At 36.5% G+C, this 72,089-nt stretch overlaps 2 pseudogenes; one reads left to right on the forward strand and one right to left on the reverse strand.

Annotated features, from left to right (window-relative positions):
- Nucleotides 1–24,400: 24,400 nt before the first annotated feature.
- LOC140531326 (ankyrin repeat and SOCS box protein 8 pseudogene) lies at nt 24,401–25,660 on the reverse strand (annotated as a pseudogene).
- Nucleotides 25,661–25,718: 58 nt separating this feature from the next.
- Nucleotides 25,719–50,471, forward strand: LOC140531934 (ras-related C3 botulinum toxin substrate 1-like; annotated as a pseudogene).
- Nucleotides 50,472–72,089: the final 21,618 nt, after the last annotated feature.

Raw genomic sequence — 72,089 nt, forward strand, 5'->3', positions numbered from 1 at the left:
CTTTAAGGTTTTTAGGTCATACCACTTTGGAAGAACTGAAAATCTACAGGTTCATTGAAGTATCTCTGCAAATACCTTCTCAAAACCCCAGAAGCTTGGGACAGTACATCGCCAATACTGGAAGCAAATCCCTACTTTAACAAAGAGTTAAGAAGAAGTTGAGAAGAAGAGAAAACAATTGAAAAAAATTCAAACTATACAATCCTATTTTGCTGACAAAGAAGATCAAAACATACAACCAGAAAAATACAAAATAATCAAAGCTCTTCCATCCAAAGCCTCCAAGAAAAATATGAATTGCTCTCAGGTCATGGAAGCACTCAGAAAGGATTTTGAAAATCAAGGAAGAGAAGCAGAGGAAAAATTGAGACGAGAAATGAGAGTGATGCAAGAAAATCATAAAAAAAGATTCAACCACTTGCTAAAAAATACCTACAAAAATAGTGAAGAAAACAACACCTCAAAAAACAGACTAACCCAAATAGCAAAAGAGGTCCAAAAAGTCAAGGAACTGAATGCCTTAGAAAGCAGAATTGGCCAAATGGAAAAGTAGGTCCAAAAACTCACTGAAGAAAATAATTCCTTAAAAATTAGAATGGAGCAAATGGAAGCTAATGACTCTATAAAAAAATCAAGAAATTATAAAACAAAACAAAATAATGAAAAAAAATAGAAGACAATGTGAAATATCTCATTGGAAAAACAACTAACATAGAAAATAGATCCAGGAGAGTTAATTTTAAAATTGCTGAACTACCTGAAATATATGATCAAAAAAAGAGGCTAGACATCTTCTTTCAAGAAATTTCAAGGAAATTTCCATGATATTTTTGAACAAGAATGTGAAAATAGAAATTGAAAGAATCCACCACTCACCTCCTGAGTGAGATCTCCAAATGAAAACTCTCAGGAATATTGTAGACAAATTCTAGAGTTGCCAGGTCAAGGAGAAAATATTGTAAGAATCCAGAAAAAAATAGTTCAAGTATTGTGGAAACAATCAGGATAACACAAGATTTAGCAGCTTCTACAGTAAGAGATTAAAGGACTTGGAATATGATGTTCTGGCAGTCACAGGAGCTAGGCTTAAAACCAAGAATCACTCATCCAGCAAAAATGCTTATAATCCTTCAGGGGCAAAAAGTGGACACTGAGTGAAACAGAGACCTTTCAGGCATTCATGATGAAAAGACCAGAGCTGAATATAAAATTCGATTTTCAGATATAAGACTCAAGAGAAGGCAAATATAAGAGTCCTGAAAAAGTAAACAGGCAAGGGATACCATAAGAGACTTATGAACTGCTTACATTTCTACAAGGTAAAGGTTATTTTTGTAACTCATGAGACCTTTGCCAGTATTAGGGTAATTGGGGGTAATAAAAATATAGACAGAGGACACAGGGTGAGTTGAATATAAAAGCATGATATATAAAAAATAAAATGAAGAGGTGAGAGGATAATGTACTTGGGAAAGGATAAAGGGAAAGGTAGAATGATGTAAATTATCTCACATTAAAGAGGCAAGAAACAGCTTTTACAGTAGAGAGGAAGAATAGGATGGTGAGAGAGAGTGAGCCTTATTCTTATCAGAATTGGCTTAAGGAGAGTAACATATACACTCAATTAGGTATGGAAATCTACCTTATCCTATAGTAAAGTAGGGGGAAAAGGGATAAGATAGGGGAGGGGATAATAGAAGGGAGGGCAGATTGGGGAAGGGCATAATCAGAAGCAAACACCTTTGAGAAAGGACAGGGACAAAGGAGAAAATAAAATAAATGGGGGGGGCAGGATAGGATGGAGGGGCATATATTTGCAACACAGTTATTATGGAAGGGTTTTGCATGACTACCTATGTATAACCTATATTAAATTTCTTGGTTTCTCTGTGAAGGTGGCTGGGTGGGGAGAGAAGAAGGGAGAGAATTTGGAACTCAAATTTTTAAAAGCAAATACTAAAAATTATTTTTTACATGCAATTGGGAAATAAGATATACAGGCAATAGTGTATAGATATCTATCTTACTCTACAGGAGAATAGAAAGGGAAGGGGATGAGAGGAAGGAGTCATAAAAAGGAAGGTATATTGTGGGAAGGGGCAATCAGAATGCACACTGTCTTTGGACTGGGGGAAGGGAGAGATGAGGAGAAAATTTGCTACTCAAAATCTTATGGAAGTAAATGTTGAAAACTAAAAAGAAATTAATTAATTTTTTAAAAAGAAAGTGGTGAGGACAAAAGGGCAGAAATTAACAGAGAAGTACACTATGGTTTGTTCCTAAAGACACCAAAGACATCAAGGTTTTCAATCCAGAGTTTTGAGTATATTTTTATGTTCATGTTTGACAAGATACTCCTCCCACATAAGTTCATCACTTTTAGACTCCCCACCATACTCCTAACTCAAACATTGATTGATACTATCTCCCTCATTTTCTTGTCCATATGATTGAAGGGTAGAGTACCAAATTCCTCCCAATGCCTTCCTTTATAGAGGGCAGAAACTATCAGCTCATTCCACTTTGTATCTGCTCCCCTACATGGATTCAAATCCATGGAATAAGATGTCTCTCCCACTATATGCTCATCACTTCTAAACTTACAACCATGCTACTAACTCATCTGTATTGACATGACTTCCTTCAGTTTCCTCTCCCACTCTGAATGAAGGACTGGAGGGCAGAGTACCAATGTCTTCCTCTAAAGGGCAGAAACTGGATTCTACCAGCTTCACTCTACCTTCCATTTGCTTCTCTGCCTCGTTTTAACTCCATGGAATAATGCCCCTGCATTGTATACCTCCTGGTAATCGCTGAGAAAGATTTATTTTTGTAGCTAGGAGCTATGGTTATTTGAATTGAAAACAATGTTTGGACTACACATTTAATAGCCTGGGATAGTCTATTAACAAGGAAAGAAAGTTTGTTTCCAAATAGTGGGAACCCATTTGAGATGAGATAGTATCCAGTTCTGGAGGCTAACTGTACAATTAAGGGGAAAGTAAGCATTGGGGATATCATAGGGCTAATATCCTAAACTCTGCCTTTGAAATAGTCTAAATGGTTCTGCTGTGTTTTTCTCAAAAAGTTCCAATGACCACATTGGTACAAGGAGCCAGATACTGGGCTATTGATATCATTCCCTGGTCACATGAGCACAAAAGAGTGGTGAGGATAAGTTAAAAGTGCGCTCAGGTGATTGGCTTGTAGATTGTAGTGGGCATCTCAGGCATGGCAACTTTGCTTATCAACTCAGGGCATCCTCAATGCATATCCATTTTCAATATACTTCTTCTGATGGCTAAGTAAAAATCCTTCTGTTAACCAAAAGATGTCTCATTTCATTCCAACACTGAATGTTTAAAATGATATTGAACTAAGGAATTGACCTGAATCAGGCAAAAGGGCTGAAGACTGATATCCCAGGGCTGAAGATTGATAGAGTTTGACAAGGATAAAGGGTAAAGGAGTCAGAGATGAAAGAAAGTATATAGTAAAACCAGTCAACTAAAAGGTCAAAACTAAAAAGAAAACAGTGAAGCCAGAGCCAGAGGAAAGACTAGGAGAATTTAGGATTATAGAGGTACTGGGGATTAAAGTGAGAATGAAGAACGGGTTTCCAAGAAGTGAAGCAGAAAAGAGGATTTAATTTGTGTTCAAAATCAAGATAGCACAGTTATGAGTAATGGAGAGATCTGAGGCCTTCTTCTCCAATAGGTGTAAAATTTTGAATGAAACATTCATAACAATTTAGAATGGCAATGAATTGAAGGTCCAGGATTGAAGGGGACATTCATATTAAAGTATCTAACTATGGGAATAGATTGTGAGTGAATTCAAACTCCCTGAGAAAGGCAGGAGGGTACACTGTAGGCCAATAGATAGATCATAAGTTTCTCCATTACATAATAGAGATGAATGGACTGAACCTCAAAGAAAGAGATGGTAATTAGTGATGGAGGAAAGAGGGTGGTGAATAGAATATGTTAACCCCTCTTTTTTCTCTCTAAGCCCAGAATATGAGTGAAGAAGGATCCAATAATGGAGATGATGGCCAAGTGCACTGTCTTCTTGATATAGATTTCTGTAGGAGAGAGATGGAAAGATTGGGAAAAGAAGAAAATAAGGTGAATTGAAGTTTGTAAAGAATCCACTGGTCGTCGGAAGGCCACAAAAAAGAGAGGGAAAACTACAGGAGGGACAGCAGAATGGTAGAATTGAACCAGATAAGCATTGCAGGTAAGTATGTGGGGCTTTTCTCTCCATGCAATTGTGACTAACTTACTAGGACTGGGGAGTCAGAAGGTTTAAATTATTTAACTACAAATTATAAAACTATGATATTCTTTGGAGTCTCTCTCTTTAACGGTTCTGTGGAGGATAGTGTTGTTGTAGTTCTCCCCTTGGTAAGTGAAGTTGCTAGGTGAAGAGTGAGAGTAAGTGTCACAGATTTCAGGAAAGGCCAGACACTGAACTAAACTCACAGATGACACCAGCTCAGTAAGCACATTCCAAGATAGCAGAGGATGAAGAGTGACCTGAATGTAACTTTCTCTTGAAATATGACCTTTGCTCTTGTAAATCCTAGTTTCTGGGTCCTGGTCGTTTTCCTTATTAGTGTAATTGACCATTCCTCACACTCTCATTTTCTGGTCATATGTGTCCTTGATGATGTACTCTGTGTCATTTATAATGCCTGATTTGTTAACGATCCAACATCCTGGGTATTTACTGGTACACTGACATTCATTTTTTACTTTAAAAAATTAGTAATAGCTAAAACAACTGCCTACTGCTCATAACTACGCTACGTACTATGTATTACAAAGTTTTCTGGTTCCAAATTACGTTGCAATATATCCTTGAGAGCAAACAAGCACCTGGCTTACTTCATTTCTCAGCTTTTGACAACTTTTATTATTTCATTTAACTGCTATTCACAGCTAGATGTAAACATCTTACTTCTCAGTGTGATCTTCTTATCAACAGTAGGTCAGCTTAAAATATTGGGAATCAATACAATATAAAGCATCAGCCAGCACTAAAAAGGCAAACCTAGAACAAATTCATTGAATGTCAAATAAAAATAAACACCAACAGTTAAAAATGTAATAAGATAATAAATAAAGCCATAGATTTTAAAATATTTTTAAACCAAAACACAGTTTGACAAGTATGATATACCTTTACGAGACACAAAACCACTTATAGTATAGGTAATAATGAATTGTTCATGCAAGTAGACAGAATAAATATTTTTCTAAATTTAATAGATAGAATACATGCCATTAGTTTTTTGATGATGAGTTTGGGATTTGGGAAGTAGAGATGACCAGAGAGTCTGTATATAAATATTAGTTAAGTCAAGCAGTTCATTTTTAATTAATTCATATAAAGATTTAAAACTAAAATTTTCTCTTTAAGAACTTTTTTTTTAAATCCCAGCTACATAGACACATTTTGTTAATGTGAGGGCACTGAACTCTGTAACTGCTTTCCCCTTTCATAAAAACCCCCAAATGTTCATGCTAACTACTGAAATATTATAGGAGATTTCTGTCAATCAGCTAGCCAGCCAGTAAGATACTTGAGGCAGCTTTGTGGCACAATGGCTAAATGGCTAAGGGAAAGTCTGAGTTTAAATGTAGCCTCAGACCCTTACTAGCTGTGTGACCCTGGGCAAGTCACTCAACCTCTATGTGCCTCATCTTCTGTAAAATTGGAATAATAATAGAGAATAAGGAAATGACAGAAGGGCCAATCTCATTGAAGAAGTATTTGGGACTGTGATTAAGGAGAAAAGTGAGTTATAGCAAAAAGGGAAGGGAAGGGAAAGGTAGGGAAGGGAAGGAAGGAAAGGGAAGGGAAGGGAAGGGAAGGGAAGGGAAGGGAAGGGAAGGGAAGGGAAGAAAAAAATGATATGGATCCTGAGACAAGATAACAAGTTTCTTTTTAATTCACTAAGTATATACCTTTTAGGGATTGTGTTAGGTATTATGGATGCTGAGAGGGAAAAAAGTCCCCTTCCTAAAAAGAGCTGGTGGTCAATTTAGAGAAAACAATACTGAAAGAGATATGTCAATATAAAATATGCATAAAATAAATGCAAATTCATATTGCTGGCTGTGGTAGACTGTAAGGAAAACACTAACAAATGAAAGAATACCAGGAAATATCTTATGTAAGAAGTGATATTTGGATTGAGTGTTAAAGGAAGCTATGGATTCTTTGTTGCAAATACTCATAGGGAAGGCACTCCTAACCTTGCTTGCTCCATGGTATTGACTACCAAAAGGAGCACTCGAAAATTTGTGAGGTTATAAAAACTCCTTAATGAGTGGAAGAGGTGAGAAAAGAGATCATCTCTCCCTCTAAGATAGTTCTCAAATGACTCTAGATTTTATTTATTACCTAAAAAAAAATTCTACTTTTAAAGAGGCATTATCTTGTATCACAAACTCAAAGAATACCCAAGAAAGGACATTAGAAATAAATGTTTGTTGTTTCCAGATAGTAGTGTGATAGGAGAATCAGATTATAGTTCTCTAAATTGTCTACTATTTTTAAATCATTACTAAAATAACACCCTTTTCTAATTTTACTTATAGTTAGAATTTAGATTCAATACAGATAATTTTTTTTACAGTTTAGGTTATAAAATAGTAATGCATATATACAGTGATATAAACAAAAATGTAGAAAAAATACAGATGATATATCATCTTTATATATGATACATATATTGATGACCCAAATTGCTCATCATTTTATGGATAAGGTTGGAGAACTAGAATATTTGGAATTCAAAATGTTTAAAAAGTGAATGCTAAAAATTTTTCTTTACACATAATTGTAAAAAAATGAAAAGCTATTGAAAAGAAGGAAGGAAGGGAAGGAGGGAGGATGGGAATGAAAGAAAAAAGGAAGGAAAGAAAGGAAGGAAATAAGAATAGTCCCAGCAAAAAATGAAGATGTCTTGGGAGAAAGTAAAAAAGTTCACTTATAGGAAAGCAGCTAAGATGGCTGAGTAGAAAGATAGACCTGCTCTAGCTCTCCCCCCACAGCCCATAAAATACCTGTAAAAAATGACTCTAAACAAATTCTAGAGCAGCAGAAGCCACAAAATAATAGAATGAAAGAGATTTCAAGTCCAAGACAGCTGAGAAGGCCAACAGAAAAGGTCGACTGCACCAGGCCCAGCATAGGCCACATGGCACAGACAGGCCTGGAGCAGGCTCCAGGGTGTGGAATCATGGGTAGTAGCTGCAGTTCCCAGATTTCTCAACCAACAAACACCAAAGACAGCTTCAAAGGTCAGTAAAAATGCTCTTTCACCTTGGTGATAAGTCTGGCCTCAGCCCCCAGCCAAGGGCAGCAGCAGCCACTGCAGCAGAAGCACCCTATTTTGGAGCACTCAGCCTAAAGACACTGGAGGAATCAATCTGCCATTCTGGGTCTCAATTCTGAGTGGCAGTCTGGGGTTGAAGAGGAGCACTGACTTGATGGAGAAGGTGGTGGTTTTGAAGAAGGAATCTTACTTGCAGTTCCTGGGCAGTTCCTGGTTGCTCACAGACCAGAGTGCAGGCCAGGAGAAGAGTAAACCTTTCTCCCTTGATTGTGCCACCTTGGAGGAGCTGAGAACTTACAGGTCCCTAAAGTATACCTTTCACTTGACAAAGGACTCAAAAGTCAAATAATTGGCTAGGAAAATGTCCCAAAAGGGGAAAAAATCAGACCATAGAAGATTACTTTCATTGTGAAAAGATATTTCCTTCCATTCTTTCAGACAAGGAAGAACAAATCATACCATTAAAGGAAAACATAAAAGGCAAGGCTTCTACATCCAAAATCTCAAAAAAATACGCAGTGGTCTCAGGCCATGGAAGAGCCCCAAAAGGATTTTGAAAATCAAGGAAGAGATGTGAAGGAAAAAATGGGAAGACTAATGAGAGTGGTGCAAGAAAATCATGAAAAGTGAGTCAACAGCTTGCGAAAGGACACCCCAAAAAAATGCTGAAGAAAATAACACCTTTAAAAATAGACCAACCCAAATGGCTAGAGATCCAAAAATCCAATGAGGAGAATGCTTTACAAAGGAGAATTAGCCAAATGGATAAGGAGATTCAAAAGTTCACTGAAGAAAATAGTTTCTTTTTTTTTTTTTTTTTAAATTGCTCTTCAGAATGGTTAGGTCAACTTACAACTAACTAATAGTACCTGAGTGTCTTAGTTTTCTCAATTCCCCTCTCACATTTGTCATTTTTTTTCTGTGATATTTGTCAATCTGATAGGTGTGAGGTGATACCTCAGGGTTGTTTTGATTTGCATTTCTCCAATCAATAGTAATTTAGATCATTTTTTCAAATGAATATTGATAGCTTTGATTACTTCATCTGAAAACTCCCTGTTCCTATCTTTTAATCATTTGACTGTGGAAATGGTGCTTAATTTTATAAACTTGACTGACTTTCTTATATATTTGAAAAAAATTATAAAAGTTTCTTTTATCAGAGAAATGCCACAAATTTTTTCACAGTTACGATTACTATGTATTTCCCACATTCTTTTCCCCATGTTCATCTCTCTCCTTTCACTTTATCAATCTTCAAAATTGTATTAAAGTCTACGTCTACTGATCTCCCCAATCCACCCTCACTTCTATGATCTCCAGACCTTTCTCTTCTCTTCTTTCTCATAGTTTCCTATAAGGTAAGATACTCAACTGAATATGTATGTTATCCCTCTTTGAGTCAATTCTGATGAGAGTAAGATTAAAGCATTTCTTCCCACCCACAACCTTACTCTCACAACCACAGTAATTGAGATTGAGAGGTGGCAGTTTTCTTAGGATGAGCAATTCATCTTGGTTTCAAATAATCTGAATAATACTGACAGAAAATATTATTTTACACTGAGCTTGACATAGTAATTAAAATAATTCTATATTAGTATTATATTATGTAAAATGTCCATATACCTGTGCTTATTTTATATTATATAGATGAACATTTTTTTTCCTATTTTTTGATATATAATTTATTTATTTCTCAGTTCTCAATATTCCCTTCCACAAGAATTTGAATTCAAAATTTTCTCCTCATCTCTCCCCAGCCCGCATCTCACAACAGCATGCACCCCATCCATCCCTTCATCCAGTCTGTCCTCCCTTCTATTACCCACCCTTCTTTCATCCCTGTTCCCCTCTATTTTCCAGTAGAGCAAAATAGATTTCTATACTCCATTGTCTGCATAGCTTAATTTCCAGCTGCATGCTAGAACACTTCTTAACATTCTTTCTTAAAGCTTTGAGTTCCATATTCTCTCCCTCCCTCCCCACTCACCCTCATTGAGAAAACAAGCAATTCAATATAGATCATCTTGTGTAACAATGCAAAGCACATCCATAATAGTTATGTTGTGAAAGACTAACCACATTTTCCTCTGTCCTGTCCTGCCCTCCATTTATTCCATTCCCTCCCTTGATCTGTCCTCCCACAAAAGTGTTTGCTTCTGATTATCCCTTTCCCCAATTTGCTGTCCTTTCTATTATCTTCCCTCTGCTCTCCCCTTCCCCCTTGCCTTTATGCTGGGTAAAGTAGATTTCCACATCCATTTGAGTGTGGGGTATTCCCTCCTTAAGCGAAATTCCATGAGAATAAGGCTCACTTATTTCCTTTCATCTCCCTCCCCTTCCCCTCCATTGTAAGAGCTCTCTTTTCCCTCTTTTATGCGAGATGATTTGCTACATTCTACCTCTCCCTTTCTCTTATTCCTAGTACATTCCATTCAACAGTAAATTTTATAATATTTTTAGGTATTCTGCCTTCATATTCAGCTCACCCTGTGCTCTCTCTCTGCATATATATATATATATATATATATACATACACACATGTATATGTACGCACACATGTATATACACAAATATACATACTTGTGCACATATATACATGCATACACCTATGAACACATATGTATGTGCACATGTATAATATACACATACATACATACCCATACACACTTACATATATATATATATTCCCTCTAACTACCCTAATACTGACAAAGACCTCATGAGTTACTAATAACATCTTTCCATGTAGGAATGTAAGGAGTTCAACTTTAATGAGATCCTTAAGGTTTCGCTTTACTGTTTACCTTTTCATATTCTCTGGATTCTTCTATTTGAAAGTCAAATTGTCTATTCAGCCCTGGTCGTTTCAACAAGAATTCTTGCAAGTCCTCTATTTCACTGAAATTTCATTTTTTTCCCCTTAAGTGTTATACTCAGTTTTGTTGGGTAAGTTATTCTTGGTTTTAATCCTATATCCTGATCTCTGGAATATTATATTCCAAGCACTTCAGTCCCTTAGTGTAGAAGCTGCTAAATCCTGTGTTATCCTGAATGTATTCCAAGAACACTTGAATTGTTCCTTTCTTGCTGCTTATAATATTTTCTCCTTGATTTGATAACTCTGTTATTTGGTTAAAATATTCCTAGAAGTTTTCCTTTGGGGATATATTTCAGGGAGTGATTGGTGAATTCTTTCCATTTCTGTTTATCCCCTGGTTCTAGAATATCAGGGCAGTTTTCCTTGGTAATTTCTTGGAAGATGATGCCTAGGTTCTTTTTTTTATCATGGTCTCAAGGTAGACCAACAAGTTTTGAATTATCTCTCCAGGATCTATTTTCCAGTTCAGCTGTTTTTCCAATGAAAATAAAAAATATTAAATAATTTTTTTTTAAATTAGAATGGAGCAGATGGAAGCTAATGACTTTATGAAAAACCAAGAAATTATAAAACAAAACCAAAAGGAAAATTTGGAACCCAATTTTTTAAAAAGTGAATATCGTTTATTATTATTCACATTACAAGCCTTCCTAGTATGATCAGGTGTCAGACAAGTATCCCCACTGTCACTGATATTATTCGGTGTTCTACTGGAAATCCTAGCAATAGCAATAGAAAAATAAGAAATGGAAGGCATCAGAATAGGTGATGAGGTAATAGAACTATTTCTTTTTTTCAGATGATATGATGATATATTTGCAGAATCCCAAAGATTCAACCAAAAAGTTAGTTGAAATAATTAAAAATTTTGGTAAAAATAGCAGGATATAAAGTGAATTGACCTAAATCATCAGCATTTTCATATATCAAGATGGAATACTACTGTGCTATAAGAAATGATGAGTTCAATGATCCTAGAAAAAACATGGAAAGACTTGCATAAAATAATGAAGGATTAAATGAGTAGGACAAAGAAAACATTGTATATAGTAATAGCAATATTGTTTTAAGAATAACTTTGAGCAAATGAGTTTTTTGGCTATTATAAATATCCAAATTAACCATAAAGGACATATGAAGAAAGATGCTATTTGCTTCTAGAGAAAGAACTGATAAATAGAAGCATATATAGAATAATTTTACATAAATATACTTAGCCATGTCTAATGGTGGCTATCTCTAAGGTAGGGAGAGAAAAAAATTTTTACATGTGATAAATTTGTTGTATATTTAAAAAGATTAGCAAACCATACACAGCTGAGTTGCAGTTTCATGGGCAATCATCTCTTTTTAAATTATACTATATTGTGGAAATGCTTGGTTTTTTTTCCATAAAATAATTTAAATGAATATAAAAATAATCTTTTTTAAAAGAGCAACCCAAGCCATACTAATGAATACATACATACCTACATATATATTAAACACATATGTTATACATATATATACATAATATATATATATAATATATATTCTTTTTACATTAGCATTACTAAACTAGTAGATTAGTAGAATGCCATAGATATATTTTTCCTAAATGTTTGTAAAGCTTTTGATAACCATACTATTCTTGTACAAAACATGAAGTGAAGTGATTTGGATTACAAAATAATAAAATTAGATGGATTCAGAACTAGTTGTATGGCTAGTGTATATCACTGAATTTTTTTTTTATCAATTAGTTTGAAAAATTCGTGACAGCATATTACCAAATACAAAAATAAAAATCAAAGAGAGGAAATTAACATATTGGAAAATAGTATGAGGGGCCAAAAAATCTTGACAGAGTAGGGTAGGCATTCTTTCTCTTTATTTGTTTTGGACCCTCCTGGATAAAATCTATAGATTTCTTTTCAGAATAATGTTTTTTTTTAAAATTCAGTAAGTAAAAATCATAGGAATATGAAACAAACCAGCTATATTGAAATACAACTACAAAAATATTAAAAACAAAATAAATTCACAAATTACACCCTTGGGCTGATTTTAATAAGATAAATTTAGTAGAGGTAAATGTCTAATATTAAACCTGGATACGAAAAAAAAAATAACTTCACCAATATAAAAAGGGGGAGGCATACATCCATAGCAACTATGAAAAATATCTTTGTTTTTAGTGGACTGGAACTTCAATATGTTGTTCAATCTTTTAGTAATGCCCAACTCTTTGTGAACCTATAGGAGGTTTTCTTGTCAAAGATACTTATTTCCCATTTCTTTCTCCAGTGGATTAAGGTCAAACAGAGGATTAGTGAATTGCCCAGGATCACACAGCTAGTAAGTGTCCTAGAACGTATTTGAACTCAAGTTTTCTTGATTTCTTAAGTAGGTAGGTAGTGCAATGGATAGAGTGCTGGGCCTAGAGTCAAGAAGACCTGAATTCAAATCTTGCCTCAAACACTTGTTAACTGTGTGATCCTGTGCAAGTAGCATCAGTTTCCTCATCTGTAAATGAGCTGGAGAGGAAAATAACAAGTCACTTCAGTATTTTTGTTAAGGAAATACCAAATGGAGAACACACAACTGAAAGAACTGAAGAACTTCCAGATTCCAAGTCTTGTGCACTACCAATTAAGCCATCTAATTGCTTCCAAGGCAAGTAGAAGTTAAGTGACTTATCCAGAGTCACATAGCTAGTATCTGAAGTCAGATTTGAGCTCAGGTCTTCCTGACTCCAGGCCGAATACTCTATCCCATGAGTCATCTAGCTACCTCTGATTTAATTTAATTCAACAATATATTACAGCATTAAAAAAAAGTGACTTCTTGGCTCACATTAAGAGTAGTGTGGCATCTAGGAAGAAGGAAGTGATAATTCCACTACTCCAATTTTGTCAACTCTTATCTGGAATATTATGTTCAGTTATGAGCACTATGCTTTAAGAAGGGTCATGACAGGGTGTGGAGTCAAGATAGTAGAGTGGAAAGATACACCTACTCTAGCTCTTCCCCCACAGACCATGAAATATCTGTAAAAAATGACTCTAAACAAATTCTAGAACAGCAGAAGTCACAAAATGACAAAATGAAAGAAATTTCCAGCCCAAGGTAGCTTTGAAGGCTGACAGGAAAGGTCTATTGGACAGGGTGAGGATCACAGCCCATGGAGTCCAGCCCAGCTTTGGCTGTGCAGCACCAACAGGAACAGGACCAGAACAGACCTCAGGGGCAGAATCCCCCACAGCAGCTGCAGTGCTCAGATCCCTCAACCAACAAACACCAAAGAGAGCTTCAAAGGTCAGTGAAAAAGCTTTTCCATCTGGGCCTAGCCCTGGCCCCAGGCAGCAGCTGTTGGAGCAGGGAGGTGGCAGTAGCAGCAGCATCTATTTTTTGCAGCTCTCAGCCTAAAGCCACTGGGGGAATTGAGCCCCTGGTATGAGTCTTAGCCCTGAGTGGGGCACAGGACTGAGAAAGAGTGCTGGCTGGTGTGGTGGAGCTGGTGGAGGCTCTGGAAAGGAAATTCTACTTGCAGATCCTGGGCAGAAAACCTTTGGTAGCTCCCAGAGAAGAGTGCAGGTCAGGAGAGGAGTAAACTTCTCTCCCTTGATTCTGCCACCTTGGAGGAACTGAGAACTTACAGGTCTCCAGAGTATACCCCCTCTTGACAAAGGATTCAAAAGTCAAGTAACTGGCTGGGAAAATGTCCAAAAAAAGAGAAAAATAATAAGACTATAGAAAGTTACTTGCTTGGTAAACAGATATCTTCTCCCTTCCTTTTGAATGAGGAAGAACAATGTTGACCATCAGAGGAAGACATAAAAGTCAAAGTTTCTGCATCCAAAACTTCCAAAATAAATATGCAATGCACTCAGGCCATGGAAGAGCTCAAAAAGGATTTTGAAAATCATGTAAGAGACGTGAAGGATAAATGAGAAAAATGCAAAATCATGAAAAGCAAGTAATCAGCTTGCTAAAGGAGACCCAAAAAATGCTGAAGAAAATAATACCTTGAAAAATGGGCTAACTCATTTAGCAAAAGAGGTCCAAAAAGCCAATGAGGAGAAGAATGCTTTAAAAATCAGAATTAGTCAAATGGAGAAGGAGGTTCAAAATCTTATTGAAGAAAGTACTCCTTTAAAAATTAGAATGGAGCAGATGGTTATGAAAAACCAAGAAATTACAAAACAAAACCAAAAGAATGAGAAAATGGAAGATAATGTGAAATATCTCATTGGAAAAACAACTTACCTGGAAAGGAGATACAGAAGAGATAATTTAAAAATTATGGGCCTACCTGAAAGCCATGATCAAAAAAAGACCCTAGACATCATCTTTCATGAAATTATCAAGGAAAACTGCCCTCAGATTCTAGAAACAGAGGGCGAAATAAGTATTCAAGAAATCCACAGATCACCGCCTGAAAGAGATCCAAAAAGAGAAACTCCTAGGAATATTGTAGCCTAATTCCAGCGTTCCCAGGTCAAGGAGAAAATATTGCAAGCAGCTAGAAAGAAATAATTCAAGTATTGTGGAAATACAATCAGAATAACACAAGATCCAATAGCTTCCACATTAAAGGATCAAAGGGCTTGGAATATGATATTCCAGAAGTCAAAGGAGCTAGGACTAAAACCAAGAATCACCTACCCAGTAAAATTGAATATAATACTTCAGTGGAAAAATAGTCATTCAATGAAATAGAGGACTTTCAAGCATTCTTGATGAAAAGACCAGAGCTGAATAGAAAATATGACTTTCAAACACATGAATCAAGAGAATCATGAAAAGGTAAACAGGAAAGAAAAATCATAAAGGACTCACTAAAGTTGAACTGTTTACATTCTTACACGGAAAGATAGTATTTGTAACTCTTGAAACTTTTCTCGGTATTCACACACACACACAGAGAAAGAGAGAGAGAGAGTTAGAAATGACAGGGTGAGTTGAATAGGAAGGGATGATATCTAAAAAATAAAATTATGAAGTGAGAGAGGAATATATTGGGAGAAGAAAGGGAGAAATGGAATGGGGCAAATTATCTCCCATAAAAGAGGCAAGAAAACTCTTTTCCTATGGTGGGGTAAAGGGTGAGGTGAGAGGAGAAAAGTGAAGTTTACTCTCATCAAATTTGATTTAAGGAAGGAATAACATGCACACTCAATTTAGTATGAAAATTTATCTTACACTACAGGAATGTAGGGGATAAGGTGATAAGTGGAGTGCGGGGATGATGGAAGGGAGGGCAAATGGGAAGAAGAAGCAAATTAGAAGTAATCACTTTTGGGGAGGGATGAGGTCAAAAGAGAGAATAGAATAAATAAGGGACACGATAGGATGGAGGGAATTATTGTTAGTCTTACACAACATGAATATTAAGGAATTCTTTTGCAAAACTACACACGTGTAGCCTATAATGAGATACTTGCCTTCTCAGTGGGGATGGGTGGGGAGGGAGGAAGGAAAAGAAGTTGGAATTCAGAGTTTTAGGAACAGATGCTGAGAATTGTTTTTGCATACAACTGGAAATAAGAAATACAGGCAATGGGGCATAGAGTTTTCTTGCCCTACAAGACAAAAGACATGATAGGGATAAGGGAAGGGAGGAGTGTTACAAGGGAGGGCAGACTGGGGGAAGGAGTAACCAGAATGCATGGCCTTTTGAGGTGGGGGGAGGGAAGAAATGGGGAGAAAATTTGGAACTCAACATTTTATGGAAATGAATGTTGAAAACGAAAATTAAATATTAAAATAAAAAAAGAAGAGCCATGATAATATGGAGAATATCCAGAAGAAATTGATGAGAATGGTGAAAGAATTTAAGGCCTCAGCATATGATGATTAGTTGAAAGAACAGAGAATGTCTTACATGTAGAACCGAATACATTGGGCAGGTATTAAAGTTTTCTTTTATTATTTGGAGAACTCTGTTTTAAATTTCATTTAATTTTAATTTTCAATATTCACTTACATAAGATTTTGAGTTTCAAATTTTCTCCCCTTCCCTCCACTTCCCCTAAGCCAAGAAGGTGTGCAATTAGATATAGGCTCTACATATACATTCATATTGAACATGTTTTCACATTAGTCATGTAAAGAATTAAAACAAATGGGATAAACCATGAAATAGAAGAGGCACACTGAGTGAGAGAGAGAGAGAGAGAGAGAGAGAGAGAGAGAGCAAATAGTATGTTTCAATCTTCATTGAGACTCCTTAGTTCTTTTTTTGGATAAGGATAACACTTTCCATCATGAGCCTTTTGGAGTTGTCTTAGATCCTTGCATTGTTGAGAACATCTGTCTGTCTAAGTTAGTCCTTGCTCAATGTTACTATTGCTGCATATAATGTTGTTACTGTATACAATGTTCTTCTGGTTGTGCTCACTTCACAGACCATCAGTTCATGTAAGTTTTTTCAGTTTTTTCTGAAATCCATAGACTCATCATTTCTTAGGGAATAATAGTATTCCATTATATTTACATACCAAAACTTGTTCAGTCATACCACAATTGATAGATAACCCCTCAATTTCCATTTCTTGGCCACCACAAAAAGAGATGCTATAAATATTTTTGTACCAGTGATCCTTTTCCCATTTTTAGGAAACATAAGAATGGAGAAATGGAATTTCTATGAAGAAAATTCTGAGTAAATTATTTAAGTTTTTCATGATTCCAGATGAAGATTATTGCTTTTAAAATAATAAGCAAAGGCTAAAGGATTAATACTTAAGACACAAAAGAGTTTGAGAGGCTAAAGGAAACTCAAAGAGTTAGGGGATGGGAAGAAGAACTGAATCAATATTCAATGAAATAAAACCTACATTCTCCTCTAAGTAAATCAGTATTTTTTGAGAGGAATGAAGTGCACAAATCAATAGGATATTGCTCACATTTGGAGAAAAGAAGTAAGAAATGGAGATGTAATATCAGGTAGCTTGCTTGTAAACACAAATATGATAGTAATTCCTTTCATCTCTCAGTGAGTACACAGACGTTTCAGAATATTAAAAAAAAAAAGCAAGGAGTGGAGAGATTGAGTAGGGAGGAGTGGGAGATTGGAGTCACTTTAGAATAGTTGCATTGTTGAAGTGCTATAGAAGTCTGTTCCAATGAAGAGAAGTAATGGTGGTCTTATAACAGATTTTGTTGGGGGAAATAGATATAATACAAAGCCACTATATATAAGCAAGTGGCATATTCCCTCATGTTACATCACATACTGGGAGAGGAGGTATATGGTATTTTGGTGGTTTCTAGGATTCAATGTAGAGATACAGAGAAAGTGTAATTCATTTTTTGGAGTCAGGAGTAAAAAGTTAAGGAGTAGGACTGGGTCTGATTACTCAGGATATAAAGTGATTCTAACTATACCACATTTCCTCCTATATGGAGATATATTTCTAGGAGATAGGAGTGTTAGAAAATACCTTCAAAAATTGTGAGTGAGTATAAGTTACATATATACGTGATAACTGACCTCAGTGACACTCAAAACATTGTACTAGAGTAATCAGCCCACATCATACTTATTTTCTTTTTGGTATACTTTTTAAAAGACCAGTTTTCGTTTTCCCATGAAACATTTATTTGCCCACCAGGTGGCACTACATTCTAGTCAACATCTTAATGATCCTTTGATGTATGTATAAAAGATAACCTCTATTCCCATGTTCCAGAAGTCCAACTTTAATATAACCTTAGTTTTAAAAATGTACAGCTGGAAAGAAACCTTTACCAATAAGTTGTGAATGAAACTATGGTATAATGCTAAATTATTGAAAATAATGTTATTGTTTTTAATGATGTGTTATTTTGTCACTGGAGCCATCATCTCTATAACCTAGGAGATTTTGATATTGAATAGGCAATGGATTTTCTGTGACCACCTAGTACATCAGACATGGCCAAATTGCAAAATATATGTCATGTGTCAATATTTTGGAACCCTTAACTAAATAGATTTGAAACTTCTTTCATACTTACCTTCCCACTTCTTTAAGATGGCTGGGAATGCCGGCTTCTTACCACCTTCTCCCAGAAGTCAGGACAAGGCAAAAGGAAAAGGCTAACACCCAAGAATAGTATCTCCAAAAAGTTCAGCTTAATCATGAAAGGGAAAACACTGACTTTTAAGGAAAAAATAATCTAAGAGTCTAAAGCATTCTGCTTATGAAAACAAGAGCTGAATAAATTATTAGAAATGTAAACACAGGAGACAAAAGGAAAAAAAAAATCCATGTTCAAATAGTATGAAAAGGCCCTGCAATCTATTTGCATCGTAAATCAGTAATCTTTAGGGTTCAATGAAGAAATGAAGATAGAACTAACATAAGCATGGGTGTGAAGGAAAGAAGCAGAATGGGGAGGAGTAAGGAAGAAATCAGTGTTTTTCATGGTCAGTTCATAATGGAAGATTATAGAGGTATAGATATGTAATATAGAGAGAGTGAGAAGCTTACAATATTTATCTGAACTTGGCAATGAAAACTTTAAAAATATAGTGTAGGAAAAAAAAACCTTAAAAAGAAACTGATTTGAGAAGAAGATAGAGTTTTAAATAAAATGATTGCAGTCCTACCATGGAAAAGGCAATAGTAAAGACTGATGATAATAGGAGAAAACAAAACTATAATAAAAGAATATGTTAATCTCAATCTGTGCTGGGTGAGGGGAGGGAGGAAGAAGAGTTTTAGGATCATATTCTTAGAACTATAGATAATTGAGATTTCATTCCCTTTTCTTTTCTTAAGGAAGAGGGTAGAAGGGCCAGAAAAAGATATGATGAAAGGAAATCCAAATCTAACTATCATAACTGGGCCAATTTACCAAAATCATAATTTAAAATTATAGTTTATGATGATAATCACATGTGTAGTCCTAACCTATAATTTCATCTCTTCAGGGAGCTGTCACTGAAAAAAACTCTCTCTACCAATGACGATCAGCAACAGTTAGGCAATCTTGTTGGAAGAACTGAAATTTTAAGTCATTTATCCAGAGACACACAGTTGATATGTCAGAGACAGGATCTGAACCCAGGTCTTCCTGGTTTCAAGGCTAGATCTCTGTCCTTCATACTCTGCTGACTCTTTCAAAATAAATAATTGGAGCATAAGACTGATCAACAACAACAATTCAGTATTCTAGCTAAATCCGAGAAAAGCAGAAGTGGTGATCATGATGTCAGAAAAGGCAACAGTAGAATAAAAGGAGGTTAAGAGATATAACCAAGAGGAAAGTGTCAGACCAGATTCAAACGCAGGTCATCTTGACTCCAGACACAGTACTCAATCCATTTCAGACTTACATAAATTTGGCTGAAAAGTAAACAGAAAAGAAGTTAAGGATCTGAAATAAACGTTAGAAAAAATAAGTAAAACTTTGCCCACTATTGAATAGAAATATAAAGGGATTCACAGAAATATAAAATTACGGACTTATTAAATACATTCTTCCAGATCATAATATGAAAATAATTTTAATTCATAAGGGAAATGGGGGGAAAAGAATCATATTTCAATGAATACTTAACAATATAACCCTATTGAATGAGTTTTCAAAGAAATCATAGAAAAAATGAATATTGTTATCAAAGAAAATTATAACAAAATACCCAGACTTCAAAATGAAGCCAAAACATACACTAGGCTGAAAAAATAGTCAAAATCTCTAAATAGTTATATTAATAAAAAAGAAAGAAGAGTTCAAGGAAATGAACAGTCAATAAACATGAAGTAGGACAACAGATTATTAACCACTAAATAAATTTTAAAAATAAAAAAAAAATCTGAATATCATCAAAGAGATAAAAATCCCCATTCCGTTATTATTCTTTTCTACAACATAAAGTACTTGTATAATTTTTTTTCACATATGTGTTTCCCTTTGGTCTTTTGGGGTTTATATGCCTAGTAGTGACATCACTAGATCAGAGAATTCACAATCAGTGACTTTTTAGGTATGTTTCAAATTGCTTTCTAGAATGGCTGGAGAAATGCACAGTTCTACCAAGAGTTCATTAATTTGCCTGGCCTCCTGAACTCTTTTCAACAGCTGTCATTTTCCTTTTTTGTCATCTTTGTCAATCTAATGGGTAAGAGGTGGAACCTCAGAATTGTTTTCATTTGCATTTTTTAATTATTACTGATTTGGAGCATTTTTCACATGGTTGTTGACAGCTTGGATTTCTTCCCTTGAGAACTTCAGAGGTGTTTTAATTTGCATTTCTCTTATTAGTGGTGATTTGGAGCATTTTCCCCCCTGGGGTTATTGATAGCTTAAATTCCTTTCCTTCATATCCTTTTGTTTTATATATTTTGTGCTGGAGTGTCCTATGACATATCCAGTAGGAGATGTCCAGCAGATAGTTAGTATATAGTCCTGGATTTCAGGAGACAGATAAGGGATGTTTATTTAAGAGTCATTTGAATAAAGATGATAACTGATACAAGGGACTATCACTGGGAGAGATTTTAAATGGAAGAAAGAAAGGTGACCTACAAAATAGTACTTATACAAAGTAATGGAGACATTTATGAAAATCTAGCAAAGAAAATTTAAGAGTAGACAGAGCAAAAGCCATTTATATGAGCAATTAAGAATTCATAGGTAAAGTTTAAATCAAGTAATGAGGTTGGTCAACAGTTTACAAGAGTTTGGGAAGTCAGTGGATTATAAAGAAGTGGAAACCATGTTTCTAGGAGTTTGGCAGTGAAAGGGCAATGTAATATAGGTTGATAGGTTGAAGAGATAGCAGAGTCAGGAGAAAATTTTTGAAATGATGGAGAAATCTTAATATGTTTATTGGAATCATGCAAGGGTTCTATGCATAAGGAGACTGAAAATTAGAAAAAAAAAAAGAAGAAATGATTAAAGAAATAGGCTCCTCTAGATCATAGGAACAATAAGATCAAGGGCATAAGTGGAGGGGCTGGTGTTGCAAAGGATGACCACCTTTTCAATAGAGACTAAAGGAAAAGAAGAAAACAGAACATGAGAATCTGAGAAGTAGAAAATGAGAAAAAGCATTGAATTTGGAAGATTTCATGATGAAGATGAGGTCAGGAAGTGCATAGTGCACAGTGTAAAGAGTATAACAGTGAGTCAATTAACAAAACCTAACTTCCCTTGTACTTTAAGAGAACATCTGAACTCCTGATATTCAGAAGATTCCTGTAGTTGTTCAGAAGTATGGAAGCAGGAGGAGTAAAAGCAGGGAGCACAGAGAGTAAAAGTAAGGTAATTCAGATTTGGAAAAGGATGAGTGGCAGTAAGAGGAGTACAGGGGTTCTGCTGAAGAGGACAGAATATAGTTGAGCTTATTACCAAAGTGTAAGGATTTTGAAGAGAAGAAAATAAAATGAAGGAAAGGTATGATGGACTGGAAAAACAGGAAATAACAGTGACTGATAGTAGTGAGGACAAAAATAGATTTAAAAAGCATGAACCACAGGACAGAACATGTAATGTAAGTGTGGTATAAAGACAAAAGTAATGATCAGATAGATGAATTTCAGAGTTCTGGTTACTGAGTTAGTAAAACTTGTGTGTGACGATGAGACCAACTGTTTGATCATCTCTCTATGTGGCTAAGGTGGAGTGAAAGTCAAATAATGGAAACTGAGGGGAGTAGGAAGCCAGGATGTTTTAGGTAATATCAGTGTGAATATTAAAGTCTCCAAGTACAAGGGCAGAGGTTAAGATTGAGGAAGTGTGTAAACCTGAGGAGAACTCCTTGAAAAAGGAGAAAGAATGAAGTGAGGAGGGGTGGGCAGTGACAGGGAAGGAAGAGTGACAATAATGGGATTTAGATAGGGTATTATCTATGGATTAAGGAACAGAGGTTGCTGAATGATGACAGAATAGGAAGGGTTAGTAAATAGTGTTGAGAAATACAGAGCAGTACTACCCCTCTTTCTGGTTCCATATGTTGGGAGAAATGGATAAAGATGTTTCCAGCATTGGACAGGATATCCAGGAATTCAATCTTGTAGGGAGAGTCAGGCTTATATGCCTCGAAAAAGATGGAAGGAAGGAAAGAACACATCGACTATGAAGGGTTGTTTGTTAACAATAGAATAGGGGGTCCAGAGGGCTCAACTGAATGGGACGGCAGAGTGGAATGTGAACACTGCAGATGTAGCCTAACAAAGGTGGAGTTGAAGAAAAGGGATTCATAGTAAAGAATATTGTTTTGGCTTAGAAAACTTCGATAAGTTTTTATCTTTTATCTTTATCTTTTTTAATTTTTATCTTTAATCTGTAAGTAATTTAACCTCTTCTGGTGTACACATCTATAAAAAAAGTATAATGGCACCTACCTTTCAAAGGTATTGGGAAGATAAAATGAGATCACATTTATAAAAGTCATTTAGCACAGTTGCCTGGAATATATAGTATTTACTACATAAATAATAATAATAATAATAATGTTATTATTTTTGTTATTTTTGTTCTATATTCTCCATGATAGTGGCAAAAACTTTTGGTTAGTACCCATATTCCTTACTTATGTGTCGATTAATGTTAATAATTAGATGGTCATTGAAAAACTGACTCATTTTTAAATATATCTTGTATTCATTTGGTATGTATAAGAAACACCTCATAGGAGAAAAGTTTTCAAAGCTACATTTTACTCAACTAAGTCAAATGGAGTTGTTGGTTTTTTTTTAAATCACCAAAAAGAAAACACAGGGAGATCGTGTATTCATTCTTTGGTCAACTGGCCAACTATTTTGTCTGAATAAGCTACATTCTAATTCTGTGTCCTATTCTCATCTTTTTATCTTATCATGTGTGTGTGTGTGTCAGTGTGTGTGCACGTATACATATATGTGTGTATTTAAAGCAGCAGTGTAGTACAGTGTTGAATAGCAACGAGGAACCTCGTTTGTATCTCATCTTGGGTATTTACTAGCAGTGTGGTCAGGAGAAAGACATTTAACCTCTTATCGTTCACCTTCCTCATCCAACATCAATACTCATCTACCTCATAGGGTTGTTGTGAGAAAAATGTTTCATAAACTTTAAAGCTGGGTATAAAATTTGGATTTTCATTATATCAAATGAAACTTTAATATTTAAAAAAATAGCTCTTGAGGTGGAAAAAACTCCTAGCTTTCTGTGTAATACTGCAAAAGTATATACTCTAAAATGATTATATTTAAGTTGATGAAACAGAAGTATCTCCAGACAAATAGGAAACATTGGAGGATTGTGACTTGAATAACAAATTCCACTAGCAAAAGGGAAAAAAAACACACTGGCAGACTAAATATAGTGGAAAGTTTGTTTACTAAGAGACTCAATCCTACAATTAATAAAATAAGTATTTTAATGCAAATTTTAGGCATTGTATTTTTTTAATTCAAAGTCTGCTCTTTATACAATATACCACACTTGAACAGATTCCATTCCTATTTTGCATATAGCTTTCTCCCACCCTTTTTTTCTGTCCCCCCACCACACAGTTTTTTGTTTTAGTCAAGTATTCTTCACATTACAGCTTCTCAGAACCCTCAGTGACAACTTGATTTGAAGTTTAGGAATGTGGAAATGAAAAGTCCTGTTAATCCAAACCACACTTTTCTAGTTAGTTAGTTCTCTATACAGTCTCTCCACTACCAACACATATACACACATAGCCTGAAATGACTAAAATGTCAATGAATACAAAGCACAATTTAGCAATAGAAAGGAAACAATTCTAAACATTTAGTAGAATTTTCTATGCAGAAATTATGAACTTGACCTTGGAGGAAAGCAACCTAGTTTATACCTTTCCCTCCTGGAATCAAACACTAAAAGATCTAAAGGATAGGGATGATGGCTTCTTGGTGCTATTAGAAAACCTAATCGGGGAAAGTCGGAGAAGAAATACATTTGAGAAACTAGCATTCTCAGGATTGCAGAGATAACTATTTTCTTTACACTGGAGAGCAGCTAAGTTAATTCTGCTGTACTCCTGTACCACTCAGATACACACAAGGTAAAAAGGCCAGCTTGTTCTTTCTTATGATGGGAAACAAAGAGAAGTCCCCCCCTCAATTACATGGCAATGCTAGTATGTCATTCAGCTATTATTAAATTGCACTATTTAAGTTGTGTTATATTTTCTTCTTTAGACTGTGAACAGAGTTATCTGTTCTGTGTTTTTTTTTCCCCTGAATATCTCCAATGACCAATTAAAAAGCTCCTAAAGGGTTAGTAACCAAATGTCTCTGCAGGGAGATCACACACACTACTTAAATACATTTAATTTTCCTAAAGAAATTCAGCTGTGCAGCTGGCTCCAGCTGTATGTCTCCTAAATAAGAATATGAATATCATTTCTTCTAGAAGGTGCAGATATCAAAAGCTGAGTAAACAATACACACACTTTGTACAAATAAAAAAAAACCAAAACAACATGGGATTTGTTTGTTTGTTTGTTTGCCTTAGAGATGAGGTGGCAAGGGTGTTATTGGTGTGCTGTGTTGCTTCTAAATTTCTGCACCAAACATGAGCATCTGCATACCATTTCCCGATGAAAGAACAGGAGAGCTAAGAAGTCTGCAGGGCAAACCTTATGTAGAATTGCTGTGTGATGGCCCAAATCCTTCCTCAGTTATTCCACAAGTAACAGGTATTCTTTCAAAGATGCTGGCGATGGTAGATACTAGAGTACCAAACTTTGTTGAATCGAGAAAATGTTTTTAGGGTTCCTGAGGCAGAGCACAGCATAGCCAGTTTTTCTCAAAGTCGCTGGTCTTTGGCTACCTCACCAGAGATAGTTCCATTTTTCTGAAATTCTAAGTGTCCGCAGTGGAGGAGCTCAAAGCAAGAATCCTCATTTTCTGTTCCAAGTCCCTTAAGCAAGAGAGCCACCAACCGGGACACAGGCATCTGGTCCTTCCAGTTAGTCACCCCGACCTCTGCACCATAGTCAAGCAGTGTGCTAAGTCTCAAAGTTTTCCCCTCGGGGCTGCCCAGTTAAGTGGTGTGTCATTGTTGTAATAATCCAAGGCATCGACGGAGGCACCACTTTCTAGTAGGGCCCTTACACACTCAGCATTATTCTTAAAGGCTGTCCAGTGAAGTGGGGGAGACTCTGTTGCTATCTAGTGCATTGAGGTTTGCACCATATTCCAACGGGACTTCCACGCAATGCTTCATCTGTCTCAGCTGTGTAATGGAGAGCCTTCCGGTGGTGTCCATCAAGAACATTTACCTCAGCTTCTCCTTCCAAGGGTAACTCCACACAGATCACACCTGACATCATGCAAGCATAGGACAGTGGCTTTAGGGCGCCACGAGTACAATTCTCGTCAGCTCCCCCGCAGATCAGGTCCTCTACGTTACCATGGGGAAAGGAACGTATGGCAGCCACTGTTGGAATTAAGCGCTCTGAGAATGCTCTTCATATTATACCTCATACTAGAACTCATCAAGGGCTCAGGATACGGTCACCGGCTCCAAACAGGTAGGTAGAGCCGCTTACAAGGGATGACCCAGAAGCAGAAGTTGTCAGGGGCAGGACGTTCCTCTTCTGACAACCGGAGGATAGAGCTGAGGCAAAGAGCCTGCGCACTAGCCTGTCTTGGGAAGGGCACCTGCGCACACAGAGGATGCCCGGACCTTGTACAGGGGGACCCATTGCAGAGGTGGAAACGCCTTAACAGTGTCCCTCCTCTCCCAGTTAGTGGCTCTACTCATTCTAATTTAAACAGTTTGAAAAACCCGTGGTTGCCAACTTTGTTTTCATTTGCCAAAGATGTTGCATCTGTCTGGGAGAGACAGCAAAAGTTAAATTTCCACAGTAAGTTATTGTTCATTGATGAAGTCATTGGGAATAAGTTAGATAATGAGAAGGCCAGCAGACTGCAAGAGGACTCAACCAACCAAAAGACAGACTTCAGAAAATTACAAAGTTTTTGATAAAGAACCAAATCTGCAGCTAGCTGGAACTAGCCAAAGAAAATTACCTAGAGTTTCTTGGAAAAGGCTTTTCTTCACTGCTTGCATGTAAGGAGACACATCTCACAAATTTATTCCTCCATTTTCTGATCTTGGGTCCTATGTTAAAACATGTTTGGAAGGAGGAATCAAATTAAGGTGGGTAATGGACACGCGGAGAAGATGGTGACCTAATGGAGAATGGACCAATTCGGCTCCTGGTGGGAAGATCTGTCTTGAACTAACAGTATATAGCTCATCTCACTTCTATATTCAGTGGTCCCTGCTCCTGAAAAAAGAGTGGGGCCCTGCTTTGGCCAATTCCTCTGAACTCTGGGCTAATAAATTTTCAGATATTTATAATTTGTGGAATTTGTTGAGAAAGTTTGAATTCTTTTGTTTTTCCAACATACCTCTTTATCCTTACCTTTGCCAACCAATGTATGCTCATGTATGCTAATGTTTCTTAAAAAAAAAAAAAACACTGTTTTTGTATATTAAATTCAAATGCAGACACTGTAGGTCCCAACAGGTGGAATTTCTCTCTAGATTGTTGCTATCTAGATTGTCTCCATATTGATTACATTAATGGTTAGTGAGATGAAAAAAATAAGAGGCATGTGAGTATGTGTGTGTGTGTGTGTGTGTGTGTGTGTGTGTGTATGTTTATCCTGCAGGAGGCTAGACTGGATTGACAAATTTTCTCCATCCCTATAACTCTGGGAAAGCCCTGGGAAGTGCTTTGTGTTTTTCTAAATGTTGATAAAGAGCCAAATTTAGGTGGAACTGCCAAGCCTAGAGGCCTGTATTGGGCTACCCGAGTCTTTCTTACCTGTCCAGGTCTTCGGCTGGCCACGCCGGATGCACGTATGAGAGAAAGGACGTTCCAGAGTCAAACAGGGGTTGAGCTTTATTACAGGGTTTCGGTTACAAGTGCAGGGGGTCTTCTTTCTTAGGACGAAGAGGGGGAGATTTCCTAAGAAGGCTAAGCTTAAGGGATTGGAAGTAGAAGTACAAGCGGGGAGAGAGGGGGAGGGGAGAGAGGAAAGAAAAGAAGCGGAGCCCTACTTTTCTCTTTGGCTCCACACGTGCTAAGAGAGCTTTTAGGCTTCCTCAATCCTACTTAATCTTCAGCCACACAGTTTGCATCTCAATACCGTGCTGTTAGGTAACTAGGTGTGCTCCAATCCGGGACGACCTCGAGGGCAGGGAGACTCCACCCATCAGGTATCTCCGGGGGAGAGGCGGAAATACCCGAGCTAGCCGATCTAGCTCGGTCTGACCTTCTCGAACCCCTGCTGTTCATGGAGGGCCTCGTAAGACTCTAAGATCTAGAAGTCCCACTTTTACCTGCCCGAGACTGTCCACACGGAATTGAGCTTCCAGTCCCAACATGGAACATCAAGAAATAATCCCTAACACTTAAAGTTGACCCAAAGTGGTTTGCAGAGGCTGGTTGATCACTTAATGGAAATATTGTGTTAGGGGTTTCTTTAGTGATGATAAATATATGTTTATTAGCTAATTACCAGAGTTGCGCATGAATGTAATTTATAAATATACATATTTTACAGATGTTTCTTCAGAAATTGTACCAAAAGGGCTCTATGATGTGTAATAAACACATACATACACACATAGCTGTGAATTTCCCATTTATAAATAAATGATGTAAGAATATCTTATATCTCTTCTTTGAAGTCATTCCTGGTTTCTTTAAATTTGATTTAGTATTTTATTTTTCCCAGTTATATATGAAAACAATTTTTAACATTTGTTTTTAAAATTTTAAGTTCCAAAATCTTTCCCTTCCTCTTTCCCCACCCCCTTTCCTATTGAGAAGGCTAGAAATTCGATATAGGTTATACATGTATAAGTCATGCAAAACATGTCCATAATAGTCATGTTGTGAAAGAAAACATACACAAAAAATAACTCATGAAAAATAAGGTTTAAAAAAGAGTTCTTCAATCTGTATTCAGACATAATCAGTTCTTTCTCTGGACATCATGAGTCCTTCAGAGTTGTCTTAGATCGTTGATTTACTGAAAATAGCTGTCATTCACAGCTGATCATCTTACAAAATTGCTGTTGCTTTGTACATAGTATCTTTAATTTCTCATCAGCACATGGAAGATTTTCTAGGTTTTTTTTTTCAGAACATTTCATCATTTATTATAACACCATAGTGTTCCATCAAAATCTTATACAACTTGTTCAGCCATTCCCCAATTGATGGGTATCCCCTACATTTCTAATTCATTGTCCCCAGAAAACAACCTGCTGTGAATATTTTTGTATATTCAGGTCCTTTTCCTTTTTTATCTCTTTTGGGACACAGACCTAATGGTGGTATTGCTAGTTCAAAGGGTATACATGGGTTTGTAACCCTTTGGGCATAGTTGCAGATTACTCTACAGAATGGTTGAATCAGTTCACCACTCCACCAACAGTGCATTAATAGCTCATTTTTCCAACATCCCCTCCAACATTTCTCATTTATCTTTTGAATCCACTTAGCTAATCTGAGAGATATGAGGTGGTACCTCAGAATTGTTTTAATTTACATTTCTCAAATCAACAGTGAGTTGGAGTATTTTTCATATGGCTATAGATAGTTTTGATTACTTCGTCTGAAAGCTGATCATATATTTAAATCATTTACAATTGGGGAATGTCTCTTATTTTTGAAAATTTGACTTAGCTCTCTATATGTTTGAGAAATGAAGACTTTATAAGAGAAACTTGCTTCTAAATTTTTTTCACAGTTACTATTGCTTACTGTATTTCCCTTTATCCTATACACTCATTTATGCAATTCTCTCTCTTCTCTCTCTTCCTTCCTCAAGAATGTTTTGCTTCAAACTACTCCCCCAATCTGCCCTCCCTTTTATCCCCCCCCAAGATTTCTGTTGTCCCCTTCTCTTCCTACATTCCTATGGGAAAATAGATTTTTATACCCAATTGCATGAAAATGTTATTCCCTCATATCCCTCACCTCTCCCTCCTTCCCTCCACTATAAAAACTTTTTCTTGCCTCTTTATGCAAGATAATCTCTCCCATTCTACCCCTCCCTTTCTCTTTCTCCTAGTACATTCTTCTCTCCCACTTTAATTTTCCTTTTTAAATATGATGGCTTCATATTCAACTCACACTTGTGCCCTCTGTCTATATATACTCTTTCTGAATTTGTAATAATGAGAAAATTTTTATGAGCTGCAAATATCATCTTCCCATGTAAGAATGTAAGCAGTTTAACCTTATTGAGTCCATTATGATTTCCTTTTCTGGTTTATTGTTTTATGTTTCTCTTGAGTCTTGTATTTGAAAGTCGTATTTTCTACTAAGTTCTGGTCTTTTCATCAGGAATGCTTGAAAGTCCTCTGTCTCATTGAATATCCATTTTTTCTCTGAAGGATTATACTCAATTTTTTTAGGTAAGTGATACTTAGTTGCAATCCTACCTCCTTTGCCCTCCAGAATATTATATTCTAAGGTCTTTGTTCCTTTAATGTAGAAGCTGCTAAATCTGGTGTTATCTTAACCGTGACTCGACCATACTTCAGTTGTTTCCATCTGAATGCTCAAAATATTTTTTCTTTGATCTGGGAACTCTGGAATTTGGTTATAATATTCCTGACAGTTTTCATTTTGGGATCTCTTTCAGGAGGTGGCTCATGGATTTTTTCAATTTCTATTTTGCCCCCTGATTCTTGAATAACTGGGAAGCTTTCTTTGATAATTCCTTGAAAGGTGAAGTCTAGGCTCTTTTTTTTGATCATGACTTTCAGGTAGTCCAATAATTTTTAAATCCTCTCTCTCACAGATCTATTTCCAGGTCAGTTATTTTTCCAGCAAGATCAATATCTCATTGCACTGCATATTGCACATTGACTACTATTTTCCATTTATTTTGTTTTGTTTGATTATTTCTTGATTTTTCATAAAGTCGTTAGCTTCCTTATGCTCCATTCTAATTTCTAAGGAATTATTTTCTTCAGTGAGTTTTTGAATCTCCTTTTCCATTCCTCCAATTCTGGTTTTTAAGGCTCCTCATTTGCTTTTCGAACCTCTCTTACCATTTGGCCAAGTCTGTTTTCTAAAATGTTATTGTCTTCAGCATTTTTTTTTGTCTCCTTTACCAAGCAGATGACTCTTTTCTCATGATTTTCTTGTATCATTCTTATCTCTCTTCCCAGTTTTTCCTTTTCTTCTCTTACTTGATTTTCAAAATCCTTTTTGAGCTCTTTCATGGCCAATTCATATTTTGGGGGAATTCTTTGGATGTAGGAGCTTTGACTTTGTTATCTTTTTTTAGTTGCTCTTTGATTTTTCTTGTCAATGTAATAACTTTCTGTACTCAGAATTTTTCCCAGTTGTTTGTTCATTTTCTCAGCCTATTGTTTGACTTTTAGCTGTTTGTTATAGTAAGGCTCTGCTTCCAGGGTGGAAGGTGAGCTCTCCAAAGCTTCAGGGGGTTTGTGCAACTCTTTTCAGAGATATTTCTAGGGCCCTATAAATTTTCAATTCTTCCAAAGTGGTATGATCTCAAGAGAGATGTTTGCTACTCTCTTGGCCTCTTTTCTGGCCTGTGAGTGACTATAGGGACTCTTTTTCTGCCGTAGAAATGTGAGGATGGTCTCCTTTCTACTGTGACCTCAAGCTCTGTTGTGCTTGTACTCCTCCTAGCTCCCTGAGTGCCATCCAAGGCTGATCTTTTCTTAGTGCTAGTGAAAAGACCCCTGTAATCTCCTTCAGAGCAGTTGTTTGATCTCTTATCATATGTGGACTGAGAGCTCCAGAAACAGCTTGTGCCATTGCCTCTGCTAATTTAGTCACTCCCCAGGCTTGTTCCTAGTTTCCTGGGGCCATGGTTCTGCTGGTGCATGCTATACTGTACAGTGCTCCTCTCTCACCCTGGTGCAGCAGACCTTTTCTGCCAACCTTCTAAATTGTGTTTGGCTAGAAACCTGTTTCACCTCATCTTTGTGTAGTTTCTGTTGCTCTGGAATTTCTTTAGAGTCAATCTTAAAAGGTAATTGGAGGGATTTAGGGAAAATCTCAGGCAAGTCCCTGCCTTTACTCCACAATCTTGGCTTTACCGCCATCAGTCTATTTCTTAGCCACTTCCTAATAATTTTGATGATTGCCACTTTATAATATAGTTTTAGATCTGGTATGGCTATGTGATCTTTCTTTTTTTTCATTAATTCCCTGATACTCTTGCCATTTTGTCCTTCCAGACGAATTTTGTTATTTTTTCCTGGCTCTATAAAATAACTCTTTGGTAATTTGATTGTTATAGAACTGAATAACCAAATCAATTTAGGTAGAATTGTCATTTTTATTATATTATGTTGGCCTACCCATGAACAACTGATATTTTTTCAATAGTTTTAATCTGATTTTCTTTGCATGAAAAGTGTTTTGTAATTTTGTTCATGTAGTTCCTGGATTTGTCCTGACAGGTTGACTCCTAGATATTTTATATTGTCTACAATTAGGTTAAATGGAATTTTTCTTTCTAGTTCTAGCTGCTGGGCATCATTGCTAATATCTAGAAATGCTGATGATTGATTATTATTTGTTATGATTGTAAATTATGGGTTTATTTTATATCCTGCAATTCTGCTAAAGTTGTTAATTGTTTGAAGTAGATTTTTAGTTGATTCTCTGGCATTAGCTAAGTATACTATTATTTCTGCAAAGAGTTATGTTTTCCCCCTCATTGTCTCTTCTAATTTCAACAATTTCTATTTCAAAACTAACATTTCTGGGACAATATTATATAATAGTAGTAATAATGGGTATTCTTATTTCATCCCTGATCTTACTGAGAATGCCTTTAGCTTATCTTCATTAAATATACTGCTTGCTGATTGTTTAGATACATAATGCTTATCATATTACAGAAAATACCATTTACTCCTATGCTGTCTAGTGCTTTTAATTGGAATGATTCCTATATTTTGTCAAAAGCTTTTTCTGCATCTATTGAGATAATCATATGATTTCTGTTACTTTTTTTTAATTGATGCATTCAATTATGATGATAGTTCTCCTAATATTTGAACCAGCCCTGCATTCCTGGTATAAATACTGCCTGGTCATAGCACATTATCTTCATGATAAATTCCTGAAAATGCTTTGTTAATGTTTTTATTTAAAAATTCTGCACCTATATTCATTAGGGAAATTTGTCTGTAATTTTATTTCTTTTTTTTTGGATCTTTCTGGTGTAGGCATCAGCACCATGTTTGTGGCATTAAAGGAGTTTGGTAAGACTTATTCTTTGTCCATTTTCCCATTTTCCCAACTAGTTATATAGCACTGGTATTAACTGTTCTTTAAATGCTTGGTAGAATTCACTTATAAATCCATCAAGTCCTGGAGAAGTTTTTCTTAGGCAGTTAATTGATGGATTGTTCCATTTCTTTTTTTCTAAAATGGAGTTATTAATTTCCTCTTCTGTTATTCTGAGATATTTATAATTTTGCCTTTTCTTAAAAGTATCTAAGAAACTTTATAAGAAATATTAAACCAGGGGGCTGAGGCCAAGATGGTGGAGTAAAAGGATAAACCTGTAGAAGCTCACTTCCATAGCCCATAAAATACCTGTAAAAATGACTTTAAGCAAATTCCAGAACAACAGAAACCAAAAAAAATACTGAGTGAAAGAGATTTCCAGCCCAAGACACCCTGGAAGGCCAACAGGAAAGGTCTACCACACTGAGTGCAGAGTGGAGCACAGCCCAGCTTTAGCCATGGTGTGGAAGGAACAGGGCTGGAACAGGCTTCAGGGGCCAGAATCCCCAGCAGCAGTTGTGTTCCCAGATTTCTCAGCTCACAAACACCAAAAACAGTTTCAACGTCAGTGAGAAAGCTCTTTTATCTGGGTGAGAAGGGAATGGAGTCTGGTCCCACAGGCAGCAGTTACTGCAGTGTTTTGGAGTCCTTGGCCTAAAGACCCTGGGGGAACTGAGTGACTGATCTGAATCTCAGCCCTGAGTGGCTCTCCAGGGTTGAGAGTGCTTGCAGTGGAGCTGGAGGCAGTCGTGGAGAGGGAATTGTACTTGCAGTTCCTAGGCAAAATAGAGTACATGTGGTTGGTCACAGGCAAGAGTGCAGGCCAGGAGAAGAGTAAACTCCTCTCTCTCGATTGTGCCACTTTGCAGGAACTGAGAACTTACAGGTCCCCAGAGTTTATGCTGCCCTTCACAAAGAACTCAGAAGTCAAGTAAATGACAGGGAAAATGCCCAAAAATAAGAGTATGGAAGGCTAATTTCTTGGTGAACAGGTATTTCCTTTCATCCTTTAGGATGAGGAAAAACAATGCATACCATCAGAGAAAGACCTAAAAGTCAAGGCTTTTGCATGCAACACCTCCAAAATAAATATGCAGTGGTCTCAAGCCATGGAAGACCTCAAAAAATACTTTGAAAATCAAGTAAGAGGGGTGGAGGAAAAATTTGGAAGAGAAATGAGAGCGATGGAAGAAAATCATGAAAAGTGAGGCAAAAGCTTGCTAAAGGAGACCCAAAAATATACTGAAGAAAATAATACCTTTAAAAATAAGCTAATTCAATTGGCAAAAGTGGTCCAAAAAGTCGATGAGGAGAAGGTTGCTTTAAAAAGTTGAATTAAACAAATGGGAAAGGAGGTTCAAAAGCTTCAAAAGCTCACTGAAGAAAATTGTTCTTTAAAAGTTAGAATGGAGCAGATGGAAGCTAATGACTTTATGAGAAACCAAGGAATTACAAAACAAAGCCAAAAGAATGAAAAAATGGAAGATACTGTGAAATATCTCATTGGAAAAACAATTGACCTGAAAACTATATTCAATAGAGACAATTTAAAAATTATGGGACTGCGTGAAAGCCATGATCAAAAAAAGAACTTAGACATCATCTTTCATGAAATTATTAAGGAAAATCTGCCTTGATATTCTAGAACCAGAGGGTAAAAAAATATTGAAAGAATTCACCTATCATCTCCTGAAAGAGATCCAAAAAGAGAAACTCCTAGGAATATTGCAGCCAAATTTCAGAGTTTCTGGGGAAAGGAGAAAAAATTGCAAACAGCTAGAAAGAAATAATTTGAGTATTGTGGAGATACAATCAGGATAACAAAAGATCTGGCAGTTTCTACATTATGGGATTAAAGGACTTGGAATATGATATTCCAGTAGTAAAAGGAAATAGGATTAAAACTGGAATCACGTACCCAGCAAAATTTAGTATAATACTTCAGGGGAAAATATGTTCATTCAATGAAATAGAGGACTTTCAAGCATTCTTGATGAAAAGACCAGAACTGGATAGAAAATTTGATTTTAAATGACAAGAATCAATAGAAGCATGAAAGGGTACACAGGAAAGAGAAATCATAAGGGACTTACTAAAGTTGAACTGTTTACATTCCTACGTGGAAAGATAATAGTTGTAAGTTGAAACTTTTCTTAGTATTTTTGTAGTTTGAGGGATTGCACACACATGCACACACACACACACACACACACACACATATAGAGAGAGAGAGAGGGAGAGAGACAGACGGAGACAGAGAGAGAACAGAGTGAGTTGAATAGGAAGGTATGATATCTAAAAAATTAAAAAGAAGGGGTGAGAGGGAAATATTGGGTGGAGAAAGGGAGAAATGGAATGGGGCAAGTTATCTCTCATGAAAGAAGAAAGAAAAATCTTTTTCAATGGAAGGGAAAAGGGAGCAAGTGAGAGGGAAAAAGTGAAGCTTACTCTCATCACATTTGGTTTAAGGAGGGAATAACATACACACTTGATTTGGTATGAAAATCTATCCTATGTTATAGGAAAGTAGGGGAGAAGGGGATAAATGAGGTGGGGGGGATGATACAAGGGAGGACAAATGGGAGGAGGGAGTAATTAGAAGTAAACACATCTGAGGAGGAACAAGGTCAAAAATGAGAATAGATAGGGATAGAATAGCATGGGCAGGATAGGATGAAGGGAAATATAGTTAGTCTTATAAAACATAACTATTATAAAGTCTTTTGCAAAATTACACATATATAAGTTATATTGAATTGCTTGCCTTCTCAGTGGGAATAGGTGGGGAGGGAGGAAGGGAGAGAAGTTAGGACTCAAAGTTTTAGGAATGAATGTTGAGAATTGTTTTTGCATGCAACCTGGAAATAAAAAATACAGGCAGTGGAGTATAGAAATTTATCTTGCCCTACAAGAAAAGAGAGAAGATAGGGATAAGGGAAGGGAGAGGTTTGAGAGAAGGGAGGGCAGATTGGGGGAAAGGGTAATCAGAATATACAGTGTTTAGGGATGGGGGAGGGGAGAGATTGGGATAAAATTTATAACTCATAATTTCGTGGAATTGAATGCTGAAAAGTAAAAATAAGTAAATAAACATTTAAAAATACATCAAACCATAAGAAAATAAATAATCGTTAAAGAAGGAGAAATAAGAAACATACTCAAAAGGAGAGCAAATCATTTAATCTTAAATAAAGAGTACTTTAAAGAATAGTTGTGTGAAGGAAAATGGTAAAACAGCTTGTGAAAATTTCTGAGAAGCATTTAAAATAGTCTTTAAGAAAAAGAAAATAGCTTCCCTACAATCAAAAATATTAACAAAATAGGAGAGAAGAGAAGAAATGAACCAAAATTTAATGTTGAAATTAGAATGCCAACAACTAAATAGTCAGTAAACTGTTAAATGCCTATTATTTACTAGGCATAGGACTATGTACTTCAAACACAGAAAGAGGAAAAAGAAAGCCCTTGAATTTAAGGAGCTCACAGTCTAACTCGGAGATATGAAGCCAAAAAATATGTGCAAACCTGGTATATATTGGATAAATAGGAAATAATTGATAGAGGAAAAGGATTAGAAGTAAGAGGGTCTGAGAAGGTCTGCCTATATATGTTGGGATTTTAATTGGGACTTGAAGGAATCCAGTGAAGGTGGTAGTCTGAGATGAAAAAAGAGAGTATTACAAGCCTGAGGAACATCGTGGGAAAATTCCCAGAGCTGAGAGATTAATTGTCAATGAAAATATTAAAAAAAAAAAAAACACACAAGAGAAAATGTTGAAAATTAGTGGAGAAATATATATACACTGGAAGTTATAAAGACTATAGAAGCAATTTGTAAAATGCTAAAATGTCATTCCTTGAAAAGATTATGAATGTTTGTATGTGTTTAGATAATCATATTTAAAAGATTGTGCAAAAATTGAATCAACAAAATAGAAAATGAGCAAGGTGAACTTAATAAAACCAGAAAGCAAAAAAGAATTAGAAAAAATTATGCCCAGTTATATGCTACCAAACCTGGGAACAGAAAAGAAACAGAGGGATAATTTTAAACACACATGTACACACAAACATACACATATACTCAATAAATAAACTAGCAAAAGACCAGAGATCTTAAATATCCCATTGTTTTTTTTTTAAAAAAAAAAGAATTACAACAAGCTTGTAACTATAAATATGAACATAAAATGTAGGAGTAAAGCAACCATATTTACATCCATGGGTTTTAATTAATATAGTTCTAGAAATACAGCAACAGCAATATGATGAGATACTTCATAAAACATGGTAGCAACAAGGTAAACTATACCTATTTGCTGATTACATGATGATTTCCTTAAAGAATCCTAGGGGAAGCAGCAAAGTTATTAACTGAGACAGCTAATAGCCTTAGCAAGGTTTAAGACCACAAAATAATCAAAAATGTCTATATAATAATTCCAATACGCAGTGATAGAAAGAGAAGTACTATTAAAAATAACTTTTTTAATCAGAACCAATTCTTCATGACTCCATTTCAGGATTTCTTGGATGAGATATTGAATTTGCCATTTCTTTCTCCAGGTCATTTTACAAATGAGGAAGCTGAGGCAAAGAGGGTTAAGTGACTTGCCCAGGACATAGAACTAGTAAATGTTTGAGGCCAGATTTGAATTCAGGAAGATGAATTTTTGCTTATTCCAGGTCTGACAATCCATCCACTGTGCCTTCTAGCTCCCCCATTCAAAATAACGAAAAAATGCGTAAGATACTTGAGATGCATCTACAAAAGTACACAAAATACTTATAAAAATACAATTACAAAATACTCTGAAAGGAAATGAACAAATTAAAAAGCTAGAGGAGTTTTCATTTATTATGCCTTGGACATGCCAGTATAATAAAAAATAATAACTTTAACAAATTTAATTTACATTTTAATAATATGTCAAATATACTATCTAAGATGTAGTTGATAGAACTCAATAAGATAACAGTAGTTATCTGCAGGAAAAAAAAATATTTGCCTTGAATCTCAAAGGAAAAAAATGAAAAGTGATTGAGATGAAAGGGAAATAGAATTGTCAAAACTCAAACTATATTATAAAGCAGCAGTTTCCCAAATCATCAAGCACTGGTTAATAGTGAAGCAGATCAATGGAACTAACTAGGAATACTGGGTAAATGAAGCACTAGAACTCAGCGTCAGGGCTTTGCTGGTATCCTATGCTGGACTGTGCTCCACTCTCACCCAGGTGTAATAGTCGTTTCCTTCTGACCTTGTAAGTTGTCTTGGACTGGAAAATTGTTTCCCTCTATCTTTTTGTGGGGTCTGTCACTCTAGAATTTATGTAGAGTAATTATTTAAAGGTATATGAGGAGGTTTGTAGAGAGCTCATGAGAGTACCTGCCTTTACTCTGCTGTCTTGGCTCTGCCTTGAAATAAAACTTTGTAAAATAAGCTACAGCAATTTATCGAAGATGTTATTCATTTTGACCAAACCAACTGTAGACCAGGAAGACAAGGATGGTCAATGTTAGGACAACAATCAGCGTAATTAACCATATTAAAAACTCAGACATCTCAAAATACATGTTTATCTTAATATATGCAGAAAAATCCTTTCATAAATTTCATTTATTTATATTTTAAAATAAGCCTACAAAATATAAATTTAGAGAGATCTTTTCCTGAAAATATCTTAAAGGTCATCTATCTAACACCAAAAGCAAGGATCACATGCTGTGTAATGTGCTAGAACCTCTTCCAATACATACATGAGGAAAGTAAAAAGTTCACTTTCTCCACTTTTTTGATATTGTTCTGGAAATGCCAGCATGACAAAAAGACAAAGAAATTAAAGATACAGTGATGGGTAAAAGGGAGAAAAAACCTCCCTGTTTTCTAATATAATGACACATTTGGAAACTCCTAAGGCATCAGCAAAAATACTTCTTGAAATAATTAATAGCTTCAAGAGATTTCCACACTACAAAATAACCCTCAAAAATTAACTGCCTTTTAATATAATAATGACAAAAACACAAGAGGCAATAATGGAAAGGGAAATCCCATTCAAAACAACTACAAAAATACATTAAGTATCTGGAGATTAACTTGTTAAGCTAACAAAATTCTGTATAGATTTAATTTAAAAGTGCTTTTTACAGAAATCAAGAACAACTTAAATATGTCAAAAAATATTCAATTCTCATAGTTGAGTCCATGATCATATAATAAAATGACAGCAATATCAAAGTTAATTTGCACTTTCAATGCTGTATCAATCAAATTATAAAAGAGAATCTTTATGCAAATTGATAAAATTATTAAATTCATTTAGAAAAACAGAATATCTACAATATCAAGGGAAATGAGGAAAAGACATAAGGAAGAAAGGAGAATAGCATTTACAGACATAAAACTATATTATACAGCATTAATCATCAAAACTATATTGTATTGGTTAAAAAATAAAGAGGCAGATAAATTCAATGCACTAGACAAAGTACAATCAGAAACAATGGAACTCAATAACCCAGTGTTTGGTAAAGTCAAAACCATAAATTACTTAGGGAAGAACTCCCTGTCCAATTAAAAAAACTGCTGGGAAAACCAGAAAGACATCTAGCAGTAATTACACCTTATAACATATCCCATAATATCATCTAAATAGCTGTGTGACCTTAACATTAAAGACCATAATATAAAAAATGTCTGACTAGAAACAAATCATATACCTGTCATACATAAGAGATGTATTCTTAACCATGCAAGAGACAGGGGCAATTATAAAAGATAGAATAGACAACTTTGATCATATGAAAATGAGAAGTTCTACTCAGATAAAAATTAATGTAGTAATGAAAAAAAGAGAAGCAGTGAAAAAAAGAAAAGATATTTTTATCAAATTTTTTGGTGAGGATTTTGTTTACAAGATATTAAGATGCATGTGTCTATATGTGAATATTTATAGGCACATAACTGTATATATAAAATATATCATGTGAGATATGAGACATACCTCTCCAATTTCATATATATACATTTGCATACCTAAGCACATACATATATGTTTGTGTATATACATACGGGCCATCCCTGTATTTTGCACATTAGTTATATGTATATGTGTGTATGTGTGTAAGTGTATGTACACATACATACTTATATATGCGTGTATGGGTATATATACATACTTATGTGTGTATGTACAAATATCAATACATACTTGGCCAAAGCATAAAAAATTAGTTGTCAAAAGAACTGCAGAGTATTCATGACCACATGAAGGAATGCTCGAAATCAATAATAAGGGAAAATCAACAAAGCAATCCTGAGCCTTGATGTCACATCTAGAAAACTGGAAATGATGATAAAAAAATTACAGTAGTCAGAGTTGGAAGAGTTTTGAAAAGAGACACACTGATTCATTGTTGGAACTGTAAACTTAGTGCAATAATTTTGGAAAGCAATTTGGAATTACACAAATAAAATGAAAAAAAAATTACAGTGATCCAGAGATTCCACTACTGGGTTTGTGTCCCAAGGATGCCATTGATAAGAACGTTCCTAGTAGCAATTTTTCTGACAGCAAAGAATTAGAAATAAAGTAGATTCCCACTGATTGAGGAATGACTCAACAAATTGTAGTCCATGAATGTGATGGAATATTATTACTATTCTGTAAGAAGTGATAAATGAAATGTATATGGAAATGCATAGAAGGATCTGCAAGATCTGATGTAGACAGAAGTTATGCAGAGACAAGAAAGAAATATACCCAATATTTATACCATTCAGTTTTTTTAGAAATATCTGGCTCTTCAGGACCCTGTGGACCTATGCCATTTCCTTCTCTAGTGACAAACAGAGGTTAAGTGACTTGCCTAAGGTCACATAGCTAGGAAGTTCCTGAGGCTGGATTTGAATTCAGGTGTTCTTGACTCCAAGTCCAGTACTCTGTCCACTGTGACAACCAGCTGCCCCCAAACATAAAAATTACAACAGTATCAAAGAAAAGAACACACACACACACACACACACACACACACACACATTCACACACATATACACACATACATCAAAAGTAAATGCCTGAGATTATAAAGAAGAATGACATGAGAAAAGAGTTGAAAGGATGATCCTGGCAGAGCCAAGAGTGAGAGCAACTACTCACCTAATCCCTAAGACAAAATGCTTTAGATACCTCTCAAAATAAAATGTGGACAAATTTTGGAGTGGCAGAATCCAATAGGAGACAGACTGTCACAGATTTCCAACTTAGGAAAGGTCAACAGGAAGGATCCAGCATGGGGTTGGAGGAGCACATAGCACACAGGCTGTACCAGTGCAGACCCTTCCATAACAAAGCCAAGCAGGAAGCCCTAGGCAATCTGAAGCAGCAGCAGCACTGCATAATCTCAAATATATCAGCCCAGGATGGGAGCTCAGTGGAAATGAGCAAGAGAGAACTGCAGAACACCAGGTAACTGCAGCAGTTGCTCCTGAGGCTATCAGCCTGCAGATTAAATGTCTCTAAATCACCTACTTGAACTTCTGGGAGCCAAGATGATGGAGTGATCGGTAAATGCTCTAACACTCTCCTTGTTGACCTTGAAAAACTCAGAGAATATTTCCCCAGGAAAAATCCTGGAACAGTGGGATCAGCCAAAGGGGTAAACAATCTCTTAGCCTGTGAGTCTAGGAAAATCAAAAATGGGGGTCCCTCTTGCTGTGGCTGAAGGGGACCAGTGCAGGACTGGAGATGTCTCAGACAGCCCCACCTCAGTGAACCAGAAGGAGATCCTGAGCCCCAGGGGGGTGGAGCCCACAATCATCAACACTAGGACTCCAGGCATGCCTCAGCACAGTCAGGGGAATAGGGCAGTCACTAGTGTAAACGAGATTTACCGACCACTTAGCCTGCCACTGCTCAGGAGAGAAGAACTCCTGTAGCTAGACCATGCCTCCCCCACACCTTGTGCAACTAGCTTCATGGTAACTGCTGGGAAACTCAGAAAGACTTCACCTGGCCTCTGCTTGGACACATCAGCCAGCTCAGTACCAAGGTAAACTATAACATTTTGGCTTCTACCTGAAAGAACCAGAGGCCACAATACTCAAAGCCTAAAATTCTAAGCACAAGAATCGTGGGACAGAGCCACCCGTGCCCTGGAAGCATAGATTCACTTTAGAAGCCAGAAAAAGGATGATCATTGTGAGAAAAAAGCAAACCATAAAAGATAGTACCATAGCATCTTTCTTTGGGGTTAAGGACCAGAACACAAATGCCAAGGAGGTCAACATTGAGAATGTACTCCCATCTGAAACTTCAGAAGTCAATATGAACTGTTCTCAAGCAAAAAGAGCATTTTTAGAACAGCTCAAGAAGGATTTTAAAAGCTAAATTAGGGATGTAGAAGATAAACTGGTCAATGATTTTAAAAATATGATAAAAGAAAACACAGAAGAATTTAAAGGGAAAATTGGACTCATGAAAAAAGAAGCACAAAACCTAACTGAAAAAATTGGATAAATGGAAAAGGAAGTATAAAATCTAACTGGAGAAAATAGCTCTTAAAAAGGAACAATTGGACAGATGAAAAGGGAGATGCAAAAGTTAACTGGAGAAAACAATTTGATAAAAATTAGAATTGAGCAAGTAGAAAATGATGACTCTATGAGATAGCAAGAATCAGTCAAACAGAATCTAAACAATGAAAAGATAGAAGAAAATATAAAATATCTCATTGGAAAATCAACTGACCTGGAAAATATATTGAGGAAAGAAAATCTAAGATTTATTGGTCTACCAGAAAGACATGATGGAAAAGAAAGAGCCTGGACAATATCTTCCAAGAACTCATCAAGGAAAACTGCCCAGAAATCCAAGATTTAGAAGGGCAAAATAGTCATTGAAAAAATCTATCATACACCTCTTAAAAGGCATCTCAAACTGAAAACATCAAGGAATATCATTACCAAATTTCAGAACTATCAAGTAAAGCAGTAATCTTGAAAATTATATATGTATTATGATATGCAAAAGGGATACACATAGATAGAGGGAGTGGGTAAAAAGTAAATGATGATGATGAAAATGTGATTTAAGTGTGGTAAGGGATTGTCATGGGAGATGTGAAAAGGAGGAGGCAGAAAGAGGGAAAGTACATCACAAGAAGAGGCACATAAATATATTATAGCAGAGGGAAAGGGAACAGAGATAAAAATTGATGGAGATTTACTCTTATCTGATTTGGTTCAAGGAGGGAAAAATAAACTCAATTAAGTATAGAAATCTAACTAGATCTATAGGCAATAGGAGGGGTAAGGAGAAATAAAAGGGAGGGGAGGCTAAAAGGAAGAGAAGTAGTAAGAGAAAAGGGGAGTAAAGAGAAGAGGGCTGAAAGAAGGGAAGGAAGACTGAGGGAGGTGGTGGTCAAAACTTAAAACTCTACCGTGGAGGGGAAGGGAGAAGGAAAAAATAAAAGGAAAAACAGGGGGAAAGGGGATGGAGGGAAAGACAAAGATAGTTGTCATAACTGTAAATGTGAATGGGATGAATTCTCCCATAAAACAGACATGGAGAGCAGAATGGATTAAAAACCATAATTCAACAATATGTGGTTTACAAGAAACACATTTGAAATAGGGGGATACAGAATGAGTAAAGTAAAAGGTTGAAACAGAATATATTTTGCTTCAGTTGATGTAAAAAGGTAGAGGTAGCAATCCTATTCCCAGATAAAGCAAAAGCAGAAATATAACTAATCTAAAGAGATAAGGAAGCAAACTATATTCTCCTAAAAGGCACCATGGACAACAAAGCAATATCATTACTAAACATATATGCTTCAAGTACTATAGTGTCCAGATTCTTAGAGGAGAAGTGAAGGGAGTTACAGGAAGAAATAGACAGCAAAACTATACTCTTGGGGGACCCCAACCTCCCCCTCTCTGAATTATACAAATTTACCTTCGAAATAAACAAGAAAGAATTCAAGGAGGTGAATAAAATTCTGGATAAGGTAGAAATGATGGATCTCTGGAGAAAATTTAATGGGGAGAGAAAGGAACATACCTTCTCCTCAGCAGTACATGGCACATATACACAAATTGACCATGTACTAGGGCATAAAAATTTCTCAATACTGTGCAGAAAGGCAAAGATAGTCAATGAATCCTTCTCAGATCATGATGCAATAAAAAATATATGTGATAAAATGCCCTGGAAAGATAAATTAAAAATTAATTGGAAACTAAATAATTTAATCCTTAAAATGAGTGGGTTAAACAACAAATCATAGAAACAATCAACAACTTCATTCAAGAGAATGACAATAATGGGACAACCCAAATCTTATAGGATACTTCAAAAGCAGTTCTTAGGGGAAGTTTTATATCTTTGAATGCCTACATGAATTACATAGAGAAAGAGGAGATCAATGAATTGGGCATGCAGCTGAAAAAGTTACAACAAGAAAAAATTGAAAATCCCCAAGTAAATTCCAAATTAGAAATACTGAAAGCCAAAGGAGAGACTGATACATTTGAAATTAAGGAAATTATTGAACTAATCAATAAAATTAAGAGTTGATTTTTATATAAAAAACAAAACAATTCATAAACCTTTGGTCAATTTGATTTAAAAAAAAGACGAAAACGAAATTACCAATATCAGAAATGAAAAGAGTGAACTCACGCCCAATGAGGAGGAAATTGAAACAATAAATAGAAATTACTTTGCCCAACTCTATTTCCATAAACTTGACAACCTAAATGAGAGGGATGCATATTTTTAAAAAAATATAAATTATCCAGATTAATAGAAGAGGAAGTTGAATACTTAAATAGCACTTTATCAGAAAAAGAAATTGAACAAGTCATCAATGAATTCTCTTGGAAAAAATAGTCCATGGCCAGATGGATTTATGAGTGAATTCTATCAAATGTTTAAAGAACAGTTAATTCCAATACCATATTGACAATTTGGAAAATTGGTGAAGAAGTCCTATCAAATTCTTTTTATGATATAAATATGGTTCTGACACCTAAACCAGAAAAGCCAAAACAGAGAAAGAATATTATGGGCAAATCTCTCTAACGAATATAGATGCAAACATTTTAAATAAGATAGTAGCAAAAAGAATACATCAACTTATCATGAGAATAACATTATAATCAGGTAAGATCTACAGCATAAATGCAGGGCTGGTTCAATAGTAGCAAAACTATTAGCATTGTTGATCATATCAACGACAAAACTAACAGAAACCACATGATTATCCGATAAATGCAGAAAAAGCTTTTGACAAAATGCAATACCCATTCCCATTGAAAACACTGGAGAGCATAGGAATAAATGGAACTTTACACAAAATAATAAGCGGTATTTACCTAAAACCATCAGCAAGCATTTTGTGTAATGGGGATAAGCTACATGTATTTCCAATAAGATTAGGGGTGAAACTAGGATGTCCATTATCACCACTGTTATTCAACATGCTACTAGAAATGTTAGCTGTAACAATAAGAGAAGAAAAAGTAATTGAAGGAATTAGAATAGGCAAAGAAGAAACTAAGTTATCACTCTTTGCAGATGATGTGATGATATACTGAGACAATCCCAGAGAATCTAGTAAAAAACTACTTGAAATAATAAACAACTTTGGCAAAGTTGCAGGTTATACAATAAACTCAGATAAATCATCTGAATTTCTACATATTACTGCAAAACCCAACAGCAAGAGACAGAAAGAGAAATCTCATTTATACCTATGGTAGACACTATAAATTATCTGATAGACTAGTTGCCAAAACAGACCCAGGGACTATATGAACACAATTATGAAACACTTTTTGCACAAATAAAGTCAAATCTAAGAATTGGAAAAGCTATAGTTGCTCGTGGGTAGGCCAAACTGATATAATTAAAATGACAATTCACCTAAATTAATTTACTTATTCAGTGCCATAAAAATCAAACTACTAGATAATTATTTTCTAGAGCTAGAAAAAAAAAAACATCAAAATTCATCTGGAAGAACGAAAGGTCTGGAATATCAAGGGACCTAATGAAAAGAAATGCTAGGCAAGGTTGCTCTACCAGAACTCAAACTGTATTATTAAACAGCATTCATCAACTAACTAAGAAATAGAGGGTCAGACCAGTGGAATAGATTAGGTGCTCAAGACACAGTAGTCAATGAATATAGCAATTTACTGTTTGATAAACCAAAGGACCTCAGCTTCTGGGATAAGAACTCACTGTTTGACAAAAACTGCTGGAAAACTGGAAAACAGTGTGGCAGAAGCTAGGCATAGACCAATGCCTGACACCATAAAGTCCAAAGAAGTACACAATATAGGTTTAAAGACTGATACTATAAACATATTAGGGGAGCAAGGAATAGTGTATATGTCAGATTTACGGAGAAAGGAGAAATTTTTGACCTAAGAAGGGATAGAGAACGTTATGAATTGCAAAATGATTAATTTTGATTACATTAAGTTGAAAAATTTTGGCACAAAGAAATCCAATTCAACCAAGATTAGGAGGGAAGTGGGAAACTGGGAAAGAAATTTTGTAACTAGTGTCTTTGATAAAGGCTTCAGTTCTAAAATATATGTATATGAACAGGCAGTTTTCAGGGGAAGAAATTAAAGCTACCTATAGTCATAAGAACAAATGCCCTAAATCACTATTGATTAGAGAGATGCAAATCAAAACCACTCTGAGGTACCATGTCCCACCTATCTGATTGGCTAACATGACAAACAGGAAGCTGATAAGTGTTGGAGAAGATGTAGGAGAGTTGGAATACTAATTCATTTTTGGTAGAGCTGTGAGTTGATCCAATCATTCTGGAGATCAGTTTGTAACTATGCCCAAAGGGCTACAAAACTATGCATACCTTTTGACCTAACAATATTGCTTCTAGTACTGTATCCAAAGATCGTAAAAATGATAAAGGATCCCTCATATACAAAAATATTAATAGCAGCTCTCTTTGTGATGGCCAAAAACTGATAATCAAGAGAGTGCCCATCCTTTCGGGAGTGACTGAACAAGTTGTTGTATATGAATGTAATGAAATACTATTGTCCTATAAGAAGTGATGCACAGGAAGACTTCAGACACACCTGGAAGGACTTACATGAACCAATACTGAGTGAAAGGAGCAGAACCAGGAGAATTTTGTACACAGCAACAACCACAGTATGCTAGGAATTTTTCTGTTGGACTCAGTCCTTCACAGCAATGCAAGGAGCTAAAAAATTCCCAATGGACTCTTGAGGCAAAAAAGCCTTCCTAGTCCAGAGAAAGGAGTATGGGATTGAATTGAAGAGTGAAGCAGACCATTTTCTCTTGTGTTATGCTTTATTTTCTTGGTTTTATGGTCTCTCCCATTCATTTTAATTCTTCTATGCATTATGACTAAGGGGAAATTGTATTTAATAAGAATGTATGTGTAGAACCTATATAAAATTGCACACTGTCTCAGTGAAGGAGTGGGGAGGGAGGGGAAAAAATCTATGACATATGGAAATGATTGTAGAAAACTGAAAATAAATAAAATAATTAAAAAATAAAAAGAAATGATGATCCCACCCCACAGTTTTATGGAGATGGAAGTCTATAGAAGTTGCACAATATACATGTTTTGGAATTTTCTTTTTAATGTAATGATTGGTTATGCTGATTTCCCTCTTCTTGTTTTCATAATGGAGTGCTGACTCTTGAGTAAAGAAGACCTAAATTGGCATGTTGCATAAGATACTTGCTGGCTATGTGACCCTGGCAAAGTCATTTAGTCCTTTTCTATTCCATTTTCCCCATCTGTAAAATGATAATAACAATATAACCTATAATTTGGGGAAATAAACATATATAGGTATGTAAATATATATATGTATACATACACACATATACACTCACTGTGTGTGTGTTTGTGTGTGTGTGTGTGTGTGTGTGTGTGTGTGTGTGTGTGTGTAAAGCTTTTTGGAAACCTTAAAGTCTTATATAAATCTTAGCTGTTATAATGATTGATGATGATGATGACTGAGAAGTTACAGAAGCTGGAATTTCTTTGATGAATAAAAATCATGATTACCCTTTAAAATGTATGTTCTAATGCTTTTTTGTCACACTAAGGAAAGAAATGGGAGAATATCTCAAGTATAGAAAGCAATTTCTGTAAACTCCAAGTTATTACTACAAGACAGAAATTCCTAACTGAGGATTCATATTCAACACAGAGAGAGTTAGAATATTTTCACTTGGGCTTCTCCCTCTGATCATCAAACTGAATCTGTAACACTGTAGGAAGCTATCTGACTTGCACTGATTCATGTATCTGCCATTATACACAGCCTCGTTTGAAAAGAAACTATTCCATGCCCGGGAGTGGCGTGGGGAGAGGGGCATGAATGAGCAGAGAAAGTGGCACCCAAAGGGAGTAGAAGCCCTGTATACGTAAAGTTGATAGCATGAGGGAATGATGGGCAATAATGAAACAAGAGAATAGAAAACTTAGAACAGAAGACAATAGACCCTTAGATTGAACTATACAGCTTTTTGTTCAGTGTTTCATATATCTGTTTGTCTTGCATCTATGACCTAGGAGAGCAGGAATTGCCAAGGGCTAGGATAAGTTAATGATACCTCCTGTCTCTAGTTAATGTTATGGAGGGAGTGCAACTCCAGTTAATTGTTCGGCCCTTTTTCTCTCTATCATCTGTTTTGGAAGACCTTCATCTGTAGAGTACCATACTCCAAAACATCAATGAGTAAGTATGAGTTCTAGATGCAGAAATATTAAATTATTCCTATTTCGTACATCCTGTTTCCTTTAATTGATGTGTGTTTGTGTATACACCACACACACACACACACACACACACACACACACACACACACACACACATATATATATATATACAGATATATATTAATCTAATTATTTGGGGCGAGGTTGCAAATGTTTCAGGAAAAAGAAACTTTGTCTAGCAATGTAACTTTATAAACATTAATTTAACTTCGTAGCTTTTCTTGCTCTATGGATATGTTTATTTTTCTTAAGCTTATTTTGTGTGACTCATTTGCATGGCAAATAGTCTCTTTACTTTTTTCTTACTCAAAAGGAATGAAACAAATTCATCACTTTCAATGAAATTTCTTTTCTTCCTGAAATTTTCTTTTTTTATTGATGCCTATGTTCAGTTTTATGTCATATGCCATTATAGGTTGAGGAGTGATTAATTTTGCTTTTTTGAAAGTTTATTTAATATTTATTTGTCTGTTTATGAAATGATTTCTGATTTAATCAATCTGAGGAACTCCCACCATGGAAACTTCTTCTAAACAAATTTGTTTCACCAAGTCATAACTTATAGCTCTAGAGAGAGAGATGCCTGCATCACTGTGGACTGTGATTTACATGTGGTCCCACATCTGCAAGGTTTTAGAGGCAGTGCTTTAATCCAGGTATTCATGACTTGAATATGAGCTTTCTGCACAATTCAGCACAATTAGTTTTTGAATGTTATATATTTTTTCTTTCATTTGTCGTGAGGAAGTCTTGTGTGATTTCAGACAATTCTCCCTTGATATGTAAATGAATTGCTGAAATATTGTTTCTTTAATGTTTTAGTTCTAACACTGACCATCATGGTTCTGGGAAAGTTAACTTTGGAATTTACCTCTCAAAGATAAGTGTACACTATCACTATCCTATCCTATTTGATGTACACTATCCTATCCTAGGATAAATTTAAAAAAGTAAATCATAAAAGTAAATTTTCTTTAACGATTTTCTGAGTTGTGCTATTAAGGCTTTTAAATTTTTAACATGGGTTTAGTTGGGTGTTTTTTTAATATTTAAGATATGAGTCTCATAGTCTCTGAGCAGTTTGTCTTCAAGTAGAGTTGCCTTGGCTTAGATGTGTCTTGAGTTTTCCTTTAATCTTGGCTTTCACTTTAATTCTGACAATCTTTTGTTTTTGTTTTATATCACTGTATTTTTTTTAGTTCAGAATTATTCTCTTTTATTCTGTTTCTATCTCTCTCTATCTCTCTATATGTCTCCATCTTTCTCTGTTTCTCTATCTCTCTGTGTCTCTATCTCTGCTCTGTCTCTCCCTCTCATCTGAAAAAAATAGTATAATGTAAAGAGTACTGAATTAAGACTCATGAGATATGAATTCAAATCTCATCTCTACCACCTTCTGGCTGACCTCATGACTACCAATTCATGAGACAATCCCATGAATAGAATCTTTTAATGAAAATATGAGTAGAAGGCATATTTGATGAAGCCATGATCAAGGAACAGACAGACTACCACACATCTTTGGCATCACACAAATGATTGAAAAGTACACAGAGGAAGAGTGAAAGTGAGGAGAAGGAAAGCAGAGAGGAGCTGGTTCTGCCCAGATTGGGAGGGCTGAAGGAGCTGACATGGTGTGAGAGCTGTGGGTAAACCTTGCCTACTGATCAGTCATATTGCCAATGCCTTTACTACAGAATACATCCCTGTCTTTGGAAACTATTCTGCCTGTGTTATGATAGATGGAAGGCCTGTGAATTTGGGTTTATCAATATAGAAAGACAAGAAGACTCTGACCAGTTACATCACTTATCCTATCAGCAAAAAATATATATTCTTAATTTGCTTTTCCCTTGTGAGTTTTGCATCATTTGAAAATGTCCATGCAAAGAGGTATCCTGAAGTGCAACCATTGTTCTAATACTCCCATAATTCTAATGGGCACCAAACTTGATCTTAGCTATGATAAAGACATGATTGAGAAACTAAAGGAGAAGAAGGTGACTCCAATTACTTACCCACAGGGTTTAGCCATGACAAAGGAGACAGGTGTTGTAAAGTGTCTGGAATGTTCAACACTCACACAGCAAGTCCCCAAGACAGTGTTTGATGAAGTTATTAGAGCAGCCTTTTGTCCACCCCTTGTCAAGAATAGGAAGAGAAAATATCTGCTGTTGTAAATGTTATAGCTCTGCCCTATTACCCTTTGAACCTTAGTAAGTTTTGCTTAAACATGGAGCACTCACTCAATGCCAAGTCTTTGTTATAAATTAGTTTCTTTCCATAAAACTTTCTGAACCAATCAGTATTTTCATGGTTTTCTTTTTTTTCACATACTATTATAACCAAATCCTAAAAAAGGACAAACCTACTCAAAGATTTATTTTTTTGAAAGCCCTGTTTTTGCTTAAGTTTGTCAAAATATCCACTGAACTAAGTTGCATTGTTGTGCTATGAACACTAACACTAAATTGTTTTAAAGACCTCTATCTTTAGGAAGACTAACTCATTTTAAGACCTCTGTCTTAGGGAGGAGCCAAGATGGTGGAGTAGAAAGATACACATATGCTAGCTCCGAACCCACAGCCCATAAAATATCTGTAAAGAAGAACTCCCAACAAATTCTATAGCAGCAAAAGCCACAGAACAATGGAGCAGATGAGATTTCTGTTCCAGAGAGCCTTGAAAACCTGATGCAAAAAGTCCATTGCTCACCGGACCTGCAGTGGAGCCCAGCCCTGCCTTGGCTGCGTAGCACCAAGAGGAGCTGATCCAAGCAGGCTTCAGGGACGAAATCTCCAGTAGCCCCACAGATTCCCTCCATCCACAGGCACCAGGGGTGAGCGAGTCTTTTTGGCTTGCTGGGAGGGGAGCAGGGTGTCTCCATAACTCAGGCCCCCTTGGGAGGCAGCAGCAGGGGCGGCAACGGACAGGGGCTCACCAAGCAGGCAGGAGTTCGAATCCATTGTTGAAGGTCTCTGCATAAATCCCCTGAGGGAACTGAGCTCCCTGAGGTGGCCCTGCCCCCACACAAGCACCTGAACTTAATCTCACACTGAATAGCAGCCCTGCCAAAAAACCTGAGGCTGGGAAGCAGCATTTGAATCTCAGACCCCAAGCCCTGCTGGGTGTACCTGGAGGCATGGTGAGTGTGGAAAGAAAACTCAGAAGTCAAGTCACTGGCTGGGAAAATGCCCAGAAAAGGGAAAAAATAAGACCATAGAAGGATACTTTCTTGGTGAACAGGTATTTCCTCCCTTCCTTTCTGATGAGGACGAACAATGCTTGCCATCAGGGAAAGACACATAAGTCAAGGCTTCTGTATCCCACACATTCAAAATAAATATACCATGGGCTCAGGCCATGGAAGAGCTCAAAAAGGATTTTGAAAATCAAGTTAGAGAGGTGGAGGAAAAACTGGGAAGAGAAATGAGAGACATGCAAGTAAAGTATGAAAAGCAGGTCAACATGTTGCTAAAGGAGACCCAAAAAAATGCTGAAGAAAATAACACCTTGAAAAATAGACTAATTTGACTGGCAAAAGAAGTTCAAAAAACTAATGAGGAGAAGAATGCTTTCAAAAGCAGATTTAGCCAAATGGAAAAGGACGTTCAAAAGCTCACTGAAGAAAATAGTTCTTTCAAAATTAGAATGGAACAGATGGAGGTTAATGACTTTATGAGAAACCAAGAAATCACAAAACAAAACCAAAAGAATGAGAAAATGGAAGATAATGTGAAATATCTCATTGGAAAAACAATTGACTTGGAAAATAGACCCAGGAGAGACAATTTAAAAATTATGGGACTACCTGAAAGCCATGACCAAAAAAAGAGCCTAGACATCATCTTTCATGAAATGATCAAGGAAAACTGCCCTGATATTCTAGAACCAGAGGGCAAAATAAATATTGAAAGAATCCACAGATCCCCTCCTGAAAGAGATCTCAAAAGAGAAACTCCTAGGAACATTGTGGCCAAATTCCAGAGTTCCCTGGTCAAAGAAAAAATACTGCAAATAGCTAGAAAGAAACAATTCAAGTATTGTGGAAATACAATCAGGATAACACAAGATCTAGCAGCTTCTACATTAAGGGATCGAAGGGCATGGAATAGGATATTCCAGAAGTCAAAGGAACTAGGACTAAAACCAAGAATCACCTACCCAGCAAAACTGAGTATAATACTTCAGGGGAAAAATTGGTCTTTCAATGAAATAGAGGACTTTCAAGCATTCTTGATGAAAAGACCAGAGCTGAAAAGAAAATTTGACTTTCAAACACAAGAATGAAGAGAAGCATGAAAAAGTGAACAGCAAAGAGAAATCATAAGGGACTTACTAATGTTGAACTGTTTACATTCCTACATGGAAAGACAATATTTGTAACCCTTGAAACTTTTCAGTATCTGGGTAGTGGGTGGGATTACACACATGCACACACACACGCACATGCACACACACACAGAGACAGAATGCACAGAGTGAATCGAAGAGGATGGGATCGTATCTTTAAAAAATGAAATTAAGCAGTGAGAGAGAAATATATTGGGAGGAAAAAGGGAGAAATGGAATGGGGTAAATTATCTCTCATAAAAGAGGCAAGCAAAAGACTTTTTAGTGGAGGGAAAAAGAGGGGAGGTGAGAGAAAAACACGAAGTTTCCTCTCATCACATTCCACTAAAGGAAGGAATAAAATGCACACTCATTTTGGTATGAAAACCTATCTTACAATACAGGAAAGTGGGGGAGAAGGGGATAAGCAGGGTGGGGGGGATGATGGATGGGGGGACACGGGGAGGAGGGAGGAATTTGAGGTCAATATTCATGGGGAGGGACAGGATCAAAAGAGAGAATAGAAGCAATGGGGGGCAGGATAGGATGGAGGGAAATATAGTTAGTCTTATACAACATGACTATTATGGAAGTCATTTGCAAAACTACACAGATATGGTCTATATTGAATTGCTTGCCTTCCAAAGGAAAGGGGTGGGGAGGGAGGGATGAAGAGAAGTTGGAGCTCAAAGTTTTAAGAACAACTGTTGAGTACTGTTCTTGCAACTAGGAAATAAGAAATACAGGTAATGGGGTATAGAAAGTTATCTGGCCCTACAGGACAAAAGAGAAGAAGAGGACAAGGGCAGAGAGGAATGATAGAAGAGAGGGCAGATTGGTGATAGGGGCAATTAGAATGCTTGGTGTTTTGGGGTGGTGGGAGGGAAGAAATGGGGAGAAAATTGGGAACCCAAAATTTTGTGAAAATGAATATTAAAAGTTAAATAAATAAATTTAAAAAAATTAAAAAAGGCCTCTGTCTTTAAGAAGACTACTTATTTCATTTTTCTAACTCATTTTTTCAGATATATACCTATATACATATATATAGGTATATATAAGAATATATATATACCTATATATATAAGTATATATAGGTATATACATACATATAGGAATATATGTGCATGTGTGTGCATGCATGTGAGTGTGTATAAGAGTACAGTATACTTAATAAAAATATTTAATGCATTGAATAATTTATCAACTCATGTTCATTACATAAAATTATACTGTATAGTACTTGGATCAGTCTTTTGAATTTACAGGAAAGACTCTTTCAAGAATCAAACCCTTACTGTGATTTCAAACAGAAATCCTTTGTCTTTTTGTTAATGGAGTATTCTCTTCTTTAACTGTAATGTTTTGGTTTGGATTATTTGAAATGTTTGGTTTTCCCAAAGAATAGACACAGTAATTTGACATACTTTGGAACCTATGATTAATTTGTACTGCATTGGATATTGAAGAATGGAAAGCTGAATAAATTTTGTCATGGGTAAAAAGTTTTCCTTGAATATTTATTTTGCCCTCTGGTTCTAGAATCTCAGGGCAGTTTTCATTGATAATTTCATGAAAGATGATGTCTAGGCTCTTCTTTTGATCATGGCTTTCAGGTAGTCCCATAATTTTTAAATTGTCTCTCCTGGATCTATTTTCAAGGTCAGTTGTTTTTCCAATGAGATATTTCACATTATCTTCCATTTTTCCATTCCTCTGGCTTTGTTCTGTGATTTCTTGCTTTCTCATAAAGTCCTTAGCCTCCATCTGAGCCATTCTAATTTTGAAAGAACTATTTTCTTCAGTGAGCTTTTGAATCTCCTTTTCCATTTGGCTAATTCTGCTTTTGAAAGCATTCTTCTCCTCATTGGCTTTTTGAACCTCTTTTGCCAATTGAGTTAGGCTAGTTTTCAAGGTGTTATTTTCTTCAACATTTTTTTGGGTCTCCTTTAGCAGGGAGCTGATTTGCTGTTCATGCTTTGACTTCATGTCTCTCATTTCTCTTCCCAGCTTTTCCTCCACCTCTCTAACTTGATTTTCAAAATTCTTTTTGAGCTCTTCCATGGCCTGAGCCCATTGAGTGGGCTGGGACACAGAAGTGTCTTTGCCTGATGGTAAGCATTGTTCTTCCTCATCAGAAAGGAAGGGAGGAAATGCCTGTTCACCAAGAAAGTAACCTTCTATAGTCTTATTTCTTTTCCCTTTTCTGGGCATTTTCCCAGCCAGTGACTTGACCTCTGAATATTTTCCTCATACCCACCTCACCTTCTGATCCTCCCAGCCAGTGTTTGGGGTCTGAGATTCAAATGCTGCTTCCAGCCTCAGGGCTTTGGGTGGGGGCAGGGCTGCTATTCAGTGTGAGATTAAATTCAGATGCTCAGGTGAGGGCAGGGCTGCCTCTCAGGCTCAGTTCCCTCAGGGAGTTTATGCACAGACCTTCAACAATGGATCCAAGCTCCTGCCTGCTTGGAGAGCCCTGGTCTGCCGCTGCCCCTCAGCTTCTGTCTCCCGAGGGGGCCCGAGCCATGGGGGCACCCCACTCCCCCCTCGACCCTCCAAAGGGACTCTCTCACAGACCCCCGTCACCTGTGGGTGGAGGTACTTGTGCGGCCGCTGGAGATCCCGTCCCTGAAGCCCGCTCGGATCTGTTCCTCTCGGTGCCGTGGCCACGGCAGGGCTGTACTCAGCTCCCAGTCCCGGCGCCTAGTCCGCAGCACGAAGGACCTTTTACGAGAGGTTTGCAGGTCTCTCCAGAACAGAAATCTCCCTCGCTCCAATGTTCTGTGGCCTCTGGGTGCAGAATTCACCGTGAGTTACTTCTTTGTAGTTGTTCTATGGGTTGTGGGTTCGGAGCTATGTTTATGTGCGTCTTTCTACTACGCCATCTTGGCTCCGCCCCCATGGGTAAAAAGTTTTAAAAGCAGAATAGTTGACCAAGATGGCAGAGTAGAAAGATGCACATACACTAGCTCTCGCCCCACAGCCCATAAAATACCTGTAAAGAACTCTCAACAAATTCTAGAGCAGCAGAAGCCACAGAACAATGGAGTGGAGGAGATTTCTAGCCCAGAGTGACCTGAAAGACTGATGGTAAAGGTCTGTCCCGCCAGACACAGAGCACAGCCCAGCCCAGCCTTGGCCATGCAGAACCAAGAGGAGCAGATCCAAATAGGCTTCAGGGACAGAATCTTTAGCAGCAGCGCAGATCTCTCAATCCACAGGCACCAAGGTCAGTGAGAAGGTCTTTTTGGCTGGCCAAAAAGGGAGCAGGGGTTCCCCATAACTCTGGCCTCCTCAAGTGGCAGCAGTATTAGCAGCAGCACACAAGGGTTCCCAAAGCAGGCAGTAGCCCTCATCCATTGTTGAAGGTCTCAGTGTAAACCCCCTAAGGAAACTAAGCCTTGTGTGGTGGCCCTACCCCTCCTAAGCAGCTGATCTTAATCTCACACTGAATAGCAGCCCTGCCCCTGACTAAAGCCCCTTAGGGTTTGGAGCAGCTCATGTGAATCTCACACCCTGGGACTGGCTTGACAAAACTGGAGACAAAGTCATTGTTGAGAGGAAATTCAGAAGTCAAGGAACTGACTGGGAAAATACCCAAAAAAGGGAAAAAAATAAGATCATAGAAGGTTACTTTCTTGGAGAACAGGTGTCTCCTCCCGTCCTTTCAGATGAGTAAGAACAAGGCATACTGTCAGAGGAAGTCAAGACCTTTGCCTCCAGGGCCTCGAAAGGGAAATTAAACTGGGCTCATACAACAGAAGACCTTAAAAATCAAGTTAGCAGCTTACTAAAGGAGAACCAAAAAAATGCTGAGGAAAATAACACTTTTAAAAAGAGGCTAACTCAATTGGAAAAAGAGGTCCAAAAAGCCAATGAAGAGAAGGAGGTTTTAAAAAGCAGAATTAGCCAAATGGAGGAGAAAGTTCAAAAGCTCACTGAAGAAAATAATTCATTGAAAGAGAGAATTGAGTTGAGGGAAATGAATGACTATGAATTAAATCAAGCAGTTAGCAAAAAAACCCAAAAATTTGAAAAAATAGAAGGTATTGTGAAACATCTCCTTGGAAAAACAACTGACTTGGAAAATAGATCCAGGAGAAACAATTTAAAAATTATTGGACTACCTGAAAGCCATGATTAAAAAAAGAGCCTAGACATTATCTTCTATGAAGTTATCAAGGAAAACTGCCCTGATATTCTAGAACCTGATGGCAAAATAAATATTGAAAGAATTCACCAATCACATCCTGAAAGAGACTCAAAGAGAGAAACTCCTAGAAATATTGTGGCCAAATTTCAGAGTTCCCAGATCAAGGAGAAAATACTGCAAGCAACTAAAAAGAAACAATTCGAGTATTGTGGAAATACAGTCAGGATAACATAGGATCTGGCAGCTTCAACACTGAGAGATCAAAGGGCTTGGAATAGGATATTTCAGAGGTCAAAGGAACTGGGATTGAAACCAAGACTCACCTACCCAGCGAAACTGAGTATAATATTTCAAGGGAATAGATGGTCATTCAATGATATAGGGGACTTTCAATCATTCATATTATATAGAAAATTCATACTGTATAGAAAATTTGACTTCCCAAGACAAGATTCAAGAGAAGCATGGAAAGGTAAACAGAAAAGAAAAATCACAAAAAATTCTCTAAAGCTGAACTGTTTACAGTATTACATGGAAAGAAAATATTTATAACTCTTCAATCTTTTCTCAGTATTTGGGTAGATGGAGAGATTGTACGTACACACACACACACACACACACACACACACACACACACATACACATATATGGATAGGGAGTACAAGGTGTGCCAAATCAGAGATGATATCCACACACACAAAAAAATAAAATAAAATAAAAATTAACTGGTGAGGGAGGAAAATACCAGGAAGAGAAAGGGAGAAACGAAACATGGCAAGCTTTAACTCATAAAAGAGATAAGAAAAATCTTGTTCAATGGAGGAGAAAAGGGAGAAGGGAAGAGGGGAAAAATGAAGCTACTCTCTCTACATGTGGATGAAGGAGGGAATAACATGTTCACTAAATCTGATATGAAAATTTATATCACAGCACAGGAAAATAGGAGAGGAGGCAACAAGTGGGGTGAGGGGAATGTTAGAAGGGAGGGTAAATGGGAGAAGGGAGTCAGTAGAAATAAATGCTTTCAAGAAGGAACAAGATCAATTGTGGGGGGTGGAAAATAAAAGAGGATAGAGGGCAATATTATTAGTATTACACAAGATGATTATTATGGAAGTCTTCGAAAAACAACACATATTTGGTCTATATTGAATTGCTTGCCTTCCCAGGCTGGTGAGGGAGGAGGGGAGGGAGAGAAGTTGGAATTCAAAGTATTAGAAATGAATGCTAAGAATTTTAATTGCATATAACTGGTGAAGTAAGAAATACAGGGAATGGGGTATAGAAATTTATCTTTCCCTACAAGAAAAGACAGAAGATAGGGATAAGGGAAGGGTGGGGTGTGATAGAAGGGAGGATACATTGAGGGAAGGAGTAATCAGAATGCAAGGTGTTGGGAAGAGGGGGGAGGGGAGTGATGGGGAGAAAAAATGGACGTTACAAAGTGAGGTGAAAGTAATTAGTATTAAAACAATTGACTGAATTAATTACTTAGAATAAATCAATGACATTAGTTTGGGGAAAAGAATTTTAGTGTAAATTTCCTAGAGGAAGGTAACCTCGGGTAAAATTTGGCATTCATGGAAAAGTTAAGGTTCTGATGGTAAATTTGATTTTATGACTGCTATTTAATCAGGAACTAGAACACATATAGAAAGGTGTATAAGCCACTTAAGACTTGTCTCTAAAGATGTTCCTTAGCCCAAGTGTAATTATAATTATATTTGGAACTTGCTATGGGACTATTAAGTGACTGCTCTTCTGAGTCTAACTCTAGGTATGGATACCAAGAAAGGCAGTCTGAGCCTTCAATCCATGATGCCAGTAAGTTGGTGAGATGCTGGTATGAACTGAAATAGGTGATTTCATGGGAAGGGTGGGAGAGTGACTGTTCAGCCTGGGCTGAGGTAGGATTCTCCTGACTCAATTTCCCTACTCCTGGCAGACTTTAAGCCTGACTGAAGGCAAGTAGACAATCTAATCCTACCTGGAACTGACATGAAGTGGGGGAGATATTGTATCCCTGCAATGTCCCTACTCTTGGTGGCAATTTCTTATAGTCAAAAGGTTTGTAAGCTTAATACCAGAGATATTAAATTATAGATTATTGGTAGGGGAAGATCTGAGGTTAAGTCTAAAATTAAGCTATTAGGCATAGGACTTTATACCAAAAACAATAAGTTAGGGTCCTTTAATTCTTAGTAATACCGTGGAGATAGTTAGGTTAAGAGCTTGTGAAGTTAGCAACATAAATATTATTTGTGTCTCAGTTAGTTAATGTTTTAAAAAAAAATTCTTTTTTGGTCCATATTGTAAATGCTTTAAAAAGAAGTATCACCTGACCAAAAGTTTGAATTGTTTTATCTGTTATAAACTGTGTTAAAAATGAAAAATTAAATTAAAAAAAATCTCAAAAAAGGGGGAACACATAACACACTTTTAGGTTGGTCTGCATTGTCAACAGTTCCTCCATCACTTTAAGCCAAGATAATCATTAAAACAGTAAATAAAAAAAAAGTACATTAGTTAAGATTGGTCAAATGTAGTAGATAAGAAAGGTTGATGTTCTGGGTAAATGTTTTCTTTCGAAGCTTTTTTCTTCCAAGACAGCTTGTAAGGTCAACAGGAAAGGTATATCACACTGGGCATGGAGCAGAGTGAAGCCCAGCCTGGCCTTGGCCACCATGTCACAGGGACAGGACTGTAACAAGTGTCAAGGGAGAGAATCCCCAGGAGCAACTATGGTTCCCAGATTGTTGAACTTACAAACCCTAAAAATAGCTTCAAAGGTAAGTGAGAAAGCCCTTTCACAAGCATGAGAAGGGACCAGGGTTTGGCCCTGCCAGCAGTAGCCACTGCAGTGGCAGCAACCATTTTTGGAGCACTTGGCCTAAAGCCCATGGTGGAATTGAGTGGCTGATTTGGATTTCACCCCCAAGTGGCTCTCCTGGGTTGAGGAAGAGCGCTGTCTGGTGTGGTGGAGATGGAGGCAGTTGTGGAGAGGAAATTTTACTCTCAGATACTAGGGAGAAGAGAGTGGTTGTGGTTACTTACAGAAAAGGGAGCAGGCCAGGAGAGGAGTAAACTCCTCTCCCTTGATTGCATCACGTTGGAGGAACTGAGTCCTTACAGATCCTTAGAGTATACCCTCCTCTTGACAAAAGACTCAAAAGTCAAGTAATTGACTGGGAAAATGTCTGGAAAAAAATATAAGACCATAGAAGGCTACTTTCTTGGTGAATGGGTATTTTCTTCAATCCTTTTGGATGAGGAAGAACAATGCATACCATCAGATGAAGACTTAAAAATCAAGGCTTCTACATCCAAAACCTCAAAAATGAATATACGGTGGTCTCGAGCCATGAAAGAGCTCAAAAACAATTTTGAAAATCTAATAAGAGAAGTGGAGGAAATATGGGAAGAGAAATGAGAGTGATGCAAGAAAATCATGAACAGTGAGTCGACAGCTGGCTAAAATAGATCGAAAAAATGCTGAAGAAAATAACACCTTTACAAATAGGCTAACTCAAATGGCAAAAGATAATATTTGTAACTCTTGAAATTTTTCTCAGTATTTGGTTAGTTGCAGGGATTATACACACACACACATACACACACACATATGCACACATATATGCACAGAAAGCACAGGATGAGCTGAATAGGAAAGGATGATATCTAAAAAATATAAAATCAAGGAGTAAGCTTTTTTCTTTTTTCTTCTTTTCCTCTTCTTCTAAGTAGGACATTCATTAAATACAATTCTATACTCATCATTCCCACAACTATGAGATAAGCAAATGATTTTTACCCCCATCATAACCTTTCTTACTGAGCAATATTATTGTGCTTGTATTTTAAAAGTTTTGTAATTATGTATTACAACTTTACATTTTTGTAGTTTCAAAAAGTACATTCTTTTCATTTTACCTTTGCTCAAACTATGTGCTTTCTTTAGTCCTTCTTTAGTAACTAGGTATAAAAATCATCTGATGAAACTTTAAAAACCTTTTTTTTAAATATACAAAATATAAACCTTCTTAAACATCACCGTATCGCTAATTTACCAATACTGTAACACTACTAATGTTGACCTTCTTATTGACTTCACTTATTTGTACACATGTTTTCTATTGCTTTTCCTAGTAGCTTGACCTCCAGCCTGTAAGGTTCTGTCTGCTTAGTGCTAATGCTCACAATGTTCTGTACATCCTAAACACTGGCAAAAATACACAACATTGAACTAAAACCTTTCAAGCACTAGACAATTTTTTTTTAATTTTATTTTATTTTTCATTTTTAACACAGTTCATATCACACAAAATAATTCCAACTTTTGGTCAGGTGATATTTCTTTTTAAATCATTTACACTATAGACTACAAATGATTTTTTTAAAGCATTATCCAACTGAGACACAAACAATATTTATGTTGCTAACTTCACAAGCCCTTGACCTAATTGTTTCCATGGTATTACTAAGAATTAAAGCACCCTAACATATTGTTGTTGATCTAAAATCCTGAGCCTAATAGCTTAATTCTAGACTTAACCACGGATGTTCCCCTACCAACAATCTATAACTTAATATATGTGGTAATAAGCTTACAAATCTTTTGACTATAGGAAATTGCCACTAAGAGTAGGGACATTTCAGGGAACCAATATCTCCCCAACTTCATGTCAGTTCCAGGAAGGATTAGATGGTTTACCTGCATTCAGTTAGGCTTAAAGTCTGTCAGGTATCAGTGGTGAAATTGAGTCAGGAGAATCCTACCTCAGCCCAGGCTGAACAGTCACTCTCCCACCCTTCCCATGAGATCACCTTTTCCAGTTCATACCAGCATCTCACCAACTTACTGGCATCATGGATTGGAGGCTCAGACTGACTTTCTTGCTAGCCATACCTAGAGTTAGACTCAGAAGAGCAGTCACTTAATAGTCCCATAGCATCTAAGAATAGCAAGTTCCAAATATAATTATAATTACACTTTGGCTAAGGAACATCTTTAGAGGCAAGTCTTAAGTGACTTATACACCTTTCCATACATGTTCTAGTTCCTGATTAAATAGCAATCATAAAATCAAATTTACCATTAGAACCTTAACTTTTCCATGAATGCCAAATTTTACCTGAGGTTGCCTTTCTCTAGGAAATTTAGACTAAAATTCTTTTCCTCAAGCTAAAGATTTTGATTTATTGATTTGATTTATTCTCAGTAATTCTCAGTAATTAATTCAGTCAATTGTTTTAATACTAATTGTTTTTGGATCACTTTGTCACATGTCCAATTTTTCTCCCCATCTCTCCCCTCCCTCCACTTCTTAATACCTTGCATTCTGATTACTCCTTCCCTCAATGTACCCTCCCTTCTATCACACCCCACCCTTGCCTTATCCCCATCTTCTCTCTTTTCTTGTAAGGAAAGATAAATTTCTATGCCCCATTCCCTGTGTTTCTTATTTCCCAGTTATATGCATAAAAATTCTCAGCATTCATTTCTAATACTTTGAATTCCAGCTTCTCTCCCTCCCTCCCTCCCTACCCATCCCCACTGAGAAGGCAAGCAATTCAATACAGTTTAAATATGTGTCATTTTGCAAAAGACTTCCATAATAATAATGTTGTGTAATGCTAACTATATTGCCTTCTATCCTACTCTATCCCTCATTTTTTTTATTCCCTCATTTGACCTTGTCCCTTACCAAAAGTGTTTATTTCTAGTTACTCACTTCTCCCATTTGCCCTCCCTACCATCATTCCCCTCATCCCCCTTGTTGCCTCCTCCCCTACTTTCCTGTAGTGCAAGATAGATTTTCATACTGAATTTAGTAAGCATGTCATTCCCTCCTTCAGCCATATGTGGAGAGAGTAGTTTCACTTTTCCTCTCTCCCCTTCTTCCTTTTTTCCTCCATTGAACAAGATTTTTCTTATCTCTTTTATGAGTTATAGCCTATCCCATTCCATTTCTCACTTTCTCCTCCCAGTATTTTCCTCCCTCACCCTTTAAATTTTATTTTATTTTATTTTATTTTTGGTGTGAATATCCTCTCTTCTGATTTAATACAACCTGTACTCTCTGTCTATATATGGGTATGAGTATGTGTGTGGGGGGGGGGGGGCGGGGAGTGTGTATGTACAATCCCTCCACCTACCCAAATACTGAGAAAAGATTCAAAAGTTATAAATATTTTCATTCCATATAGGAATGTAAACAGTTCCGTTTTAGAAAGTCTTTTATGTTTCTTTTTCCTGTTTACATTTTCATGCTTCTCTTGATTCTTGTGTTAGAAAGTCGTCTTCTATACAGTTCTGATCTTTTCATCAATATGAATGCTTCAAAGTCCTCTATATCACTGAATGACCATTTATTCCCTTGAAATACTATACTCAGTTTTGTTGGGTAGGTGATTCTTGGTTTTAATCCTAGTTCATTTGACTTTTGGCATATCCTACTCTAATCCCTACCTTTCAGGTAGTCCCATAATTGTTAAATTGTTTCTCCTAGATCTATTTTTCAGGTTCGTTTTCCAAAGAGATGTTTCACATTATCTTCTATTTTTTCAAACTTTTTGTTTTGTTTTTCAACTGCTTGATTTATCTCATAGTCATTCATTTCCCTGAAGTCAATTGTGTCTTTCAACGAATGATTTTGTTCAGTGAGCTTTTAAAAGTTCTCCTCCATTTGGCCAATTCTGCTTTTTAAAACCTCCTTCTCCTCATTGGCTTTTTGGACCTCTTTTTCCAATTGAGTTAGCCTCTTTTTAAAGCTGTTATTTTCCTCAGCATTTTTTTGGTTCTCCTTTAGTAAGTTGCTAACTTGTTTTTTAAGGTCTTCTATTGCCTGAGCCCAGTTTAAGTTCCCTTTGGAGGCCCTGGCAGCAGAGGCCTTGACTTCCTCTGGCAATATGCTTTGTTCTTCCTCATCTGAAAGCATGGGAGAAGGCACCTGTTCACCAAGAAATACCCTTCTATGGTTTTATTTTTTTCCCTTTTTTGGGAATTTTTGCAGTCAGTTCCTTGACTTCTGAATTTCCTTTTCACAACCACTTTGCCTCCAGTTCTTCCAAGCCAGCACTGGAAGCTGAGATTCAGATGAGCTGCTTCAGTCCCCCAGGGGCTTTAGGCAGGGGCAGAGCCACTATTCAGTGTGAGATTAAAATCAGGTCCTCAGGTGGGAGTAGGGCTACCACACAGGACTCAGTTGGCTCAGGGGTTTTACAATGAGGCCTTTAACAATGGATGTGGGCTAATGCTTGCCTTGGAAGCCCCTGTCTGCTGCTGCCTCTGCTGCTGCTACCTGAGGAGGCCTGAGCTATGGGGGCCCCATGCTCCCTTCTTGGCCAGCCAAAAAGACCCTCTCACTGACCTTTGGTGCCTGTGGGTTGAGGGATCTTCACTGCTGCTGGAAATTCTGTCCCTGAAGCCTGCTCGGTCCTTATCCTCCAGGTGCCACTGGGCCAAGTCCAGGCTGGGCTCTGCTCCGCCATCTTGGCTCCACCTCCTAGAACAAAATTTTAATTATTTAAAAGTTGCAAAATTTTTCTGTTTTTATATTGATCTTTTGCTGAAGTAATTAACAGTATATTTTGCATATATGACAATAAATCATTGAATCATGTTTAAAAGTACACATAGAAGGAATGACGACTTTTTTTCTCACAATAAAAAGGCATTTTACTCAAATGAAGAAAATTCTACTATAAAGAATTTCTTGCATTAAGGAGTGTACTTTATGCATTTTCAAACCACACAAAATTCCCTGTAAGGTATGACAGACAGTTTTCTTCAATTAATAGGAATTATTTTCAAGGAAGAGTATAAAATGGAGAAATGTATGGTTGCTTGAAGATAACTAATTAAAATAATAATGATATATGTTGGGATTGGAAGCTCAGTTCCGTGTGGACAGTCTCGGGCGGGTAAAGGTGGGAGCTTCTAAATCTTAGAGCTCTCACGAGACCCTCCCAGGAAACGGCAGGGGATCGAGGTGAACCGAGCTATCTCAAATAATTCCGCCTCTTCCCGTGAGAAACGTGATGGGGGAGAGATCTCCCCACCCTCGAGATGGTCCCGGATCTGGGCACACCTAGTTACCTAACAGCACGGTATTCAGATGCAAACTATGCGGCTGAAGGTTAAGTAGGATTGAGGAAGCCTGAAAGCTCTCTTAGCACGTGAGGAGCCAAGAGGACAGTAGGCTCCGCTTTCTTCTTTCCTCTCTCCTCTCCCCTTCTCTCCCCGCTTGTACTTCTACTTCCAATCCCTTAAGATCTTAGCCTCCTTAGGAAATCTCCCCCTCTTCCTCCTAAGGAAGACCCCCTGCACTTGTAACCTAGACCCAGTAATAAAGCTCAACCCTTGTTCGACTCTGGAACATCCTTTCTCTCATATGAGCATCCAGTTTTGGCCAACCGAAGACCTCGGAGGTGAGGTAAGAAGACTCGGGTAGCCCACACAGGCCTCTAGGCCTGCCAGATATATGCTAAATTCATCAAGTGAAGATATTTTCATCAAATAAATCTCTTTTTAAATATGATCAAAAACACATCAATAACTCTTAAGATAGCATCATTTTTATGGAAGAAATTCTAAAAATCTTTCTGAAGGTTAGATGTGAAATAAAGATACCATATTCTTCTACTGTTTGATATAATATAAGACACTGAATTTGTAAGGCAATAGATAAAAACTAAGTAAAAAAAATGAAAGTGCCAGATTATCCCTTTTCATATGATATAATGGCTTTCTTATATTTGTAGATCCTAGCTAATTTGCAAAGAAAACAATTGACATATTTAGTTTTATCACTAGTATACAAAATTAATGCTTTAAAATCATTCATCATTTCTTTATATTACTAAAAAAATGTATGTGAAGGAAAAACAATAAAATACATGCTATACCTAGTATTTAACTCCCAAAGAAACCTTATTTATAATAATACAATTATAAACCAGGTTTAACAGAAATAAGGAAATATGATTATATAATTGGAAAAAGTCAATATACCTTTATGGGTCATGCTAACATAAATTTAAAAACATAAACCTAAATTAAAAAACAAATTTATGTCTATTCCTGGCAATCAGAGGATTAAAGAGCTAAACAAAGTAATAAAATTCTTGTGTAAGGGAAAAAATCATCAAAAATATTGAAGGAAGTAATGAAAAATCGGAAAGAAATAGACCTATTATTACTAGATATAAAAATTATATTAAAATTTTGTCTTGAACAAAACTCTTTGATATAGGTACACTAGTAGAATAGACAAGATAATTAAGGCCTAGAATAAACACACTGGCTGGTGTTTGCTGTGTCTGTATTCATCCTTTGTTTTCTTTTTCTTTTTTGATTTTTTAAATATTATTTATTAATTTTTAGTTTTTGACATTCATTTCCACAAAATTTTGAGTTCCAAATTTTCTCCCCATCTCTCCCCTCCCCCACCCCATAATGCCTTGTATTCTCATTACCCCTTCCCTCAATATGCCCTCCTTTCTATCATACCTCTGCCTTTCCTTATCCCCATCATTTCTCTTTTCTTGTAGGGCAAGATAGATTTCTATATCCCATTACCTGTATTCCTTATTTCCCAGTCATATGTAAAAACAATTCTCACTATTTATTTCTAATATTTTGAATTTCAACTTTCCACCCTTCTTCTCTCCCCACCCATCCGCACTGATAAAGTAAACAATTGAATATAGGCTATACATGTCTAGTTTTGCAAAAGACTTCCATAATAGTCATGTTGTGTAATACTAACTATATTTCCCTCCATCTTATCTTGCCCCCCACTTATTTTATTCTGTCTTTTGACTTTGTCCTTCCCCAAAAGTGTTTACTTCTAATTACTCCTTCCTCCCATTTGCCCTCCCTTCATCCCCCTCATCCCACCTGTCCCCTTCTCCCCTACTTTCCTGTAGTGTAAGCTAGATTTTCACATCAGATTGAGTGAGCATGTTATTCCCTCCTTAAGCCAAATGTGAAGAAAGTAAGCTTCTCTTTTTCCCTCTCACCTCCTCCATTGAAAAAGCTTTTTATTGCCTCTTTTATGAGTGATAATTTTCACCATTCCATTTCTCCCTTTCTCCTTCCAGTATATTCCTCTCTCACCCCTTAATTTTATTTTTTTACATGATCATCCCTTCTTATTCAGCTCCACCTATGTTCTCTATGTGTGTGTGTGTGTGTGTGTGTGTGTGTGTGTGTGTGTGGTAGCTGGAGGGATTATACACTGCTGGGGTTGGAAGCTCAATTCCATGTGGACAGTCTCAGGCGGGTAAAGGTGGGAACTTCTAAATCTTAGAGTTCTCACGAGGCCCCCCCAGGAAACGACTGGGAATCGAGGTGAACCGAGCTATCTCGTGTATTTCCGCCTCTTCCCGTGAGAGACGTGATGGGAGAGAGCTCTCTCCGCCCTCGAGATTGTCCTGGATCTAGGCACACCTAACAGGCACGGTATTCAGATGAAAACTATGCGACTGGAGAACTTAAGTAGGGTCAGGAAAGCCTGAAAGCTCTCTTGGGCGGAGGGGCGCGGAGCGCACAGGACAAGGCTCCGCTTTCCCTCTTTCTTCTCTCCCCTCCCCCTCTCTCCCCACTTATACTTCTACTTCCGATCTCTTATTGTAAGATCTTTGCCTCCTTGGGAGATTCTTCGCTCCCTCCTAAGGAAGAATTCCCCTGCACTTGTAACTAGACCCTGAAATAAAGCTCAACCCTTGTTCGACTCTGGAACGTCCTTTCTCTCATACAAGCATCCGGTTTGGCCAACCGAAGACCTCCGATAGAGGTAAGGGAAGACTGGGGTAGCCCACAGGCCTCTAGGCCTGGCAATACACATACATCCTTTGTTTTCAAAGTGGACCATGATATCAGAGAAAAGATGACATGACTTGCACTTGACTTTGTTTTGAGTGAGGGAGGGTTGTGCAGGTCACCAGCCTCATTTCTCCTCCAGAGCCATCTGAGTCCAGTAACCAGATCACTAGATGCCTGGAGAAGGCCCAGGATGCAATGGGAGACCTGGGCCTTTCAGGTACTCACTTACAGTGAGGTATCACCCATTCAGCGAATAGTCCTCTTTAAGAAGTAATAAAGGAATGACTTCTTTAGTGAGCAAAAGAAAAAAAAAATAAGTAAATCCATCTTGGAGGTAAAGAGCAACAGTTACTATTGATAATCACTTTGAAGCCAGGAGAGTCCCGAAAAGAGCCATTAAATGGAGTTTAGGCAAGGTCCTATTGTTGGTAATGTATGAGCTTCAAAGTACACTGGGTTCAAGATTTTGGGAAATGAAGGAAGAAAAGGAAGGAAAGAAGGAAGGAAGGAAGGAAGGAAGGAAGGAAGGAAGGAAGGAAGGAAGGAAGGAAGGAAGGAAGGAAGGAAGGAAGGAAGGAAAAAGAAATCTGGCCCATAAGCCCTAAATTAACTGGGTGTCCTCTGACCTTCCAAATTTTCCTTCCTTTGTAGAGGAGGAGGAAGGGGGAGGGATGGACAGAAGGGAGCTGATGAGCTGAGTTACCCTAAAATCAAAATCAAAGCTATTTCAGGAGCGACTCTGTTTGACCTGAACTTCTAGAAAAACTGGAAAGTAATTTGACTAGTCTAATATCTTGCACCATATGTTATAATAAGTACCAAAGGGATAATTGCTCTAAATAGCAAAAAGTCACATTGAAAAAAATAAACAGTGGAAAATGTAAGGTTACATCTTTCACATGTATATTTAAGGAGACTTCATAACAACCAAAAAAAGGACAGAGGGCACTATAATAGACAGCATGGAATAGTGTATAGAGTGGTGAACTTGGAGTCAAGGAAGACCTGAGTTACCATCCTGTGTTACATACCTACTAGCTGTTTAACCTTAGATAAGTCTGTTAATCCTGGTCATCTCCATTTTCAACATCTGCAAAATGAGGGAGTTGGAGCTGGTAATGTTTAAGGTCTTTTTCAATTCTGAATAGATACTTCTACCATATAGGGTTTTATTAAATTAGAAGGTTTTTTTTTCTTTTTCAAAAACAATAGATAAACTTGCTAAAATAAAATAATATGGGCTGAATAAAATTTTAAATTTAATATTTCTAAAAAAATTCCTGATATCCAACAAATATAGATAATACAAATATATGAATCCAACAACCATTCCCCACTTGATAAGTATTTAAAGCATGCAAACAGTTTTCAAAAGAATACAAACTATCACCAACTTATCAATCTGGAAAAAAGTTCCAGATCAGAAAGGAAAACAGAATTTAAAGTAACACTATTACCTTCCCCCATTCATCAAATTGGTAAAAATTACAAAATATTGAAATACTCAATCTTGACTGATACGGTAATACCAGTGGTAGGAGTGAATCTGTGAATTGATCTTTCCAATATGGGAAATAATTTTGAATTTTTCCCCAAAAGATTATAAAAATGGGAAAGGGTCCCACATGTACAAAAATATTTGTAGAAACACTCTTTGTAGTTGCCAAAAACTGGAAATCAAGGGGATGCCAATCAACTGAAGAATGGCTGAATAAATTATGGTATATGAATGCAATGGAATACTATTGTGCCATAAGAAATGATGATCAAGAAGACTTCAGAGAGGCCTGGAAAGACTTATATGACCTGATGTTGAGCAAAAGGAGCAGAACCAGGAGAACTGTGTACACAGCAATGACCACAGTGCGCGAGAGTTTTTTCTGGTAGACTTGGAACTTCGTAATAACACAAGAACTTTAAAAAAAAAAAATTCCCAATGGTTTTCTAAGGCAAAGTGCCTTCCACACTCAAAGAAAGAGCTATGGAATTCATTCACAGAACGTAGCAGATCATGTTTGTGTGTGTGTGTGTGTGTGTGTGTGTGTGTGTGTGTGTGTGCATGTGTGTGTGTTTGTATTATGTTTTGATTTGTTATATGATTTCTTCCATTTATTTTAGTTTGTCTACATAGCATGACTATAGTGAAAACATATTCAATAGGAAAGTATATGTAGATCCTACATAGAATTGTATGCTGCCTTGGGTAGGGAGGGGGGTGGTGGGGGGGTAGGTGTGGGGGGATAAAAATATAAGTTTTATGGTACTGATTGTAGAACATTAAAAATAAATAAATAAAATAAAAACAAAACAAAATAATAATTTTGAATTTTTTGAGAAAATTCATTTAATTTTTAATACTCCTTGATCTTGCAATTCCACCTCCATCCATTACAATTGTTGTATCAGGTGGTTATATATATATATATATATATATATATATATATATATATATATATATATATATATATATGTGTGTGTGTGTGTGTGTGTGTGTGTGTGTGTGTGTGTGTGTGTGTGTATATATGTGTGTGTGTGTATATATATGTATGTATGTATGTATGTATGTATATATGTATGTATGTATGTATACATGAATGTGTGTATGCATACACATACATATATAATTATATCTATTATTATATATTATGTGTGTATATATGCATAAAATAAAATTCAGAAATAGCATATTTAAATGACCAATTGTCTTTCAACTGAAAACAAAACTTTTTCTTTTAATAATCTACACATAATCAGTGTATTGCACATGTATATACATATTTTTCCTTTCACTGTAAGTTCAGTGAAACATAATTGTTGTTTTTTTCTAAACTAAGTATTCAGGTTTTTTTTTTTTTCAAGGACAGAAAGGCAAAAAATTTTTGCTTTTCCTTATAACAGATATATTTTTACAGTTAATGGTAAAGAGGACCTGGGCAAATCACCCTCTCCTGATTTTATATCTGTTTCCATGTGTGTGAATCTTTGAGAAGCAGGATTACAGAAACCTGCAGGCAAATTATTAAATAAATTCCACATGCTGCTAAATATTAAGTAAATATACCATTAAATAATTCTTTAGGAGGTTGTGATCTTAAAACCTGTAGTTTTCTAATTTGGTTACCTATGACATGTGGTTGATGCTAGGGGGTTTTTCAATAAATTAATTTTCAAATATTTTTAGGCATACAAAAAGTACAATCCAGATATATATCCAAAGTTTAATTACTTATTATATACCTTAATATGTTAGTTTTATATAAAAAGCTCAATAGCAGTATACAGAAGACATAAAGTTTGCACTTCTGTTCATGTTTTCAGAAAAGTACAATGAAATCCATAACACTATTCTGCAGAAAAATATATAAAATTTGGTGACAAATTATTTAGCACAGTGAAGATTACCTACGTGAGTGATTTTTAATGTTTTTGTACCTCATATGCCAGATTATACAAAATGAAAATACAAATGATAATTAAACAGATGACAATTGAACATTGCAACAACAATAGAAGGAGAGCTGGCCAAACTATCATAATATTTTTAATAAACAATATCAATATGCAATTATAAAACATCTGTGTTTAGGGAAAAATAAGTTAGAAAGAAATACTAACATATGTTGAACTGTATTCTCTTTGATACCTCTCCTGTATTTTGATTGTGATAACTCTTAGTTTAAGCCAAACTATAGTTATTAAATTTGATTTTATTATATTTTCTAGCAGAAAAGCAAAATCCTCAAGAACCTGGAAAAATGGACAAATGAGGCAGATGCAGAAGTAGATGAAACAGAAGGCTCAAGTAAAGAATCAATTATCAAAAAGGTGGGGTGCCATTTTCATGATTTGTGAGTATTTTTTTTAACCTTTTCCCTGTCCCCATTCTACTATTATTGAGTCTTCTGTCACTCTTCATTAATTAAGAACAATTTATTGCTACTCAAGACTGTGTCAGTGTTGTGGAGGCTTGGGGAAAAGTCAGAAAGGCTAAAAGTATCTTTCAGTGGACTAGATCTGTATCAAGAAAACAACCTCAGAAACCTTGCTTTTCTCCTGTAAAACTTTCCACAGAACCTGAGCTGTAAGACATCAGGCCTTTCATCAGCAGGGCAAGAACATTCAACAGAGACTCACTGATAGGACTCACCAAAAGGTGGATAATATTTTATGAGGAATGCTATAGTGAGGGTTTTTCTATGTATAGTTTGGACAAAATGCCTTCTCAAGTCCTTCCCAATTCCAAATCTATGAGTTAACAATTTAGTATTTAGTATTCAGTATTTATGTCTAGAAATGAAAGATTTCCTGACACTTTGCCATGATATCTTCATCTTCAATTTTTCTTGAAAGACAACTAACCTCTGCCATTCAAAGGAGTCTTGAGGGTAAAGTAGACAGTCAAAATATGCAATATACCTGTTCTATGGCTAGCAAAATTAAAATGCTTCCTTTCCAAGTCAAAGTTGAAGAGAGCCTCTAGCTTCT

The sequence above is a fragment of the Notamacropus eugenii genome, chromosome 3, assembly GCF_028372415.1.
Source record: "Notamacropus eugenii isolate mMacEug1 chromosome 3, mMacEug1.pri_v2, whole genome shotgun sequence".
NCBI lineage: Eukaryota > Metazoa > Chordata > Mammalia > Diprotodontia > Macropodidae > Notamacropus > Notamacropus eugenii.